The sequence below is a fragment of the Pollachius pollachius genome (genome assembly GCF_949987615.1).
Source record: "Pollachius pollachius genome assembly, chromosome: 1".
NCBI classification, from domain to species: Eukaryota; Metazoa; Chordata; class Actinopteri; order Gadiformes; family Gadidae; genus Pollachius; species Pollachius pollachius.
This window is the reverse complement of record NC_136934.1, coordinates 42,959,497-43,025,817: the sequence shown is the minus strand read 5'-3', so window position 1 is coordinate 43,025,817 and position 66,321 is coordinate 42,959,497. Positions and strand designations below refer to the sequence as shown.

Below are 66,321 nucleotides of genomic sequence, written 5' to 3'. Positions count from 1 at the left end.
GATGCAAAAGAATGTAGGCAATGCACTACAAATGGTTAATGTGTCATTGGCACCAGGACTAAATGGTCTTAACCAAAGAATCAGATGAGCAAACATTTAGGAAACTATGTTGTGGCATATGTTTCGGTGTCATCCATTCCTCAATGAACGACATGTCGAATGTCGTACGTTATTGGATAAATAATGTACGACAGGGTGTTTCTTACCACCGCCAAAGTGCATTATTTTCCCAATAACGGGCCACCTCAGAGTGGTTTATTGCACTTACGAACAATGATTAGATAATAGTTACTTTCATCCACACCGCTGTTGTTCTTTACCGACTTTAATCTGCTGAAATTAAAATATTCTTGCACGGTGCATACATATATTTTTTATTTAATGTCGGAATTGTAGCGCATTGATTTGTAACTGCTTAAAGTCAGAGTACTCTTGTTAATAATTCACACCCATGAAACGTTATTGACTTCACACCCTTGAAACGTAATTGACTAATTTTTAGCGCTAATATTATCATATTAAGTCATTATCCTATGAAGGGAGGGTAGGTCATTTATTTTTGATTTTTGGCATATTTGTTCAAATTCCCTCTTCATCGTGACAGCATTCAATAAATCAAAGCTCCTACATAAAAACATATCATGTATCATTGACTGTTGCAGGTCTGTAATCCAATCCCGTCCGATCATTTATTACGGCCTGAATGATGTGATTGGACGGGTGGCCTGTCACTCTACTAGCGCAAGAACCATGCAGGGCATGTTCTAAAAATAGCAATTTTTTAAATATTAATTGTGTTGTTCTTTTTAAATCAATAACACTTGCATTGATGTCGATTTTATGGCAATGACAATATTTAATATAAAATTTAAAAAACAAATGTTTTACGAACTCTAACCTTCTCTGGAAAGTTCAATATGGTTCGTCCTCTTTGCTGCGACAAGCTAGCACAACAAGCACAACGTAAATCTGGAGCTAGCTGCAGGGTTTACCCACAAAATAAAGAAAAACATGGCGGAAAAGAGAAAGAACACTTTTTTCATTGTCTTCACATGATTGGGAGGAAGAGTTATTTTTTTACTACGTAGTAGGAAAAGTGTGTACGTCTTATTTGCGGGGGCGACTGATGCGACGCCAAGTGGCACAATGTGGTGCGACATTTCATTACCTGTCTCAATAGCTGCCAGGATAACTACCCGCCTTGCAGTGCCCTAGGGGGAGAAAAGGCCTGTGAGTCAAGTAGCCTTTTGTAAGACTCAGTACAATTGAAGTTGCGGGTTCAAAAAGGCTTGTGACCCCTGCTCTATTACCTACCTGGCTACCGCTGCGCCATCTGCCTGTTCACTTATTAACCCTCCTTTTAAGTTCGTTTGTCGTGTACAAAAAAAGTGTTCCCGGGTCAATTTTACCAGGTGAATGTTTAAAAATATATAAATTGAATGAATACATTTTTAGTGCAATAGGGATATTAACCCCTCACAGATCATTGTTCATTTAGGATAATACACTAGTTTTTCATCAGAAAAACATGTCCCTTTACATATCATTATTTTTTTTAAGAGGTTTTCAACCTTAAAATATAGATTTTTTCATGGGATGAGGTTGATAAATAAAAACTAGGGATTATCTTTTCAAAGTAAACTTCATTATATTTGACCAGATATGACAAACAGAGATGGAACATGGTGTGTGTGTGTGTGTGTGTGTGTGTGTGTGTGCGTGTGCGTGTGCGTGTGTGGGTGGGTTTGTGTGTGCGTGTGTGTTTATTATAATTTTTCTGAACATAAAAAGGGAAGTTCAAGATTTCTTACTGGGTTTTTAGCCAGTAGTGGGACTGCAGAACCAAGGTCTCTACACAGCACATGATCAAATGACAAATGTTCACACTGTGTTGCTTTGGAGGGAGGCCTGAGGGAAAGGTTGAATTTTTTTCGGTTGGATAGTTTCAAAAGCTGCCTTGCATTGGCTGGTTTCTCTACTAATAATTCATCAGAGTATGACATTGCCATCTGCAGAAAAACATCATTGGATAACCCCCAACTGTTTGCACTCAACCTCTATGTGTGCAAGCCTTCTCCCAAGGCTAATCTGAAATGGCATTTTAAGCTTTGTGTTTCTTACAGTCTGACCTCAATCCGGGTTTTCCACAGTAGTAAACATTTATGGAATTATGATTTTCATCACAAACATCCTGGACAATTAACCAGCTAGTTGGAATAGTACTGGCATGTAAACAAGGGTTGTCATTGGCACTAGCATACAATGAGAAGTAAGCCTTCTACATGTCGTTATTTTGTGTGGCATCAGTGGGAACGTTTTTTGTCAGTCATGGCGTTAGAATTCATATGAAATAAATGTATGTATATTATTACATATATACATAATTATTAGCTTTTAAGCCCTATAATCCTTAAAAGTGGTTATTTTGTTGTATGACCTCCCTGTTATCCCAGCCCACTGCTCTGCGTTAGACCTGCCCAACTACGACGAGTTGGGCAACAGAATCGGATAATCCTCAGCTTTCAATAAGCGATCACAACTATGTAGCGAAAGATGACGTCTCCACCAGCAGTTTAATGTATCATTCATCATCACCGTTTCATATTTCAGTGCCTTAGTTACGATATAATATAGATAAAATATTCTGAACCTTTTGTCAGACCATAGAATTGAGCCATTCAAATCTTAGCTTGTAACGTGAAGCCATCAACGACAGTTAATGTGTATATTTATGCAAAATCTATTTGCAGTATATATATACAGTATTAGTTTAATTTTAAAGCAAAATCTTTTAGCAAGATGGTGGGCTATGATTGGATCTATACATGTAGGTAGAGGGTGGTGGTGGTGGCCCATGGCGATGTCCATGTCGTAATGCGAGGAAAGCATTTAGCATATGAACCTTTTGAAGTCCTTCTTCAATACTCTTTGGCACAGGCATTCAAATCGTCTGCCAATGCTGCCAGAAGTAGGGGTAAAGGAGAGTAAGAGGGATAAGATTGACATGAGAAGTGATGTGTTGTACTCATACCCATAGCACTGTTTTTGGAACTCTCAGTAGGCCGAATAGAAACACTTCGCCATATGAGTAGGGGCTTATCAGTACGTGCTAAACAAACATTTATGCAGAATCAACTTCCTATCTTCTTTCGATCCATACATAACCATAAGAAGAAAGACAAGGGACGGAAACCTGTGGAACTTATGACAGCAGGGCAAAGAGCAAGCTGGGGATACTGAGTGGGATAGAGCCATGTGCATAGGTATAATGCAAGAAATGATAACCTAAACAAACCCAGTGTCTCACCACTGTATAATCCTACTGACGTACTTTGACCATAACTCCACAAAAACAAAACAACACATGTTTATAGAGGTTGTAAACTCATATACATTTTAATAGGGGTCATGGGTTGCGACATAATCAGAAGCCACTGCCTCACATTACACACACACACACACACACACACACACACACACACACACACACACACACACACACACGCACACACACACACAAAGAGCTCACTTCTTTCGGTTAATCAGTCTGCACAAACAAAACATAGCGTGTGGCGTACATGTGGCGTGTATCTTACATCCTGGCAAAAAAAGCATTACTGTTTTTTTATTTAGGGGAAATCTAACATTGACATTGCTGCAATGACAACCGAGGGAGGAAGGCAGACCATTTTGTGTTGTTTGAACAATAATAAACGTATCAATCATAAGCATATTAATCATAATCAAAAGGAAGAAAAGGAAAGGAAGACCAATTCCATTCTCCTGGATACCTCCCTCCCTCTCCACTGCTTTTTTGAGCTGCTTCCATCAGTCAGAAGATACAGAGGGCCGCTGGCCAAAAAATATCTATGCAAAATCCTTCATACCCAAGGCAATACACAAACACAACATACTTCTTACACAAGCACCACATACACACAATTAGGGAGAACAGACTGCTTTCAATCAAAGACTTTTCTAATATGGCAACATGTTGGACAAATAAAGCTTTTTGAACTTTGAACTTTGAACATATAATAATAACAAGCATATTAATCATAATAATGAAAATATTACCATGATTATTACCAAAATATAATACATATCATTATAATCATTTTCAGAACAATACACTTAAATTGTATAGTGCTTTCATCAGGCCCTTTAAGACTTAAGGTTGACAAAGGAACAGAAAACAAGAAATAATAATCAAAATATTCAAATAACGGTGTGGAAAGATAGTTGTTGCATTACGTTATGGCAGTTGTAAGGTAATCCCTAGCTGGGCGGACCCTTGTTCATTTGCTCTTCAACAGTAGTAGGATACATTTTAGACCAGTATTTTCAAATCATTTAGTTAGCTAATTTTTATGTTAATAGTACGCATCAGTCAAATATAAAGGTATAGGCCCAAGGGACTGAAAATGATTGTCGTCCAAGGCATTGCTGATGCCTAGCTTGGTTTGACAAAGGGAATTTGTGATATGGTGATTTTTGGCTTTAACTCAATTAATCGCCTTTCTTCATTGGCCCCTAATGGCGTTTGAGCCGCGGTCTACTGCCACTCTTTCACAGTTGACTTAGGACAGATCTACAGTAGCGCAGGCCATTTGATTAATGTTTAACCCAGCCAATGCCCGTAGCCTGCAATGAGGTTAGCGAGGTCCGGACCTTACCTAGGTATGTTTTTAGAGCTAAAAATATAATTGGAAACTAAAAAAAACTGTATAAAGAAATCTGCGGTCGAAAAATAGTTAATCTGCGGACCTCACTATCTTTCAAATCCTGGCTACCTTAGCCCAGATAGACTACTACACCAAATCCGTATGCACTCATTACAGTGATGCAAACACCTCGAAGCATCCAAAAGCATGGCAAAATGTCACTCTCTTCGTGACAAACAATAGGTTGAAAACTAAAGTGTGATCAAAAAATGCAAAAAGAAAAGTTTAAGTAGTCTTACATTATTTTGACTTTGTTTTTTAGCAGCCTCCCCCGCTCTGACGGCAAACCCCACCACCTTCACTAACACCCTTACATTCAAAAAGTAAGTGTTTGCATAGTTTCTCCTTCAGGATATGAAAGCCACAAGATGACTAAATCACCCTGTCAATGACCTCACTCTCTACCTACGTCTCCAAACACACAAACACCCTCTACTTTATCGTGATGGGGAGCAACAGCCGATACATCAGTGGACATGCGACCCATCAGTGGACATGCGACCCATCAGTGGACATCAATGGACATATGGTCCATCAGTGGACGTATGGTCCATCAGTGGACACACGGCACATCAGTGGACATAAGGTTTATCAGTGGACATACAGCCCATCAGTGGACATAAGGTCCATCAGTGGACATACGGCACATCAGTGGACATAAGGTCCATCAGTGGACATACAGCCCATCAGTGGACATAAGGTCCATTAGTGGACATACAGCCCATAAGTGGACATATGGTCCATCAGTGGACATATGGCCCATCGGTGGACATGCGGCCCACAAACGGAGCACTGAAGTCTTGAGGGCCTATACGGTCCCCACGGGGGAAACTGAGACCAAGACCGTCCAAACAGCTTCAACTGCTTTTCTGTGAAGTGAATTAGAACGCACAAACACCAGGATACCAAGGAGACCCCAGGCAGACGTTTAACCCGCTCTCTGCTGGTGTTGCAGGGAGACAACGGGCTGCCCAGGAGATGGCTGCCCACCGTGGTTCCCAAAGAGGAATTCATCCAAAGCAGTGGATGGATCCCAGGAAACAAGGAAAACCCAAAATCCCGAGCTGTCAAGCCATGACATGACATAGTACGACGCTGCCACCAAACTCAAGCCCTTATACCTTATACCTTATACATATACATTGAGGTCATTTAGCAAAGCGACCTACGGTTCATAGAAGCACACAGACAGCGGAGTCAACCATGCAAGGCGACAGCCAGCTCGTCAGGCGCAGCTAGGGTGAGGTGTCTGGCTCAGGGACACCTCAGCACCCACCTAGGAGGATCCGGGGATTGAACTAGCAACCTTACTAGTCAACCCACTCTTCCGCCTGAGGTAAGCCAGACCCTTGTATACGGTTTAACGTCCTTCAGAAGATAGTAACGTGCGAAGTGACCGATCTAAATCATGAAATCCTTGTGTAGCCATGGCTGACCGACCCCCCATCTGTCAAGCCTCAAGGTCTGTGCTGGTGGGATTCATTCAGGGAAATATTCTATAACAGGAAATAGTTCAATAAAAAGCCAACACTACATCTGCACCATTCTCTCTTCACATGTCAGGGTTTCCCACGGCACTTTACATTTTTGACAATGTTGGTTAGAGCTTTTCTTTAAACATTTGTCAAATTCAAATTGTACAAATTCTTTGACTTTGACTTTCGAGAATAGATCAGGTGATGTTTATATATAGTAATGCAAAGGTTAGAATGGGCCTCTTAGTGCTTGCTGCAAGTTCACTTTAGTCTATCAATGTAATGACAGCGAAATGGGCATCCATTTGGTGTGTTCCAGATACCTCGGACGCCAGCCTTCCGAGTTGCAAGTGGAGGCAATTCACGGAGGCACGCCCCCTTTTGGTCGGGCCCCCTTGAAATTCTGAGAGTACATGGAGATTTATTTTCTTTGTATTTGTACCACGTTGGTAATTTTATTGTTGATTTTAAATGCTCTTACACACTTGATTACATTGCTACTTTAGGCGCGTTCATGGTCCTGGTAATAGCGAGACGCCGCATCAGTGATGATGCTCACGCTTACGCGTGTTCCCAAAAGCGACCGTTCATGTGCACTGCATTTGGAATCTAAAAGTTCTTCACAGCAGGGTTTTTTTAATCCGATAAAAACCAGTCAGAACTAAACAGAACTTATTAGGGTCAGTTTCAAGTTCGCACGCCTTTAGAAACACATTGTATTGCCACTGTATGGAAGGCTACACTTGCCCTTATCTAGAGCTGGTTTACCAATACAGTGTTTAAAACTGAGAAAAGTTGATAGCAACAGAGGGTTACAACGTCAATCAATAGTAAAGTATGTGATATGATGGTTGATTCTTTTATATTGAGTAACACCTTCATGTTCTGCCATATTCATGCGTGTCTCTAGTTAAAAATATGTCACCAACTGGGCAACTCTGTTATAAAAAATGTATTGTGTGTTCCTCAATCCTCGGGGTCCAGACTTCCGAATCAAAAGATGAAGATCTCCCAGCTGTCTTGCAGCACTTCTCTGAGGCACGCCCCCTTTTTGTCTTCATCTTTCGGAAATCTGAGAGTAGACCGAGAGCAGTGATGACGCTCTCTCAGTGATGACGTTGGTATTTTTAATGTCGATTTTAAATGCTCTTACACACTTGATTACATTGCTACTTTGTTCCGGTCACCAATTTATACATTGCAAGGTCTTGCTGTGCGTGCAATACAATGTAAAGTTGTGTTGTTTGTTTTCGGGCTGGTTTGCTAAAGAGCCAGGAGAGTGAACGCGCCTTTACCCCAGTTGCCGAACGGAAATAGGATCATCAGAGCGTCATGAGGTGTCGTTCACGAGAACTTTCCGACGTCGCAAAAATGTTTTCCCCATAATTCCCAGTGATCTGAACGCGCCATTTATTCCGGTCACCAATTTATGCATTGCACGGTTTTGCTGTGCGTGCAATACAATGTAAAGTTGTGTAGTTTGTTTTCGAGCTGGTTTGCTTAAGAGGCTAATGTAGCTACCAATATACAACGACTAGCCAATTTCATGACACAATCACAAAGACGAACGGGAACGCTATAAGTGCTCTCGGAAGGCTGGCGTCCGAGGATTCAGGAACACACCATGGATCACACTATGACACGGAGCCGTCACTGACGTCAGACTGACACGTCACTGAGGTCAGACTAGACACGTCACTGAAGTCAGACCGGAGGAAAGATGGCGACTACCTATGAGAGCTTCTGCCTGTGAGTCTTATTATTTATTACATGTTTAACAGCAGGCGATCTCGTTCACATTTTGAATAGAAAGCCCTCCCAGCCTTGGAGGGTCTTAATAATAAATATATATTATATAATACTATACGTATATAATAGACGTGTTAAAGACAGCGGAGCTAAATGCTACTTTGCGGGGCGCCAGAGGCTTCTGTTCTGGTGCTAATGATAGTTGATGCTAGCGAGAAAGCTGCTCTGAGGACAAGAATAATCCTAACCCTAACCCAGAACCAGTTGTACGGGAATTTATAAGGTGGTAACGGTTACACCCGTGTATATTGTGAGTTGTTAAGTATAATTATAGCTGTCTGCAGCTTACAGAACCATAACCCAACCCTCTGAATTAAAGAACCATAACCCAACCCTCTGAATTAAAGAACCATAAGCCAAGCCTATGTATTACATAAGCATAACTCAGCCCTCTGCTTTACCGAACCATAACCCAGCCATATGCGTTACAGAACCATAACAAAGCCCTATGCATTATACAACCATAACCCAGCCCTCTGTGTATTACAGAGCCTTAACCAAAGAATACCTTTTTGGTAGAAATATGCAATATGTGGTTATATGTATTGATTGGAATGAAGTATTTCACCTGTTGAGGTGGTTGTGCTGCCTCTGAACATGTGTGTATTGTGGTTCTTCAGGCACACAACCCCGGATAAGTTTTACATCGAAGCCTGTGATGATGGAGCAGATGCTGTCCTTGCCATTGACAGGGTATCAACTGAAATCACCTTAACAGGTAACTAATATCGTGATAATATATGTATGTATCAAGTAAACTATATATATCGGCTGTAGTTCTGCTTGTGGTAATCAAACATGTAGGAGGGGGTATTAACCATCTTCCCTCTCTGTGTCCAGTGAGGAAGGACATCCCTCCATCCGATCAGTCACAGCCGATATGCGGAATTATGGGTACAATCCGTATGGTTGCAGGTATGTTTTTAGGATATCCTAGGATAGGATATCCTTCCCTATCAAGGAAACAATGGTCGAGTACAATTGTGGTTGTGTAGAAAATTGTTGAAGTCCTACATCTGCCATGATGTCCTTCTCAGGCATGTACCTCATTGTCATCACAAAGAAGAAGAAGGTGGGAGATCTTCTGGGTCATGCCGTCTGGAAGGCGGTTGACTTTGACATCATCTCCTATAAGAAGACCATGTTACATCTGACGGACAACCAGGTAGGCAGTAGGAGAACCGCGGCTAATCATTACACCCTTTCACTGTTCTGTAATGTCTGCTTCAGACCTCTTTGTGAGGTTGAGGGATCTTCGATCAACAACGCATACATGATAACTCAAAGTGATTTGATTGCATCAGTGTTCCCCTGAAGCCATTCCTATATATATATATATATGTATATATATATATATATATAAGATATATAAGATATATATTATGTTATCGGTGGCTGCAGTCAAAAGGTTACATGCTGTTGGTTTTAGAGACAAACCTGTCAAATCATGCCATTGTTGGTACTGTCCCTTGCAGAGGGACGCCTCATTCTTGTTGGTCTTCTGTTCAGTGTGAGATGAGATTCTTGGTTTTAACACTGTTAATAGCATGACAAAAAGACTAATCTTTGTAAATGTATGTGCAGTCTATTGTACATACCTGTTAGCTGACATTGTGCTGTATCCAGCTACATTACAAAGCTCAAAAAGAGACTTTGATCAGCCTTTCCTTAAACCTCCACTGATAAAGTATTATGTATAGTAAGATAAGGCACTGACCCAAAAAAATATTTATAAAAAATATTAATTGATGTTTGTTTATAATATTGCATTTTTCCTTTCATTCTGTGTTTGAACCTTACATCAGCCACTTGCACGTGAGCATTCATTTACAACAGCAAACCACTTCATCTCCTTTAGTTACTGACCCAACAGTGTTTGTTCACGTTGTAGCGGTAACCAATGTCCCACTTAATTCAACATTCCCACCCTCCACCTGCTTTGGTAAGTTGCAGTTAGCCAGCTTTAGAGAATGGCTAGCAGTCCTATCCTCCCCCCTCGTTTTTCGTAACCCATCAAACAACGTTGCGTCTCATTTGGTTAAAATAAAACAAGACCTCAAAATCTCTTTCACAGATGCAAGACAACAAGGCCTTCCTGTCCATGATGAACCACGTGCTTCAGACGGACAGTTTCTACTTCGCCACCAACTACGACCTGACACACAGCCTGCAGCGGCTGGCCAACACCAGCCCTGAGTTCCAGGAGATGAGCCTGCTGGAGAGGGTATGAGGGGTTAGCGCTGGTGCATGACGTGGGGTCAGGATGCTCTCTAGCTGGGCCCGACTGGGGTTCATCTTGTCATCTCATAGTTTTGGTATAAAATCATGGTATTTGGGTAAAGGGAGACACTTGTGGATGAATGACCACCGCACCGCATAGTGCCCACGAGTGTATATAGTGTACGGTTTCAGTGGCTTCCGTTCTGCCTGGTAATAAGCAGTTCACTGCCATTAAAGGTGTAATCCTGTGGAGTAATTTAGGATTGCTGAAATTCAAATAAGTTATCTGCAATGATGCTACGTAGTCAAAACTATCCTACTAGTGTAGGAGATTATGTCTCTTCACTCCCAACAGGCTATGAACCTGGCAAACAGTTTGCTTATCTCTGTTTGGTTTGTGGGCTGGATTTTCTTCCTATTGCATTTGTTTGTTGACATTGGTTAACATGAATTCACCTTTTAGGCAGACCAGCGGTTCGTATGGAACGGTCACCTCTTGAGGGATCTTTTTCCACAGCCAGAGGTAAAACACACCAAAACAAAAATATTTTTACACAATATGCTGTTGTCTAGAGATGTTTCAACAGAATAAGGAGGAATAATGTTATGCTGATTTCTTGGTTTTTGCACTTTCCAGCTGCACAAGTTTGCCTTTCCAGTTGTTCACGGCTGTATCCTTTTCTTAATGATATTGATGATGGTAATTATGAATGATTGATTATTGATTTCTCTTTTAGCCTTGGTATGACCGTCATTCAGTCTGAAGGCCCTTTCATTATCTAAAATCATATTTTGTTTATCTAAAATCACATTTTGCTACGTAGTCAAAACTACCCTACTAGTATGGGCATGCAAGATTTTTGTTTAGTCGTGCATAACTATGTATACTATTTTTAGCCCACAAATGTTATACTTAAAGCTAATTCAAAATACTTTTATTGATAAAATAATACAAGGCATGATAATTAAATGAATGCTGGTTTACAGTTTTGATCAAACTCAAGTTTGAACCTTAACCGCTCCGCCAGTCATCATAATGAAGTCATGCTGCATCAACGGGAAGCTGTTTGAGTGGAACCTTATATCCAGACGGAGCTGTTTTAGAGCTGGAGTGCGCTACTATGTCAGGGGTAACTACCCTCCACCTCCCATCCATTGTCACGCCACCACTGCTGGATGTTTTTCCCTCCATGTATTGTCTCTCTTTAAGAAATGTGCCATTCTACACGTTTGAACTTAGTGGCAACATTTTGAGTAACCAGGTCCAGAAATTCAGCACCAAATCCATGATCCTATGCATTACAATCACCTGCATGGAATATGTTTCTATTGGGATTTATATTCATGTCTTTATCAGCTCAAAATGCCTTGTATCCAAGGTCAACACATTTCTCCAGCTACTCACTCCTATTAAGCTTGTTGGTCTGACGTGAGACTACCCAACCTGTTGGTTGTATATTTAGTGAAAGTCATGCAACAACTTTTGTGTGTCTTATTTGTGCGCAGGCATCGACACTGAAGGTCATGCAGCGAACTTTGTGGAAACGGAGCAAATCGTCCAGCACAACGGCGGCAAAGCCTCATTTGTACAGGTGAGCGGACGAGGCGTCCTTTAAACAAATGAATTCACACAACCTGAACTATTTTTGCGTCAAACAATCTCCAAACTAATATAACCGAACTAATTTAAACTTTTCTTTTTTTTTATATATATGTATATATATTATATTTTCATTCGATGTTTTATAGAAATTGCAGAACCGCTGGATACATATTTGTACATTCATTTCTATTTGACCATTTTCTATTTGAACATTTTGCGTATTTTTTTAAGGGGACATTTCTAAATTCTCAGTTACAAAGTGTTTTCTTTAGAGAGAAATGCTGAATAAATGCACCATGTTTTTAAACTCAAAAATAATTGTGATTTCAATATTGACCAAATTAATCGTCCATGATTTTTTCCATAATTGAGCGGCCCTACATTGACCTCGTTCTGAACACTACTGTACTTGTATTACCCATTATATAATAGCAACACCGGATGTTTTGGAGTTGTTGACGTGTTGTTTTTTCCCCCCTTAGACACGAGGCTCCATCCCCTTCTACTGGTCACAGAGACCCAATCTCAAGTACAAACCCAAACCACAGATCAACAAGACGGTTGACCATGTGAGATCCTTTTTTAACGTGTTTCATTGTGTAATCCCCTTTTCAAAAGGTGTAGAAAAAGTTTTTGTTTTTTACATTGTTTAGGCATTTACAAACTAATCCTAGTTTTCTAGCTAATTCACTTCTTTGTATCCTTGGAATTAGTTGGATGGATTCCAGAGACATTTTGAGTCCCAGATCATCATTTACGGAAAACAAGTGCTTTTGAATTTGGTAAGATATGGTAAATGTTTCTAGTTTACAAAAAAATGGAATTTTAAACAATAATTAAAATCTATCTTTAGTCATATATTTGGTTATTATTGAATTAAAAATAAACAATTTGTGAACTGCAGCACAGACTGGTTTTCCAATGTAGAAATTTTATTTGTCCTTCATTCTAACCAAACTTTTTCCATGCAGATTAACCAAAAAGGCTCAGAAAAACCACTGGAACTTGCTTTCGACAAGATGGTGACCAGTTTGGGGAACAGCATGATCAAGTGAGGAGCGAACCTCCCCTTATCCCATGTGTTCTTTAGTGAACCTCCCCTTATCCCATGTGTTCTGTAGTGAACCCCCAATCCCATGTGTTCTGTAGAAAACTTCCCCCAATCCCAAATATTCTTTTGCGACCGTCCCCCAATCCAATATGTTCTGAAGTCCTCCTCTAGTCCCATGTGTTCTCAAGAAAACCTCCCCCTATCCGACATGTCCTGAAGTCTTCCTCCTAATCCCATGTGTTCTGTAGCAGTGCAGCCCTCCATCCTCAGAGTTGACATACTCTTCTGGACATGTCTTCTTATTGTCTGCCTTGGCAGGTACGTGGCGTTTGACTTCCACAAGGAGTGCAGTCGCATGAGGTGGCACCGCCTGCAGATCCTGTTGGACATCGTGGCCGAGACTCAGGATGAATTCGGGTGAGGAATTCTCATTTGTTTTGGGATTCCCTTTCTTTCTATTTACTTTTTGGAACGTAGATTTGAATGTCTGCACGTGACGACGGTGGTGATGTTGTGGAGGAACGAGCGATGTTGTGGACGTTTTGTTGTTGTTGTTGACAACGTTGTGGTTGCGCGGCAGGTACTTCCTGGTGGACACCGATGGAAAGGTGCTGGTACAGCAGGAGGGGATCTTCCGCAGCAACTGCATGGACTGCCTGGACCGCACCAACGTCATCCAGAGCCTGCTGGCCCGTCGCTCCCTACAGTCCCAGCTGCAGGTCAGTGACATCCCCACCGCTGACTGGGCTTCTGTATATATATATATATATATATATATATATATATAGATATATATATATATATATATATATAGATTAGGTACAGTCAATACCCTAGACTAGAGCAATGGTTCAACAGCATAGACTGTACAATAGGTACAGTCAATACACTAGACAGTGGTTCAATAGCATAGACTGTACAATAGGTACAGTCAATACCCTAGACTAGACAATGGTTCAACAGCATAGACTGTACAATAGGTACAGTCAATACCCTAGACTAGACAATGGTTCAACAGCATAGACTGTACAATAGGTACAGTCAATACACTAGACAATGGTTCAACAGCATATACTGTATAGAATACGTACGGTCAATACACTAAACTAGACCAATGGTTCAACAGCATAGTCTGTATCGAATAGGTACAAAGTCATTACCCAAGAGTAATGGTTCCATACCTTTAAGATAAAGCTCACACTTCAGGTATTTTAGATCTTTACCAAATCCTGTGAGAGGAGAGCAGCTCACAAGAGTCTACAGGACTTCAAATCAAGAGTTTGGCTCTTCCCCTATTGTGTCCCAATTAGGGATGGGCATTCGATTAAGTTGTCTTAGTCGATCGTCGGGAGAATTAACGATCAATTAGTCGATTAATCGCTAATATTTTACATTAAAATTTAGTTCCGACCAAGTATAACAACACCGGGACTTTTAACTATACATGTATCACTCCGCTGTTTATGTTCTGCTAGCTAGTGTGTGTGTTGCTTGGCAACAGTTCAGTCCCAGTCGCGGATCCATTTGTGTTGGCGGTGCCAAATAAATCATTAAATAAACAGACAAATGTTAACTAATTAATGGTGCTTGTAGAACTGTTGTATAAAAGCAATATCACACTCAAGGTCGTGCTGTTGTGGTGAATATCAGCACGGCTGTGATTATCTTCGGCACAATCACAGCCGTGCTGATACAACGCACTCCCTCTCGTGTGATATTGCATTAGTATTTATATGCTATATTCAAAATGCAATGAATATACAAAAACAGCGTGTTTTCCTCATTGGGATCTTTATTATTAGATGAACAACTCAGTTAAACCAGATCCGTTCAATAGTTATGCGCTACTCTGCTCTAAGCAACGGAGCCTGCAGCTCGAAGCCGGTGCTCATGAACATAACTAAAAATAAACACAACCCTAGTTTCTTCCCAAAATAATAACAATAATAATATAAAAAAAACAATCATGTTATAACTTAACCAAAAATATATTATACTTAATTCGGACAGGCTTTGCCAAATGTAACGCAAAATATTTAAAAAAAAAAGGCAGAGAAAGAAGGCCGAGAACAATGAATTAGGCTTAGTAACAAAGCTTCTGAAAATAGAACCAGTATCTCACACAACTTCAGCACCAGTCTATGGATTTTCGAGTCGATGCTAGGCTGAGACTGAGAGCACGATGCACCGCCACTAACCAGGGTCGGATGCGCGTTTTTCAAGTGGTACATCATTTGAGTCGTGGCCGTGTTGTACTTAAACACAGCTTTGCAGTGTTGGCAGTGAACTAAGTCATTTTTTCAATCATAATGGTCCCACACCAGACTTCGCCGTGGCCTCGTCCGCTTCATGATTACTTTTGAAACACACGGACTCGCAGGTGACCGAGCAGGCCTGTGGCGTTTTTGTTTTTTTCAAATATTGCCCCCGTGTGGTTAAATGTTTAATTGCACACCGCATTAGTTTAATCGATGAAAAATGTACGTAATCGACGAAATTCTTAACGATCAATTAGTCGATCGTCGATTAATCATGCCCATCCCTAGTCCCAGTGGTATGGCAGTGTGGCTACTATAGCTTCAGTCATAGTCAGCTAATTACGGCCATACATTAACAGTAATAGATTACATCTTGTCCAACTTAATTTTGAGGTTAGGCTATAGTTTGATACACTGAGTCAGTTCTCTTTCCAAAGTGAATGTCCTGTGTGTATGCATCATACGAGTGTTGCTCAGTGTCTTAACGTGTTGCCACGCGTCCCTCCACAGAGACTGAACGTTCTCCACATTGGCCAGCAGATTGAAGACCAGATGGACTTTGAGAAGATCTACAAGAACGGTGTGGGGCTCCCTCACAGCCATTCATATATTCATCAAATTGCAAAAAATGCGTTGATATCTGGGATTGCATATTTGCCCCACACCCCACTCTTCTTGTTTCACTTGCACTACAATCTTGCTCTCTCTCTCTCTCGTTTGCCCGTTAATTCAGTCTTTTTCACTTGTTATTTCTCTCAGATAATATTACATTTTTCTTTACTTTCTTTCTGACTCTCTATCTGATAAAAACGTCATTGTTTACTTAAAAAGGAAAAGACTTAAACTCAATCCTTCTTTTCCCTCGTTCTCTCTGATTAATTACCTCCTTTCTGTTTCTTCCTGCAGCGTGGGCAGACAATGCCAATGCATGTGCCAAGCAGTACGCGGGCACTGGAGCCCTTAAGACGGACTTCACGAGGTGAGCCCTTGTAAGCCCCAATGGCCTCCACGCAGATACCACGGTCTTCATGTCCACACAGCCCACCACCCACTCATTTATGACTCGAATCATAACCAGCTAGCTGGCCTGAAGATGATCATAGCCCCAATAGAATATCTACACATATGTTGTGGACACACAACAACATATATGGTGTTGTCAGGAAAGGGTCTAATCTTTTGATTATATCATAGTGTTGTCAGGGAAGAGTTGATTATAGGCTAGTGTTGTCAGGAAAAGGTTTAGTCTTGATTATAGGCTAGTATTGTCAGGAAAGGGTTTAGTCTTTGGATTATATTTACGATGGCTGACTGAACACTCTCCTACCAGAACGGGGAGGAGAACACAGCTGGGCTTGCTGATGGACGGCTGGAACTCCATGATCCGATACTACAAAAACAACTTCTCAGATGGCTTCAGACAGGTGTGTGTGTGTGTGTGTGTGGGTGCGTGTCAACTTGTGTGTGTTTGTGTATGCATGTGTTGGTTAATTTACATGGCAGTAGATTACACTCTGGAGTAACACACTGACACACACTGTTTGATGCAGGACTCCATTGATCTGTTTCTCGGCAACTACTCCGTGGATGAGGTTGACCTGACAACTCCCCTCCGGGAGCTCAAAGACTGGAAATTCCTTACGGTAAACCACGAGTTGAAAGGCTATTTGAAAAGAGTAGCTGTTGTGGCCACAGTCACTTTCACTTTGACCCACCTGTGTATTGGTGTTTGATTTGGATGTTCCTCTCTCTCCTCCTCCAGCTGCCTATCATCATGGTGGTGGCCTTCTCCATGTGCATCATCTGTCTCCTCATGGCGGGTAAGACCGCTTGAGGGTTGGTTAGCTTTAGGAGTGAGCCTAGCTAGACACAGTGGTGTTTAAGCCCTTGAAAGTCAGTCAACTGAAGTCTTTTGCAAAATCGACCTGAAAAAGAATCCGTAGTGACAGTTTTAGTTTGTACATTCGGGCTACAAGCCAAGGCTTTATTTTGGTAAGATACGGTAGTTCACGTCCCACAGCCGGTCAACATGGACATAACGCTGTAATTTAGTTGTTTTTCTCAGCTACTAACCTCCCACTCCACCGCTGTCCCCCGGCCCCCTCCCCCCAGGCGACACGTGGACGGAGACCCTGGCCTACGTGCTGTTCTGGGGCACGGCCAGTGTCATGACCTTCGCCGTCATCCTCTTCAACGGCCGCGACTTCGTGGACGCGCCCAAGCTGGTGCAGAAGGAGAAGATGGACTGAATGTGTGCGTGTGGAAAGCAGCTGCCCCCCAGAGACCACTCCTTCTCCTCCTCCTCCTCGTCTTCCTCTTCACTCTACCCCCCCCATCAGCGGGCCTGGAGCCTGTATTGACCCGCTGGAGGTGGAGGAGGAGGCGTTTGGAGGCAGCTTTGGAAAACGAAGAAGGGGGAGGCCGCCGCGACGAGGGAAAAGACCCGGGAGTCTGTTGCGTGTGCGGGGGGGAGGGCCAAGGGCGACGTGCAACGGACACGTAAAGAGAACAACGCAGGCCCTGCTGCTGTCCACACTGTTGGTTTGCTTTTTGTTTTGGGGCCGGACCGCCCCGTTGACGGGTCCTACTGAACTCCTATGGACCTGTGGCACATCGGCTGCTGAGACTTGACAGCGGGATTGAATAAGAGGAGATATATGTTGTGTTTCCCGTTATTTTGCCTCCCGTTTGTGTTTTGCTGACAGTTTTATTTGTGTTGTCTTTTGCCAATGTTATACTTGCTCGTAGCCATAAAGTCTATTTAATATGTACGCAGTTGGCCTACATCGACTGTGGCTTAGGGGAGATGGCTGACAATGTTTATGCTCTTGTCTTCAGGGGAAACTCCTGCAACACAGGGATCATTTTTATATATTCACTGCTTTTAAGTGTATGGATGACGTAAGGAGGATGAAGGACAACAGGAGCGCTTGCTCCTTGGGTTTTTCTGTACTCCATTCCTCAATGCTCCTATTTCTGTTGTTCAGAAATAACATTTATGTTACTTCAAAAGTAACAACATTTTTCAATTGGAACCTAAAGCTAGATGAACTGAACTGCGGTACTAAACACAAAATGACTGAGTTTAAAAGTTCTTCGTTTGTGCACAGTAAGAGGACAAATGTGAAAATAGATATTTTATTCTTACATCATTGATTTCATTCAACATGTTTTTCTCATAATGGTAAATCTTATTGTCTCTGACATCAACTCATTTGTTCCAGTAGCATTTCTCTACTGGTCAAGATCACCATTTAGTGGTGAATGAGGAAAAGCCAGGGTATGGAAACACAATTATAAATTGTGACTTACTTTTTATACTATCTTCCTGCCAGAATTATGTTGGTTTATGTAAGAATGTTGGGGGCACAGATTCATCAATTAGTTGTTTGATATATAAACCAATCATGGGTTAATGTACATATAAATACATAAATTAAATAAATATGAGTTACAAAACTTTACATTCATTCGTAAATATTGCAAACTAGAACATCTGTAACACCAATCCACAACACGGTACAGGTCATTAATGATTGACTGTCATTAATTTTCATGCTTTCTGTGTGATACCTTGCTATTTAGCAAAGAGTTTTCTGTTTGTATTTTAAATGAATTGGGATTATATATATATATATATATATATATATATATATATATGTCAGTAATAACATTTCCCTGAACTGACATTTCATTAATAAATATGTTTATATTCAGCACTAGGTTTGGTCAACGCCAAAACAGCAATCAACAATTAGTCAAATGTATCGTTATTCAATATAGAATATTTTGGGGCTATCAATTCAGCTAAAGAGGGCCTTTAGGTTGCTAACTAATGATAATATTCCTCAAATCTAATCTCATACAGAGCTTTGTTATTTATAAATCAAGTTTTTATTTGTTCACATGGATTTATTTGTTTATCCTTTTTTGTGCCTCAAGTTGTTATCTGAAGTATAAAATAATTGTATGTCATAATAAAAAAATCTTATCACTGCTGGAAATGATAAGCTACCTTTCACTATGATTTTGTTATAAAATAGCTGACGCATAATAAAAAGATTAGATTAGATTTGTCATAGATTTTCTGTAAAAAGTCCTGAAAAAAATAATCTAAGTCACTTTGATTTAGGTACTTATTTCTCTGCTATAGGTAATTCAGAATACTGTTGAAACGCAATTATTCTCGTAATACGTCCAGCGATCAAACAGATGCCTTTCAACAACTGAAAAACACCTTGACTAATCAAAGACAATCTGACTATTCAGCAGGAAAACAACCCTATAACTAACCCTAATAACAGTCAGCAATAGGGTTTAGGGTTAGTATAATGCCCTAAATGTAGTATAAGACTTAGTATAATGTTAGGGTTTAGGGATTCGCTGGGTTGGGTTTTAGAGTTAGGGGTTCTAATTGGTGGAGTTTGAAGGTTTAGTTTTCCGTGCTAGGGTTTGGATGAAGGGTTTCCTCTAAGGGTAAGGTTGTATTGTTTGGTTTTGGTTCTAGGGATAGTCTCAGGGTTAGGGTTTCCAAATGGATTATGTTTCAGAATATGAAGAATTTGATGTATATTTCTTTCAAGCCATATATTGAACCTACCCCCAGGTTTAATATATCGATAGGCTGTATCGAATTATTTATTTATTTTTTCAAGCAATATATTGAACATACCCCCCAGGCTCAACATATCGACAGATTTTTTTTTTATTCAAGCGATATATTGAGCCTACCCCACCAGGTTCAATATATCGATAGGGTTCATAGATTTCTTAAATGTATTTTTTCAAGTGATATATTGAACCTACCCCCCCAGGTTCAATATATCGATAGGGTATATCGATTTTTTTATTTAATTTTCAAGCGATATCTTGAACCTACCCCACCAGGTTCAATATTTCGATAGGCTCTATAGATTTTTTTCATTAATTTTTTTCACGCGATATTATGAACCTACCCACCCAGGCTCAATATATCGACCGATTTTTTTTTTCTTCAAGCGATATATTTAATCTACACCACCAGGTTCAATATATGGAATAGCTGTATCCATATTCTAATCCTTTTTCCAAGCGATATATTGAACCTAACCCCCTAGGTTCAATATATCGATAGATTTCTTTTTTTTTTCAGGTGAAATATTGAACATACCCCCCCAGTTTCAATATATCGATGTAAATTTTTGTTTTTTCAAGCGATATATTGAACATACCCCCCCCCCCCCCCCCCAGGGTCCATATATCTATTTTTGGGAGTGTTATAAGGGGTACAAAAGGTTTAGAAAGTTTGTGAAAAAATCAAAGAAGGAAAAGAGAGGAATGTAGCCTTCAGCGGGATAGGTACAAGGAGATAGCGTAGAGAGAAGGGGAGGGGGCCCAGCCACGAGGTGACAAACCAGGCAAAGCCTCCTAGTTTCAGAATTGCTGGAAGAACTTAGGTTGAGGAGACCTCAAAGAGAGAGCAGGGCTCCAAAGAGTTGTGAGGAGTTTACCCTATCCTGGTAAAAGGAGACGAAGATCATTATGTCCCATGGGGAGTGAAGGACTTAGGGGTTAGTATCTAGACGCCCTAAAATGAACGATGGAGCATCAAAGTTTATCGAGATATCCGAGGAACATACAGGAAGATATGACACAAAGTTCCTCTGCCTCTGCAAACCAGTAGGAAAAAGATTGGGGCAGCTATCTCCTCTATAGCTCATCCACAGAAGTCCAGGGGTCAACCAGTGCTGGGGACTCTTTTTAAGAGCTCAGGGAAATCCGCACCTCACCTCACCAAACTGAGGAGGTGGGACCCGCCCTATAGGACCCTAAAGGATCCCGCGGTATTTAATGCACTTTGCAGCAGACCTGATGTAGTCTAAATATATCCAACAGCCTCTGATTTAAGGTCTAGAAGTATTGTCTATGTCTTTAGCGTTAACTCGTTGGGCCAAACTGTCTGGCTGTGTTTCGTTTATCTTGACACGAGTGTGCTGGAGACTGGTTGAGTAGTAAGCAGGGTTGGGGTTAGTAAGAGGTATTAGGTATAAGCACAAGTACTTTATGGACCAATAACGGGAAGTCTGGGTGAGCGGCACAGCTGTACAAGTGGTCCTGTTGTTTTCCTTTGTACCCCACATACATGTGGCTTTTTGGTGCACATAAATCCCTCCAACTACACACTATGTTTGTTGGCGTTTCATCATGAGTCCATCGGGGTCCGCACAAAGGCCCGGAAAAAAAAAGTGTGGTCATTGAGGAGATAAAATGAATAGAATCAAATGTAATCAGCTTTAACAAATGTTTGGAAATACGCTTTAAATGAAGCTCTCTTGTTCTTGCCCCACCTCTTTAAATCTGTTCTGCATGGGCCTTCAACAGCTGAATCTACTAAATGTGCTCTATGGGGCCCCTAGATATGGCCTCCAACCATCCACTTCACTTCATGGAAACACTATGTTCAGCTGGCACTGCTGCTATACTTTATCAACATTGTCACCTTCAGTATGATCTCTTGTAGCTGCATAATGGCTGACAGCATATTGCAAATAGATAGCTCAATATGTGGGGCGTTGTCTGGGCGAATGGGCATAGAGCACCTCCAGACGCTGGACGAGTAAGCGAAACACATATAAAATACACACACACACAGAAAAATACAACGTGTAAATGACTGCCATATCATCCCATAAATTACTAAACTATGCCCTAATTGTGACTTAATCCATCACCAATCTTTGTTAACATCTCTCTCATGGTGGGAAGGGCATGAAGAACTACTCCACCTTTCTGAACTTCTCATTCGGCTGCTCCCTGCTGAGAGGCTGCAGCTCCAGAACCAACCTGCCACCCTACACTGTGTTGCCACACTCAAGGCATGCTCCGGTCCAGAGCTCTCTACTCAGCATTACTGTCACTCGTTTACAAGGCATACCCCGGCCCAGAGCTCACAATACTCAGCTCTGCTGTCATTTGTTGCTGTAACAAGGTAGCTCCGGTCCAGAGCTCACATCATTGATTAATGATGTAAATGAAGCATGGGTGTGTGTGTGTGCGCGCGCGCGCGTGCGTGTGTGCGTGTGTGTGTGTGTGTGTGTGTGTGTGTGTGTGTGACTGCAGTCAGAGTTTAGGGGTCTACAGTCCTATGCGGTATTGGTCCAAGCGAGGTCGGGAACTCCGCTGTCATTGTGTATTTGCATTGTGTTACTTTTGTCTGGCATTTTCCCGGCTCATAAGGCCGTTGTCCTGCCAGGACAATGAGAGCATGAGAGTACAGTAGGTCACAGCAGGCATTTTACCTTTTCATCGTCCAAAATGAATACAGCATTAACCAATAAACATCAAGTAACATTTGTCAAGCTGCAACAACAACGGGCCACATTCTCTTTCACTATGACTGGGTTACAGTTAGAGTGATTGGGTGCCAGACTGTTCCCTTGCACAGAGAAAACAAAAACATTGTTGGAATAAACAGCAGCAAGGCTTTGTGGGTAAAGCTCTGTGTATTATCGTATCACGGCCGCTGTGTTTAATGCATTGTCCCCTGTGCTATGCCAACTCGTTATTTGTACCAGCAGTTATGCATTTGAAGTTCAGTAGGCCTATCTAAAGTTAAAATGATTTAATGCGTGAAATAATGATAATAAAACGGATGTTTAACAAGCTATTGACTATTCCTCTCTATGTATATAGGCAGCATACTTGTGTACGATTAACTGTACCTATCGGCTCATCTGATTAACGGTCTCTGTGTGCCCTATAATAACCTCTCTGTCGCCGTGGTTGGTCAAAACAATGCTGGCGTCAGTTTTTTTTTGTATGTTTAGAATATCTCATAAGTTTGAAATTAAAACCTAAAAAATCACAATATGAATAAATAATGTACAACCTGGCCGGTTAATAAACGTCGATACCAAGATGTCATCCTGGCCACGCCCCTTTCGACGCGCTTTGGAGTCCCCAAAACGAACCAAGCGTTCTGTTCAAGGTTCTCAGTCATATTGCGCTGGAATAGTCTAGAGAAAAGGACGCATCTAACTCACCTTGAATAATGTCATATATCCACCTTGGTGGCGTTTATTCTGTTCTTTTATACATATTCTCATCCATGGCGGCGGTCGACCCCCACGGTTTATCTAACATAGCATCTTCCAATTCTTCCGACTATTTTCTATATTTTGCTTACGGAAGTAACCTACTCAAGGAGAGACTGCAGAAGAGAAACCCTTCGGCCACTTTCTTTTCGGTTGGATACTTAAAGGTAGGCCTGCATTTGTTTTACAGTACAGTACAGTTCCAAGTGTCAACGGTCGAAATGTGTGCATTTCAAGGATAGGCCTATCTGTGACCTGCACACTAATGGCGTTACTATTTAAAAGCCTGTGGAAATTGCATTAAATGAAGGATACAATTTCGCACGTTGAGCACACGGTTGTGTGACTCGTTTATTTAGTTTTTGAAAACAGGAATCAAAACGTGCTGCAAGAGAACATATGCCGCATCGGGCTCCGCGTCATGAGAAGCTCGTAATCCTTAAAGGGACAGCGATCCCTGAAACACAGAGACAGTAAAAGACATGCCTAACACAGTGTAAAGAACAACACATAACAAAATACTGTAGGTGAATTACGTAACACTCACTACACATGTCCCCCCAGAATTCACCATCAGGAGAAAACAAAAACAAAACAGTCATCGCGGGGGCGGGCGTATTAACCGGCCACAACGCCTGCGTCGTACAGGAGGTCGAGGAGCCACAACTGTGGCAGGCGTCCCGCCATGACACGGGTATGAGGCCTGGAGTGTGGGAGTCCCGGGAGGGAGGGGAGCAGGGGGCAGGGGCAGAGCTGGATGTCGTCCGCGTCATGGGGGCTGAGCCAATTCAATGGGCCTGGCCACGTCCAAGTGAGCTGGCTTGAGGCGGTCAATGGAGAGTCGCTCCGGCCTGCCGCCCATGTCCACCACAAAATGTTTGTCCCCCGTCTCCAAAACCCGGAAAGGGCCCTCGTAGGGGGGGCGTAACGGTCCCCTGTGGGCGTCGTGGCGAATGAAAACGTATTCAGCCGTCCGAAGCCCAGCGGGGATGTGCGACTGAGGGAGGCCGTGACGGGAAGTGGGGACAGGTGCGAAAAGCCTTGCATTGTCCAGTAGCGTGGACCGCTGGAGAGTGGCAGACCAAGGAACGGTGGTGCCAGGGACGAAATCCCCTGGAACCCGCAGCGGCTGGCCATACACAAGCTCTGCGGAGGAGGACTGTAGGTCTTCCTTTGGTGCAGTCCTGATGCCAAGCAGTACCCATGGGAGCTTGTCGACCCAGTTGCTGTCTTTGAGGCTGGCACGAAGAGCAGCCTTCATCGACCTATGAAATCGCTCAGAGTCCGTTAGCCTGTGGGTGATATGCGGTCGTGTGGTGGAGTTTCACTCCGAGGCTCTGTGCGACAGCGTTCCACAGCTCAGAAGTAAACTGCGCGCCCCGGTCGGAGGATATGTCGGAAGGAGTGCCGAAACGGGCAACCCAGGTGCTGATAAACGCCCGTGTCATTTCGACCGACGCTAGCGACGTCAGTGGCACAGCCTCAGGCCAACGGGTGGTCCTGTCAACCATGGTCAACAGGTAGGTGAAACCGTGAGAGGAGGGCAGAGGGCCGACCAGATCCACGTTCACATGGTCAAACCGTCTCTCCGGCACCGGGAACAACTCCAACGGGGCTTTAGTGTGGCGGTGCACTTTGGCCCGCTGGCACTCAAGACAGGTGTTAGCCCAGTCCCTAACGTCCTTCTTGAGGCCGTGCCAAACAAACTTAGCCGCAACCAATCTCTGTGACGCTTTCGAACCTGGGTGGGAAAGACCATGGATGGCATCAAAAACTTTTCGTCTCCATCCCGTGGTAATGATTGGGCGAGGACTGCCTGTGGAGACGTCACACAGGAGCGTGGTGCCGGCATCGCTAAAAACCACATCCTCTATTTTCAGCCCTGTTGTCGAGGTCCTCAGGAGTTGCACGTCTGGGTCTGTGGTCTGGTCCGCTGCAATGCGGTTGTAATCCAAACCAAGATGGACTGCTCCTACCACAGCCCGTGACAGGCAGTCCGCCACCTGGTTGTCCTTACCGGCAACGTGTTGTAAATCCGTGGTGAACTCGTGGTGGAAATGTAGGACAGATGACGTTGCTGGCGGGCGGACCACGGCTCAGCCACCTTGGCCATGGCGAAAGTCAGCGGCTTGTGGTCGACAAAAGCGGTGAAGTGTCGACCCTCCAACAGGGAACGAAAGTGTCTGATGGCGAGGTAGAGACCAAGCAGCTCCCGGTCGAAAGTGCTGTACTTCTGCTCGTTGGGACGCAACTGACGGCTGAAGAAGGCAAGTGGCTGCCAGGCTCCGCCCACCCACTGCTCGTAGACGGCACCGACAGCGTAGTCCGAGGCATCAGAGGTGATGGCGATGGAGGCTGTGGGAGAAGGGTGTGCCAGCATGGTGGCGTTCGCCAGGGCTGCCTTAGTGGCAACAAAAGCCTTGTCCCTGCCCTCAGTCCACTCTACAGCGTGCTTGGGCTTACCTTGCAAGGCCTCATGCAAGGGTCGCATGAGCTGGGCGGCTCGAGGGATGAAACGGTGGTAAAAATTCACCATGCCGAGGAACTCCTGCAGGGACTTGACAGTGAGCGGGCGTGGGAACTGTGCGACCGCCTCCACCTTTGATGGGAGAGGGGCTGCACCGTCCTTAGTGACTCTGTGTCCCAGGAAATCGATGGTGGAGAGACCAAACTGGCACTTGGCGGGGTTGACAATTAGCCCATGTTGGCTGAGCCGCTCAAAAAGCGTCCGGAGGTGCGCCAGGTGCTGGGATTTGGACGTGCTCGCCACTAGGATGTCATCCAAGTACACAAAAAGAAAAGGCAGCTCCCGCAAAACAGAGTCCATGAGGCGTTGAAAAGATTGAGCTGCGTTTTTAAGGCCAAACGGCATCCGCAGGAACTCAAACAGACCAAACGGCGTGATCACTGCTGTTTTGGGAACGTCCAGTGAGTGTACAGGCACCTGATGATATCCCCGGACAAGGTCCACCTTGGAAAAAATCACCATACCAGCCAGGTGGGCCGAAAAATCCTGAATATTCGGCACTGGGTACCGGTCAGGCGTCGTTGCCTCATTTAGCCGCCGGTAGTCGCCACACGGGCGCCAGCCGCCGCCGGGTTTGGGGACTATGTGGAGGGGTGAGGCCCACGGGCTGTCGGACCGGCGGACTATACCCAGGCGCTCCATGTTCGCAAACTCAGCCTTCGCAACGGCAAGCTTGGTCGGGTCGAGGCGCCGAGCACGGGCGTAGACGGGTGGACCAGTAGTGGCGAGATGGTGCTCCACACCATGCTTCACGGCAGACGCAGAGAAAGTAGGCTGAGTGAGGGCTGGGAAACCGGCAAGTAGATGGTGGAAGTCATCTGAGGTGGAGAGCATGCTAGACAGTCGTATGGAGTCAACCCCGCTGAGCGTGCACGCATAGGAACAAAACGTGACGGCGTCAATCAAACGGCGGTTCTTTACATCCACCAACAGTCCATGCGCACACAAAAAATCGGCGCCGAGGAGGGGAACGGAGACCTTTGCTGTAATAAAGTCCCAGCCAAACCGGTGGCCTCCGAAACACAACTCAATATACCTCGTTCCATAGGTACGGATGGGGCTACCATTAGCAGCTTCCATGGCCGTGGCCATCGGTCACCATGTCCAAACGGGAAGCAGGAAGGACGCTCCTCTGTGCTCCCGTGTCGCACAGGAATCGCCGTCCGGAGATGCTGTCGCGGATGAAAAGCAGCCTGCCAGCACGGCCGACGCTCATGGCCACTACCGAGCGCCGGCCCTGGTGTTTCCCAACCCGCCGTAACTGCATGGCGGACGGCATTTAAGAGCCTTCGGTCCAAACTTTGCATGGCAGAAATACATGCCTGAAGACTGCTGCGGGCCTGAAGACTGCTGGGGGTCAGAAGACAGCTGCCGACGAGAAGTGGTGGCAGCGATGAGCGTGGAGTCGTCCAGTGTCACAGGAGCGATGTGCGCGGGAAAAATCGCGGCCACACAGTGCCCTTGACCCGCCAGGAAAAATTTATCAGCCTCCTCAGCCAGCCTCCGACAGTCAGTGATCATGGTGTTGGCCAAAGCAGCCCTCACTTGGGAAGGCAGCTGACGCAGGAAAAGCTGAACAAAAAGAAAATCGGGTTCGTGCTCACCCATTAGATCCAGCATACGGTCCATGAGCTCAGACGGTTTGCTGTCGCCGAGCCCTTTAAGTGAGAAAAGCCTGCTGGCTCTCTCAGCGTCCGACAGTTCAAATGTCTTTAACAGGTGGGCTTTGAGTGCCGCATACTTCTCCCATGCCGGAGGATTTTTAAGGAGGCTCACCACTCTGGATGCTGTCGAATTTCCAAGAGCTGACACAACGTAGTAGTACCTCGTCGTATCCGCGGTGATCTCCCGCAACGCGAACTGCGCTTCGGTCTGGGCGAACCATGCCGACGCCGACGATTCCCAGAATTCGGGGAGCTTGAATGTAACAGCGTTCGCGGTCATGGTCGTGTCGGTCGTGTCGTGTCCCTGGATACGTCCAGCAGACTAACGTTGGGGTCACCAGTGTGGAAATTGCATTAAATGAAGGATACAATTTCGCACGTTGAGCACACGGTTGTGTGACTCGTTTATTTAGTTTTTGAAAACAGGAATCAAAACGTGCTGCAAGAGAACATATGCCGCATCGGGCTCCGCGTCATGAGAAGCTCGTAATCCTTAAAGGGACAGCGATCCCTGAAACACAGAGACAGTAAAAGACATGCCTTACACAGTGTAAAGAACAACACATAACAAAATACTGTAGGTGAATTATGTAACACTCACTACAAGCCCATGTAACCCTGCAGGCCTATTTCACCCTCAAGAAGATAAATAAGTTGAAGATATTATTCAACAAATTCAAGATGAAAATAATGAATTGTAAACAAAATGTTTTATTGCTTCCATCTAGGATTACACTCTGAAGTTTGGCTGGTCAGAGCATTTCGGCGACGTCAACAACTGGCACGGAGGAGTGGCCACCATAGAGGAGAGCATAGGAGAGGAGGTGTGGGGTGTTGTCTGGCGAATGGGCCTTGAGAACCTCCAGACGCTGGACGAGTAAGCGAAACAGAAACGAAATACACACACACACACACACACACACACACGCACACGCACACGCACACACATACACACACACACACACACACATAAGGCTTAAGTATGGAGCCCCAACATTTTCTCCAACAAACATTTTCTCCAACAAACAAGGGAGAGCATGCTTTAGAGTTCTACTCTGAGTTTGGCCTCAATATACATTCAAGGTAGCGTTAGGCTCTAGATATGTTTTTTCCACTGCAGTAAAACACCCAGTTTTTTTGTTCACCCCACTTTCTTTAAAAACGTTTTTTACTTAAATTTGAAGGTCCCTTAAGGGGTTCAGTATAGAAGTACTCTTATTTAACAATACATCAGAATCATTTTTGTATATGATGCCCTGGTGCAAACTATTCTACAGTTTGAGTGAGTATGAATGATCTTTCTAAAAATGATAATAATCTTTGAATGTTGAGTGTAAATGTGCGTTATTTTTCAGACCTTGAAATAATCCAACATGGCTGTTTGTCTCTCTTTCCTGTGATATGTTAATATGAATGACCCCAGTCAAGAGGGAGTGCAGAAGGGTGTCTACAGGCCACTGCAGGTGAATGTAACCACAGCCAAGGGATACACACTCTGCAGGAGCTACCAGATGAATGACTTCTACCCATTCATCACCTCTCCGCCTTACAAACAGGTGGGAATGCATGCTTAACAAAATATCACAGTGCAATGAACCTGAAATACTCAAGAAGGGGTTCAGGCGAGTTGTATTGTTCTTTCAAATAAGGGTTATGACTATATTAAGTATTTTGAAAAATATGTATGCTGGTAGGCTCACCCACAAATGCAAATATAGATTGATATAGATTTGCATGCATTTCGCACATTATTCAAAATCAATCATGAAAAGAACCAACCAAATAATAATTTTCATAGCAATCGGGCAAAGCGACTTATAATTAGTACGTTAGTACGTTTGTCAGAAGAAAGAGAAACAATATCTGTACAGTGAAAATGTTCATAGAACCAAAGGCCAAGCACTAACAATTGTTAGGTTAATCCATTCCCTGTATAAAACAAAGCTAGCTAGTATAAGATGCTTCACAATGCTAAGTACTTATGTTAAATATGACTGTTGATAACACTTATAAATATTACTATTTTATATGAACGATGGAGTGTTTTTCAAACTGTTCTACAGGTTGTGTGCCTTGGTGCGAGGCAGCATGGACTTCCCCTGGACTACATAGAGAAACTGGAGGCTGTGCAGACCAACGGCTACAAGGGCCCGTCCATTCTGGACACACTAGAGGGGATAGAGGCTGTTTCCTCATCCTAATTAACCATTAGGATGTCTTCTTAGGGGTTTGCCTCCTACTCTAATGATTCTTAAAATGAAGGAGTACCTGATCAATAATAAACACACCTGGGTGACATATAGGCTTAATTCAATCTGAAAACCAGCTGAATTAAGTTGTTTCTATTTTACATTTACCTATACTGTTACACGTGTTTAACATAGGCTTAATTTTTTTACTTGACAAATTACAAATTATTTACTGATACATTTACTTATATTTGGTAATAAGCATATCAATAAATAAAGAGAGTTATTTGACTTCATGTGGACGTCGTCTCATAAATATTTTATTAATTTCATTAATCAAAGTTTCAGGTTTCACCCTCCTTGACCCGGTTCCCCATTTACACTTCAGTGTCATGTCACTGTCAGAAAAGTAGGAAGTCTTCAGTCGGCTACTCCCTACTATCTTTATTCTTTTGGGTTAATTCAGGCTGACATTCGATCTATTGTTTCTTTTATAATTGAATATAATATCGTGTAACTCATGCTCTATTCGTCCGTCTATTTTCTCGTCGACACGTTTTAATATTGAACATTGTTGATCGAGTTCAATCAGCTCGATACGCCTACAGACGGAGAATTTAATGCGATTCTCTATAAACGGAAGGTAGGATTCACAAGTGGGGAAATTGTGTGCAGTAATGCCCACTGTGACTGTCACATTAAGTAAATTGACCGTCCTGCATTTCTGTTTCACGTTTAAACAACGTACGCAACGTAGTTGCTTTCGTTTTATTTGGCAAGTGATAGGGAATGTTACTTGTCAAGTTTGAACTGAGTCTAACGAATTCCGAAAGGAACGGGAGTTTGTTTAAAAGTACATCGCATAATCAGTTGTACTGATATGTTATAACCTAACCCTTCCTCGTAACCGCGCAGTCGATACCAAACATGATGGCTAACGGAGGGGAAGAGTTCCTTCCGCCCATATTCGGTCAGGTGCCCCCATCGCGGATCATCAACTGGCACAGAGAACTTCTGGTGTCCCGGGCCAAGAGCGTGGGGTGCATGTTGGACAACCTGTTACAGAGTGACTTCTTCTGTGCGGAAGACGTAGAGATTGTGCATCGCACCCCCACCAAATCAGATCAGGTGAGGCAATAAGCTACAACAAAAATAAACCCTAGAATATATTCCATCAATAACTCTACTCGTCTACTCGCTACTCTGATACTAATTGATATTAAACGAATACTTCTGTAGGCGTAGTTTTCGGGGTGTAGGTCTAGCTTAAGGTATTTCAACTAATTCTCAAGTGTTTCAATTTCTTAAGATGCGCAAAATCTTGGAGCTGGTACAGTGCAAAGGAGAAGATGTCTGTGAATACTTCATTTACGTCCTGTATAGAGTGCACGACGCGTACATGGATCTCCAGCCATGGCTCGAAGACATACAGTACCAGCCAAGTGAACCTATGCTGATGATAAATGTGGTTAACACTGACCCAAGTAAGTCTCCATGTTAAATTAATACTATGCAATAAGATAGGAGGAATGCCTGCATTTGCCTAAGCTCAATAATGTTGTGTAGGCCTACACATTAAAATAAACTCCATAATATCCAGAATATCCACAATAATGGAAATCTTGACAATCTATTTTGGGTCAATGGAGACTTGTGAGGATCAGCCCACACACAGACATGTCTTATTTTTTTAACGTGAAACCCCCATTGGACTTCTATATTAATATTTGAGTCTGTTGTACAAGTGGAGCGTTTATGCTCATCCTGTGATACTAATATGACTACTTTCACCTTTTGTTTGGCAGTCAGCAAGTATTGTGACACGTTGAGGCATGAACTGGGCCAGGACACCCAATTCATTATGTCCTATGCTCAGCAAGAAGAGGCCCGGCTGGAAGACCTCTACACCCCCACCCAGATGGAGCTTTTTAACGACCGCAATGAGAGCCTGGGCTTCCTGCAGAACCAGGGCCAGCTCCTGGACGAGTCTGGGGTCTTCAACCCTCAGGGTGACGTGGTCTACATTACCGGGGACGCTGGCATGGGCAAATCCCTCCTCTTGCAGAACCTCCAGAACATCTGGTCGAAGAGAGAGCTGCAGACGGATGCCATCTTCTTCTTCCGGTTCCGCTGCAGGATGTTCACCGCCTTCCAGGAGACGGCCGAGGTATCGCTCAGGGATCTGCTCTTCAAACACAGCTGTTACCCTGACAACGATCCGGACGACGAGGTGTTTGAGTACATCGTACGCTACCCCAAGAGGACCATCTTCACGTTCGACGGCTATGACGAGATCGAGGGCGACGTGGACCTGTTGAACATAGAGCAGGTGGTCTCGCCAGAAGATAAGGCCCACCCACTGCTGTTGCTCATCAACCTTCTGTGTGGGAAGCTGCTCAGGGGGTCCCAGAAGGTGCTGACTGCCCGGACTGGGACAGAGTTGCCAAACAGGTTGGTCAGGAAGAAGGTGTCGCTGAGAGGCTTCTCCCCCGCCAATCTGCAGTCCTATGTGGCGCTGCATTTTACGACACCGGAGCACAGACAACTAGTGTCTGTTCACCTGGACGCCAGCCCCCACCTCTGTGGCCTCTGCTCCACACCACTGTTCTGTTGGATCGTGTTCAAGAGCTTCAAGCACCTCCGTGCGGTACATAACGATTTTGCACTTCCAGAAAAATGCTTCACGCTGACAGACGTCTTCATGTTGTTTACTGAGGTGTTCCTCAGCCGCTGGGCCTTGCCGGCCAGACATCTGCACAAGAAAAAGGCCCGGTGCACTTCAGAGACCTTCAAGTTGGGCCTCAGGCCCCTGGGAGCCCATGCCAAACTGGCCCTTCAAGGCATGGAGAAGGGGCGCTTCATTTTCAACCAGGAAGAGGTTTCAGCCTGCGACCTGACGGAGGAGGACCTGCTCGTTGGCTTCCTACGACCCATCCACTGCTATGACGCCTGTGGAGGTGAGGCCACCTATGAGTTCCTCCACATGACCCTGCAGTCTTTCTTGGCTGCATTCGCTGTGGTGCTCGACAACAGCCTCGACGGGAAATCCATCCTTAAGTTCTTTACAGAATGCAAAAGGAAGCAGGAGGGTTTAAATTTGCCTTGCGTGTCATGCATTACCAAATCTTCGAAGCTAAGCGAGAGGGATGTGTTCAAGAGCAATGAGCATCTACAGTTTACAAACCTGTTCCTGTGTGGGCTGCTTTCCAAGGACCACAGCAGCCTCGTGGAGCACTTGGCGCCTCCGGTGCTCTTAAAGAAAAAAAGGTCTCTCCTTAAAACATACCTGTCCACCAGCATCAAGTCCCACCTGCGAGGCCTGCCCACCTACAAAAGTGATGAGGGCAAAAGAGTTCACGTGTTGCCCAATTTTGTGTGGATGCTGCGGTGCATCTTTGAGACGGGAAGCAATGACGTGGCCCAGCTAACAGCGAAGGGCATCACAGCCAACTACATCAAACTGGGCTACTGCAACATGTACTCCGGGGACTGCACCGCCCTCAACTTTGTGTTGCAACACCGGCAGAAACTGTTGGGAATGGACATGGACAACAACAACATCAACGACTACGGCGTGCAGCAGCTCAGGCCGTCTTTCTCCAAGATGACAGTGGTCAGGTAAAAGACCAAGGATGTTTTGTTAAACTGAATGTAAAATAACTACATATAAAAGCCAGTGGTGGTCATCCCTTTAACCTTGAAACTGTTTGGTTCCAGGTTGTGCGTCAACCAGATCTCGGACAGTAGTGTTAAAGTGTTGGCGGAGGAGTTGTGTAAGCACAAAATAGTGAAGGTCCTCGGGTGAGTGAACATTCATTTGACTCAATCTATAATTTTTAACTGAATAACTTGCAAAATTCAATAAGGTCAGTTTCGGGACCTAGGCAGCTGTGTTCACAGAGGACATTCACACATTTCCTGATTTGTTTTTCCTGATTTTAACATTTTCTTCAGCCTTTACAGCAATCACATCACAGATGCAGGAGCCAAATATGTGGCTCAAATCATCGAGGGATGCCCGAGACTGCGTGTTCTGAAGTAGGTTTTTTCGCAAATCATCTTTCATGTTATATCATATGATATGGTATAACATCAGAATTGTTCCGATAAAATATGCATGACTTCTCTAGTATTAACCACTCAAGGACATTTCTTTGGCTAGGCTTGGTAAAAACAAGATCACCAATGTTGGGGGAAAGTGTTTGGCGAATGCCATCAAAATGAGCACATCGATTTTTGATGTCGGGTAAGACTTGCTGTTCCATGTTGACATCACAACGCCTATATTTGTAGTTCAGTTAATTTGTGTTAAGAGATGCTTGCATTGCCAATGCCTGCGTTACTGGTCCTCCCAAATATAGAGCCACCACAGAAACACCAAGAACCTCAATCAATATCAATGCAAAACACCCACCATCATCCGCACTATACAAACGTGATACCAACAGCAACAATACATTTCAAATAACAAAGCAACTTAATTACATTTTCCGTATGTTTTGGACATAGTAAAGGATGTTGTACAATTTAAAATTGAAAAAGCCATTTACACCCCTCCTCTTGTCTTGTTTCTAGAATGTGGGGGAACACGGTTGCTGATGAGGGAGCCAAAGGGTTTGCAGAGGCTCTGAGGAACCATCCAAGTCTCACCAACCTCAGGTTCGGTGGCGAGGCCTCTCATGTGCGGGCCAAGATTCCCTTTATTAAAGTGCCAGTGAACATAAATTGTCTTTTTATGGTTTCAAACCTATATTTCAAGCATTGTCCATGACAGTTTGGAAACTGTAACTGAAATAATACTGTTATCTAGAGACAACAGGTGTAAAATCACATGTTTTTGCCAGTATCAACCAACCAGTTTGTGAATGTTAAACTGTGTGGGGGACATGGGAATCCTATATGGATCCATAGTGCTGCTGGCCTATGAATGTGACCATACAGAACTTTGTCACATCCAACTCAAATCACTTTGTGGAGCTCAACCAACCCATCCATATAGCACGCATACTCAACCATGTGTACTACCTAAAAAAAGTATCACAGAGTTGCAGTGGCTAGAAACCATCGACAAACACCGCCCCCTCTTTCCTAGAACTCTCAGCCCGAAATGCATTAAAAAAATCTGCCATGGTTGTTTGTTACAGTCTCTCGGCCAATGGCATAACTTCAGAAGGTGGGAAGATCTTGGCTGAAGCGTTACTTGAAAACACCATCTTAAGGATCTTCTGGTAGGACCCAGAGATACAGTTTAAAGTACAGGTCACAACACTGTCTTGACAGGACCACGTGATTAGCACGGTCAAAATACTGTGTTAACAGGTGCCTGCTAAAAGCATTAATGCGACTATTTCATTGTTTTTAGGTTGGTGGAAAACAAACTGACCGACGAGGTGGCCCCCCATCTGGCAAAGCTAGTTAAGGCAAACACTGGGCTGTCTCACCTCTGGTAAATCACACATTTCACTGTACACACCCTGTACATGCTGTCACACACAGGGCTGTCCTGTCTATGGTGAATCCACATTAAACCTAACACACCATGTAATTGCACAAACTTGTAACACCAGAGAGATTTGTTGGTTTAATTGATTGTTGGCCCACATAGGACTTAGTTAGTTCCTTGTTTCTTGTTCTTTGACTCCAGGTTGATCAGTAACCAGCTCACTGCAATTGGGTTAAGACCTCTCCAGGAGGCCCTGGCCCACAATACAGCCCTCAAAGAGATATGGTAGGTTTCTAGAGTGGAGTCGTGGTCAAAGCATTACTGCAGTTTGGACATTATGGTTACATTTTGTTGGATGTGGTATATTTGTGAAGTTGGCCCAGGAAAAGGAAGTGGAAGAGTGAACTAAATGCTTGGTGTCAGACGTCATGCAAAAATTGCAGTTTTTTGAAGTGTGACATGCGTTGTCTGTTCCGTAAAAGTCCCAACATCTGCCAATCTTTTCACAGTGTGAAAGGAAACAATGTTTCTGAAGAGGAAGAAAAACAGTTTGAAGCCGACAAACGTCTGCGGTTTCATTGAGCGGGAACCTTTGTGAAGAGAGTTAGAGGCAGGGTTTCAATGCTATTCATAATAAACTGGTTTTATATTGAACACTAGACAGCAGTAGGATAACAAACCATAACTTTGCGTTGTGTTATTAATGGTGGTTTTAAATGTACTCTTCTGCATTTGTTACAATTATACATGTCTTGCCTTTATGCAGAATGGATCCACGTAAGCAACTATGTCATAAATCATGTACAAAATTATGCATTTTATTTTTTGGTATGACCACACACCTAGACTAAGCATTGGCATCTTCACAGTGGAATATTCTGGAGCAAATTTATTTAAAACATAATTTGTTGTAGTGTCTGGAAAGCGTGATAGCTGTGGTTTACGTTTACTGATTACCATAAAGAGGCAGTGTGTGGGCATTTTACTGTGTTATGTTGAATGACATAATCAATCATTTAAAACTACAGAAGCCCAACCTAGAAACTCCACATGTTTAATATGATCAGAATGGCAATTATTGGAAAGATTATATTTCACGTTAGCTTTGACTGAATCTTCTTGCACATACAAAATTTTGAATTGACAAGATTCAGTTTTTTACTGCAAAAGTTAACTTCAAAGTCAAGTCACTTCAAGTCACCTCAATTATCGTTTTGTGTAAGGTCTGCTCAAGCAATTCTTGAGCGAACTGGAGAAAAAAGTGTATCTGTACTCTACAGATAGCAGTTACAAGAAACATTGTAGATAAAAGGATAAATTGTAGTTTTATCGTATACCGTGAAATATTCAGGTCTAGATCAATCATTTTTTGGTTTGGCAAAACAATAATTGTAGACATTCATTCACAAACACATGCCCACAGAAACGCACAGACAATAACTTTGAATTTGAAATGGGTTATTGAAAAGATTAGCTTTTTTTTTTACATTTGCTTTCTGTACATATTCACAACATAAATGAATTCTAACATCAAATGCTAACATAGAATGCTACATAGTGACGCAGACTTCCTGGAAACAACAAGCAAAACAAACCTTCACGTTCTTTTGTTACAAAGGTTTGGGATAACTTTTCAAAATAAATGTATTTTCATATCATTGGTTTAGTTTGGTGATTGAATGAAGTATTTTATTTGTGTGCAAACGTGGCAAAAAAGTGATAATGAAAAATTGAAAATGTAATGCAACGATGTACAGAACTACACTCCTTAAAAGTGCTTTGCTAATAATATTATACAGGTAAGGCTTTTATTTTTTCAACCCAGTTCAACAGAGGGACTTGCCATATATATATATATATATATATATATATATATATATATATATATATATATATATATATATATATATATATATAATATGCCCGTCTTGAGTCCAATCTTAAGTAAATAAGTTGTGAATGAAATTATTTCCTTTGTGATGTTGTGAAAATAGAGGACATTTCACCAGGCACATATGCTTAATAATACAAACAGGAGTGTACTCTTGTCTTTGTAAGGGTTTAGCATTTGCGGATAAATGCATTTTCCACATTCAGAACTACAGGTGGGCTAGGTAATGTCAAATATGTTTCAGCAATGGCATAACCTTATTATTATTAATAATAATATTATTATTATAAACAATACTTCTTTTTACTAAATTCAACCAGAGTTTCCATTAATAAACAATGTGGCATTGGGCTACCAGAAGAAATGCCACTGAATGAAGTCCATCATAAGCTTATCACAGTTCTGACCCAATACCTTACGTTGGTAATGAAATCTTTTTTATATTTATTTTTAGGCAGATATTCTATAGATATTTACTTCTTCAGCAGCATGTTCTTAAAAGGCTGTAGAATCCTTCAAAGAGGTCTATTCCAAGGCTTTTAAAGATATAACAAACACTCAAAGCGGAGATGGACACACACATATGCAAGCGCGCCAAACTTACACACACACACAGTCTATGTCTTTGGGATCAGAAAACGATTTCCTAATCCTGCCCTTTTTGTTATTTGTTTATGTTTTGCTGTGGTTAAATGCCGAGCAAATCATCTTACGTGTCCCTTTGATAAGTAAAATAGATGGGGGGGGGGCATGCTCTGTCGTACCTGATGTATAAATCATGATAAATAGTCAATTAGAAAACGGCAAAAACATGGTGTACTACGGGAGTGGTGGGATGAAGGTAGGGGAGACACTGGTAAACACTAGTGATGCCATTACACAGACAAAGGTAGTCTGGGGGAGGGTTAGTAGTCCCCCCCCCACCCCCCATACCCTAGTTGAACGACCCAAACATAATGCTACAGGAAACAAACCAACCTATTAAAAACAGTTACATTCTCATTCAGTTCACATTTTTCCCTAGCAGGAATAAAGAAGAAGAGACAAAGGGCTCAGATTGAGGACTCAACATTATATTATATTGCGCGACAAAAGGTACCTTTTACAGTACGTTGAGTTCTGGTGCCCCGGACCAATCACACAGTTCTGTATGGTCACATTCAAAGGCCAGCAGCACCATCGATTTTCATGTCCCAAACACCTTCTCCTCTTGCTCCTCCTCCTCCTCCTCCTCCTCCTCCTCCTCCTCCTCCTCAGTCTTACTGTTAGTCTTTAAAGAAAAACAAAAGGCACTGGTAGACCCCCAGCAGCATGCGAGGGGGAGGAGGAGAGAAGGAGGAGGAGAAGGTGGAGGAGAAGGAGGTGGACGAGAAGGAGGAGGGAAGGAGGAGCAGGAGGAGGAGGAAGCAAAGGAGGTTTCTTCCTGCATCGATCTCCTCCTCTGTCGACAGTCTTAGTTTTCACAATCTGAGAGTTTGGGAGGATGTAGGATGTTGTGAGAGGCGGCCACCCACACAACCTACAGGTGCTCCTTAGAGCTGATCCTCAGCGCTACAAACACATTGGGAAGATGTTCAACAGTGTTCAGTTGAGCACAAGAAGCTCAGACACGCTGTATCTGGCTCTTCAGGATGCAGGAGGATCATGGGGAGCAGGGCTTGTAGAAGTGTGTGGGGGGTTGAGTGTGTATATGTTGGGGGGTGGCAGGAGAGGCTGGAGGAGAGACACTACACATGGACGTGTTGCAAGATCAACGTTAAAAATAGTGAATCCCTGATAATATTGCATTGATGAGGTTTGGCACATGATTGAGGGGGTGGGCTGGGGGGAGGGGGATGTGAAAGTGTAGAAGCAGTCTTAGGGACCCCGGCTGAGGGCTTGCAAGACCCAAGGTTCACAATGTATGTTGTGATCACCTCCTGTGATCATCCTCTTGTGATCGTCCTCTTGTGATCGTCCTCTTGTGATCCTCCTCTTGTGATCGTCCTCTTGTGATCCTCCTCTTGTGATCGTCCTCTTGTGATCCTCCTCTTGTGATCCACCTCTTGTGATCCTCCTCTTGTGATCCACCTCTTGTGATCCTCCTCTTGTGATCCACCTCTTGTGATCCTCATCTTGTGATCCACCTCTTGTGATCCATCTGATTATGAGTGGAAGTGGGGATCTTCCTACCTAAACAAATGCACACAAACACACAAATAATCCAAAACCTTCCTTTATCACTGCAGACCACCCAATGACAACAATTCATCTTCTATAAACTAGCAGAACCGGCCAAAACGTTTACCTGTGCAAAAAAAATGCCATGCGCTTTTATTCTGAAGGGTGCTCAGGACACGACCTGTTTACTTCGAACCACTCATCGATGCAACTGCAACAGAAAAAAGATAAATAAAACATTTAAAATATATACGCACAGCTATTCTACACTCTGTTTGTGCTACGGTTTTGGGTTCATTCTGAAGGCAGGGTTGGAGTACAAATCCAAACTAAAAAGTAGACACTGTCATCCATCAAGGTAGCGTGCAGATAACAGTACCCTATCATAGTTCATAGTGGGCGTGGCCAATGGCCGCATGGCGGTGGCTGGATGTAGCGCTGGGCTAGAGTGGACAGGGTGCACACTGCATGCTGATGGGTATGTGTGCGTGTGTGTGTGTGTGTGTGTGTGTGTGCGTGTGTGTGTGTGTGTGTGTGTGTGTGTGTGTGTGAGTCCTACCCTTTATGATAGATACAGAGGCAAGGCAGACGTGCTATGGTCTCCCCTTGGGTCAGATCATCCAGGCATATCGCGCACTCTCCTGCAGCCTTGTTCAGAACGTCCTCTGGCCACAGAAAGAAGAAAGACGGTGTGGTCATCAGTTACCATGGCAGGTGGTTTTGCGTCAACAATACTCATGTAACAACATTTAAATCCCCCTCAGTGTTTGGAGTTGAACTATATATATATATATTTCGATTTCTACTTTCTTTAGGTTTTCACGCTCACCACTAGGGGGAGCTGCAGGATAATAATAGATAACTGCAGTTCCGGTTCCCCCCTCCCATGACACATTTGATATGCACTTAGTCCTCACACAGACTCCTCACACACACTCTCTTTAAAGTATGGTTTGGTAAAGTACATCAAAATGACATCATGAATATTGCATGCGTCCCATTAACCTACTTAGGAACTACTCCCGCCATTCTTTTAATAGACACAGACTCAGGTGAACCCCAAGTGAGGTCAATTTAAACAGGTGATAGTCACATCCACAAGAACCTTTAAAAGCAATGCCTGCCACTCTGGCATTTTCCCAGCATTTCTCCGACTGCAGTTCATCAAGTTTATCATGAACCTCAACAAGGAATCATCTCATTGACTAAACTAATCAAATGGATTTTATTTTTTGAATGAATGAATCTTGTTAAGCATCACTACATATCATTAATGTAGACACATTTGGGTCTACATTAGCCAGACATTTGCAGGGTTCCAGTAGACCTACAAACTGGAAAGTCCCCTTTTGGAGAAATGCAAAAAACACATCCAGTGCTACAAACTTTAACCATGACAACGTTTACTGGATGCATTACATTTTGACCTTCTTATTGCACATTAGCCAGAGACTGCATTAACCAATGAAAAAAGAAGACATGCTAAATTCTCATAGGTGATATAAAAGAGAGTAGGCCTACACTCTAACCAGAACAGTAGGTCGCTCCCATAACGTTTTGCTCCAAGTTATGTAGAAAGTCCACAATGTTGGCTGTTGGCCTGCCCACACTGTGTGGCAGACCCACTAAACACTGTTCTCTTTCTGTTGAGATGGCTCTTTACTATTCCAATAAGGAGATGGGATAGATGGATGGAGACGGAGAGAGAGGGGGGGGAGGAGAGAGAGAGCAAGGGAGAGAGAGTGAGAGTGAGTGAGTGTGGGACAAAGAGGGAGAGAGAGAAAGAGAGAGAGAGACAGTATATGAACTTTGCGATGAGAGAAAAGTTAAAGCGCCCCCAAGAACATTTGAAAAAGGAAGTAAAAAGACAAAAGACAGTAGAGGAAGAATAGAGAATTTTTCAGAGCCAAAGCATAAGTAAATGCATGTGTAATGTAAAATAGCATGTGTTTACGCGCACGCGCGCGCGTGTGTGTGTGTGTGTATGTATGCATTTGCATGTGCGAGTGTATGCATGTGTGTGTGTGTGTGTGTGCTCTCCTGTAGTGGCCTCAGTTTTTCCACCTGCTATTCATTAGTGGGTGGCCTATCGGTCTCGAGCCCATGTCCGAGTGTGTGCGCCCTTAAACACAAAACCATTGGCGAAAAACAGAGAGAGAGAGAGAGAGAGAGAGAGACATTAGCACTAGCTGTTGCATAACACAAGATTAACCCACATATCCTGAGCTGACATTGTTATTACATGCCACACAGCCGTCTGCATGTGTTCATTCAGTTGGCGACACAGTGAGAAGGAGAGGGTGAGCAAAAAGGGAGAGAGAGAGAGAAAGAGAGAGAGGGAGCGGGAATGGAAGAGAGAGAGATAGGGAGAGAGAGAGGGGGGGGAGAGAGAGGGAGCCGTAATGGAAGAGAGAGAGAGGGAGAGGAGAAATACGAAAAGACATTGAGAAGGAGAGGACGAGCGAAGAAAGAGAGAGAGAGAGAGCGAGCGAGAGAGAGAGAGAGATAGAGGGAATGAGAAAGAGGGAGAGAAGGAGAGAGGGAGAGAGAAATTAAGATCTAAAGAGGGAATTAAACAGACATGGCACCCTGCTGTGTGCTCAGACGTTTTAACACAACACCAGGGGGACAACACCTGGGTCGTAATATCCCTGTCCGTTTGAGTCTAAAGCGTTAGGGCGTTGGCTGGACAAACGGTGTGACCAGCCGGAGTACCTCAAAACATTGTGCTGCTGTAGTGTAGTAGTACTTTGTCTGTGTGTGTGTCTGTGTGTGCTCTGGTGCATGCTAGTGTTTCTGAATACTGCGTACGTGCGGCTAGTCAGACCACTGGTATCCTGTAGCCTGGATTTATCACTTCCTCTCTTTGACCTTCACAGGGTGAATGTAGGGAGGGCGGGCGAGAGACAGAGAGAGAGAGAGAGAGAGGGAGGAGATTACAGGGGGAGAAAGTGAAAGTGGAACCTGTAAAAGCAGCCCACTGCAGCAACACAACGTTTAGAAAAGTAAGACATTGCAGACAAAAGCAGTTTTCTTTTCCGCATGCATGAATGTCAGGCATACAAATCGCTTTGCATGCATTTGGATATATCAGGACAGAGGCAATTTCAAAGCTGGAATTGTAGCTGAAAGCCACCAACACAATGTAATGTATCTATTTAGGCGATGCTTCAGTTAAGTGAAACCCTTTTTTCTTTATCCCGGAGTGGACTATCTTGCAGCCATTCTTTTTTATATTGTTTACATTTTCACATTGAAAATGTAGAAGACTATCAAAAATGTATTTCATAGTATTTAACACTCAATGTGACCCATTCAACAAATGAATGCAATGAGTGCATGAATTGTTATTGTGCAAATATCTGTAGTGAATGTAATGCATTTCCCTTGGATAGCTAGAAGTCAATCCTGTGAATGGAAGTAGCATGTGACCAGAGGCAGAGCCGGGAAGGGTCACATGGTCTATTAACTAACCCTGTGATTATCTGGTTAGCACCTCCCACACAGAACCTCATCCAGCTCTGAGCCAGAGATTAGTATGATCAGTGGCTATTGCCACTGGCATGTGACACACACACACACCCACACACACACACACACACACACACACTCACACACACACAATAATGAAATGATCATTACAACCCCCCTATCTACACAGGGGTCTGTAATGACAGGGCCAAGACCCCCATCGTGGTCAGGTGACTGCGTAACCATGGCAACAAACAAATGACGACATCGATGCTCAACGCGGCTGATCCTGAGCACCAGAGGAACGGAGTAGACATTTAACGATTGTTTTGCCTCAGGTGGACGGAGAGACAGACAAACAGACAGACAAACAGACATACAGCAGACAGACAGACGGGCAGACAGACTGACGGGCAAACAGATTTACAGAGCGAAATACAGACAGACAGATACAGACAGGGATAAGATGGATAGACAGAAATAAATAGAGGGACAGACGGCAGACAGACAGATAGGGTGACAGGCAGATACAGACAGAGACAAGGCCGACTATATAACAAATATATAAAGAAGGAGAAACAGTCGGACAGGGGGACAGACAGAGTTACATTGGGAGTTGGGAGTTAAAAAAAGAAGGATGCATCTTTCATGGATAGTTTCCTGGGCGCTCACTAGGGGAGTCTGCTGATTTGTAACAGCTCAGTCGATAGCATGGCATGAGTCCATCCACCACCGCCAGAAACCTCCTTTGTCCCGGTAATGAGCCTGCATTTAATCAAACTCAACACAACTCTCTGGGATAAAGACACAATTTACTGCCACGCATTCTCCGGCACATAAAGACCCAAACACATTTACCCAAAGAAACACATGCTCATGCACACTCACACCTAACCACATACAAACACCAACACGCAGAAACTATTTTTCTTTTTAAAAGGTGTGTGTAAATTTGTTTAATATGGCAAATCTGCTGCAAGCACGGGAACACACACAAACCACAGACACACGGGCCTTATAACACAACATGAGCTTTATCAAAACAGGACCTCCCTGGGCAGAAATCAGACCCAAAGAGAGAGTGAGAGGTGTGAACAGCACATGGTAAACACCTTGCGAAGAGTATACAGTCTCTGTACTCAGTTTGTGTACCCTTTCAAACGTTTTATTATCCCACTGGTCTGATACTGTCATCAACATTGGATGTCCTTCTGCGTGACGCATCCCCCATTCATACATCCTCCTCATGCAGAGGCTCATTACAGCACACAGTCATGTGTTGGTGCCCCACAGGTTCTTACCACCAGCTGTTGGCGAGTTTAGCCATTACAAGCTGTTTAAACAACATTATGACATCACAAATGGGAGGGTCTATCTAGATGTATGACGGATAGTTAAGCCTACCACTTCCTACCGCTGGAAGTTTGTGCAAAAAACCCACGCATGCAAAGATATACCCACATAAAAACACAAACACATACACAGAAACAATTTGACTTTTTAAAGGAGTGTGTAAATCAAGTTTCATATGGCTAATCTGCTGCAAACACGGACACACACACACAAATACACACGGGGACACACACACACACACACGAACACCCACACACACACACACACACACACACACACACACACACACACACACACACACACACACAGCTCCAATCTGAACTGCATTCAGACAGACAGCTGTCCAAAAGACTATCTTATACGGGCAGTCAAAGCCTAAACTATGGTGGAAACACAGCCTACGAACAACTAAAGGTCAGTAAAACACATCCAATAAGTGATCACATCCACCGTCGAGCGCTTCCCTGAGAGTCCATTAGGCGGACGAGCACGGCGTTGATGGGTTTTTCCTTAATGCGGTGAGCTGGGCCAAAAACAGCAGAAAGGATTAAGCGGCCGTGTTTTGGCAGCTAAGAGTGCAGCATTATCGTCACACTGCAGCGATCATAATACTGGGGTGCATTGTCTTTTAAGATGGAGAGCGAGCACGGCCAAGCACGCCACCCCTTAAATGTGGATGACTCTGTGAATCATCCCTTTTTTCTTACGGCCCGGATGGGCCGCAGTGTGAGCCCCCCTGTGCTGCGCGTGTGTGTGCCGCGTGTGTCCGAGTGCACTGCAGCGTGTCCTGTGACAATATGAGGAGGGAGAACAGCCTATCATTTCCTTGAGTCAACACACGGCGCCGGGTTGCACCACACGGTAATCTCACAGCTCGCCCAATCGCCGGGAGCCTCTGTTTGGAGGTCGAAGCTGCTAGCGGAGAGCCAGGTGATTGTCAGAGCCCAGCGTGAGTGCCCCCCCACCCCCCGGCACATCGCTGAGCACCTTTGTGACAGGCTGGTCTCCTAAAGCGAGGCTGATCCCAGCGCTGCTTGACATCGTTTAGTTTGTGGGAACAGGAAGTGCATGTGCAGGCAGATCATCATCATTCATTCATTCGCTTTCGTTTTCCCTCATGTTTTATTGAGATCAAGCCGTCATCCATTAAACAGCATGAACTAACCAACACTACGATAAGTGTACGAATTCCAAGCAACATACATATTTCACACTATAGATATATAAAGCCGATCTGTGCATGCACAGCGCTCCTTGGCCGACGTCAACTTCACATTTCGCCAGAACCCAAAGACCATTCTGTCCTCACTATGTGGTCGGGTTATGAGGTTAGCCATCTGATGCTGGATAAGGACCAGATATCTTAGTTAAGCGTCCTTTGAGCAGCCAAGAAAGCCAAGATGTGTCCATTGGGGAATGACCTTTATACCAGTGAGCCATCCTGTCAACATGAGTGCTAGAGCCGCAAGTAAGCTAAGCCCACGTAAGAGCTTATGTATTCATTCATGAGATGTTGCAACAACATCTCAGCAGCCAGACGAGCCACAGTATGTCTTCACCAAGGGCAACGCTCTGCGATTGCACAATTGCATTTGAAACTTTAAGTGCTCCGATGTGCACGTGTGTGTGTTTGTGCCTGTGTGCATGTGATCATATATTTGTGTGTTGTGAGGTTGCACACGGGTGCCACGAAACAGACTTGAGATCACACGACCACATGAGAATGGACTGATGGCGGAAGTGACTTGTCTCCTGCAGGCCAGCTGCCTCTGGTCATAGGTCTGATGACCAGATGGATAAAAGGACACGGAGAGAGAAAGCACTGCTGCTCAGACCCTGTGAGACCCTGGTCCTCTGCTCCTGCGTCTCAGGAGGCCCAGACACTAGTTCTCCTAAAATCGAAAGACCCAAAGGGTCGGGAATTTAAAGCATGAACGTCTGAATGGTGGGAGAATTGTGCCTCAATTGTGTATGTGTGGTGTCGGTGTGTGTGTGTGTGTGTGTGTGTGTGTGTGCGTGTGTGTGTGTGTGTGTGTGTGTGTGTGATGCATGTTGTTTGAAGTGTGTGTGTGCCTAAGGGTGTGTTAGTGCATTAAATTCAGGAAGTAAACAAAAAGCTAATGCTGTGTACAATAAACGTCATTGCTTCTCTTTTGGTCTAAAAAGCAAACGATTGGAACAAAACACACCTTTTCACCACAGTGCAACCCAAAAACACGCATACAAACACGCACACAAATACGCACACAAACATGCACACACAGAGTAGGTCTTACCGTTATAAGTGATTCGGGGTTTGGTGAGACACATGACAAGGTGCAAGTCCATCTCATCTGTGGAGACAAACTTGGAGCACACAGGACACTGGAAACCTGTAGGGAGAGAGATATAGAGAGACATAGAGAGAGAGAGAGAGAGAGAGAGAGAGAGAGAGAGAGAGAGAGAGAGAGAGAGAGAGAGAGATGGTGGGACAGAGAGAGCAAGAGAGAGCGATTAATCATAGTCTGTCTGTTCAGCTATAAAGAGATAATCTGAGTGGGTGGGTGGTGGGCCCCTGGTTGCCTCACATTACACACAGCAGATGTGTCTCACCCAATATTCACCCATCAAACCATCACATCACTTTGTCTGCTTTACTGTTATATTCAAACATCACATCACACTGTCTACTGTATTGGCATATTCACTAGTCACATCATACTGTCTGCTGTTATTTTATATTCAACCAATAAATCACTCTGTCGGCCGTAATGTTATATTCAACAGTCACGTTACACCGTCTGCTAAACTGTTATCTTCAAACATCACTTCATACTGTCTACTGTAATGTTACTTATATTCAAACATCAAATCACACTGTCTGCTAAACTGATATATTCAATAATCACATCATGCTGTCCTCTATAATGTTGTGTCCGAACTATATCGTCATCTTTCACCATCATCACATCACACTGTCTGTTCAACTGTTAGATTCAACCCAGTTGGACGCGCTGATCTTCTCAGAGGAAGGGTAGTTAAAGGACAGGGACTGTTTCAGGCACACCGTCTCATCCTGATGAGAGCGGACACCAGAGCTGCCCCACAGCTCAGACGTCTGTTTACTGCCCCATAGAGGTCTTCTGGGAAGAGGCTGTGTGTGTCTCCCGACCAACACACACACACACAACCACACACACACACACACACACGTATGCACACAACATTATCAGTACCCGCATTTAGCAAGCCAGCAGAACCCTCTTTGAGTTAACAGGAATCTCCACTCCTGAGTCAAATCCCAAAAACAATGAGCATGTTTTGGATAATAAGTGTCATGGTGTTGGCTCCATTGATATCCCTCCAGCAACAGAGAACACAAAGTAACTCTACTTAAGTTTACACCATTTCTGACACAGAGATAGACCCATCTTTCTTGAATAAAAAATAAATCGATAAAATGGAATAACATCAACAAGGTTTTCAACAGGCACCCTCGGAACGATGACTCATCACCAGCTAGTCTGTATGTGGCAGGGTCTTTCCAGGAAACAAATCTGAATGGGCTGTGAATGTGTGTGTGTGTGTGTGTGTGTGTGTGTGTGTGTCTGTGTGTGTGCTTGCATAAGTGTTCTGCACATGCCTGAATAGAGTTGATGAGGGTCGAGATGAAGGCTGGAGCTTAGGGGGTGGTGGTGTCTGTGTGTGTATGTGGGTGAGGGGGTGGATTGGGGTAGTAGTCTGATCTGTTAACATTTCTCTTATTGCGTGTGTTATTATGTGTATGTATGTGTCTCACTCACACACCACACAGTTAGTGACTGTCTCAGTTAGTGAGTGAATGTCCTGATATGGACTGCAAAGTGGTGTGGTGTTTGGTGGTTTTGGTATGGTAGTAGTGAATGTCTACACAAAATCCAAATCTTAGAACACTATGCCTGAAGTTATATTGTTAAGTACAGGTTTACGAGCACACATCTGCACACACAGACACAGACAAAGACACACACACACACCCACATGCACACACGCACGGAGGCAGGCAGGCAGGCAGGCTCACAAACACACACATACACACACACAAGCACACAGAGGGCATGTGATTCGATTTATTGATGATGAAACCATGGGAAAGTGTGTGTCATTGAGATGTATTCTTGGTAGGAACAGGCTGATGGGAAGCATGTGGAGGAATATGTGAAAGAGCTTGTTGAAGTTGAAAGCACATTCAAAAAATCTACAGCAACAGCAATAGCAACAATATTGTAATCACTGTTATTGTAGCTGGAATGGTTTGAAATGCCATAAACAGAACAAATGACAGTATTTCAAACTGCTCTTGAACAGTGGCCGGGAGGAATTGGTTCACAGACTTTCTGTTTGGACCAATAGAACATTTATGAGCTTGATTACTTTTAATCACCTTACAGATGACTTGATGATCTGCTACAAGATGGAGGCCCTTCTCAACTTACGTTCCATCTGTCTGACAATATGGACAAATAGTTACTCTATGTCTTAGATAAATGTCTTGTCACACAATGTCACAGGTGGAACATTGAGATCCACAATAAGGAAGTCATCCCTGTGGTTTGGAGTCAACCATCTGGAAATCCTATCCGTCTGCTCCAAAGCAGGGAACACAGCTGGCTCACTGCATGGCCGAAAATGGATTTTTACTTTGAAATGCAAACCTCTGTATGAGATGGATGGTGTCACACGATTAATACGCCCTAACATGAGTGAACCCCCCCCCCCCCCCCCCACACACATGGACTTAGTTCCCCCCTCCTGCAATGTATGAACCTCCTTTTGGTGCTGTACCTGATTCAATGTGTTCTGTGTTATAAATGCTTTGCTGGTCATGTGATCTGTGTTATAAATGCTTTGCCGGTCATGGGATGTGTGATCGTTTTAAATGCTTTGCTGGCCAGGGACTTTATTGCTTCCATTTAAATTGGTCAATTGAAATTCCTCATTCAGGTCTCCCATATTCCACGTGTCAGCAAAATCCATGCACATTTCACCTAATGAAACACTATTTATGTTTAGACTTGGACGCTTTATGGTCTGACGCAGAGCTGATGTAAGCTGAACCACATACTATGAGGGAAGCACACTGACATTGCCATTCTTTGTTCAGTGGTTATTAGAATAGCTTGGGTGCTGTTAAAAATTATGTAGCCGTGGAAAATACTTAAGTAAAATACATTTTACATAAATGCACAGACTGGTGCACCCAGTTGGACAGATGTACAGCATCTATACAGGAACAGCTGTTGGGGCCGCAGGGTAGATTGATATAGTCTGGTGAGACCGCGCTGATCTCCGAGGGGACATCTGATAGGAACACTCGGCCCATGTGGGAGTGTCACATCCTGGTGAATTAGGAATAAAATGGCAGCAACAATGGTGTCAATGTAGGGAGCAATCAGGTTTGGATTTGAAAAAGAACGAATAGCGATTACCAAAGATTAGCAAAGCAAGAGCATGACTCTGATTGGCCAGAGTTTTTTGAGCAAAGTAAGCACAAGCATGAATACAGAATAGTACGATAGCTAGAGAGAGAGATAAGGAGGAGAGTGAGCCCTTAACTCTATCCCCACTAGACTGACAGATAGCATCAGAATGGGCTACGTTAGCCTCCAGCTTTGTTATCCCACTAGATGGACAGCTAGCAGTAGTGTGGGCTTCGTTAGCCTCCAGCTTTGTTATCCCACTAGACGGACAGCTAGCAGTAGTGTGGGCTACGTTAGCCTCCAGCTTTGTTATCCCACTAGACGGACAGCTAGCAGTAGTGTGGGCTACGTTAGCCTCCAGCTTTGTTATCCCACTAGACGGACAGCTAGCAGTAGTGTGGGCTACGTTAGCCTCCAGCTTTGTTATCCCACTAGACTGACAGCTAGCAGTAGTGTGGGCTACGTTAGCCTCCAGCTTTGTTATCCCACTAGACGGACAGCTAGCAGTAGTGTGGGCTACGTTAGCCTCCAGCTTTGTTATCCCACTAGACGGACAGCTAGCAGTAGTGTGGGCTACGTTAGCCTCTAGCTTTGTTATCCCACTAGACTGACAGCTAGCAGTAGTGTGGGCTACGTTAGCCTCCAGCTTTGTTATCCCACTAGACTGACAGCCAGTAGAGAGGGCTAAGACTGAGAACGACTGAGAGTCCAATCTGTCGCACTCCCTTGGGGTGTGTTTGAATGTGTTTGTGTGTCTGTGTGTGTGTGACCGAAGTGTGAAAACGCATATTAATATGAAATGGAAAATAGGACGCTGGTGAGCAAGTCAAACAGCAACAGCATTATGATGCTGATCTGTACACGACAGAGGCCAGGAGAGAAGGAACGGCCGTAGAACAGACACATGGGAAACAATTTACTTTAGTGTTGCCCGAGGGAGGAAATTGAAATGTGTTCTTGCAGCTGGTCGCGGGGGAATAAGACTCAAAACTAAAGCCGCCATGAGGCACTGAGACATCAGAGGACGATCTGAAGTCTCCTCACTGCGCCTGCCCTGTCATGCAGCACCTGCATCACCATCTGTCTGCCCACAGGACAACGTGTCTTGCTGGACACGATGACAATCATCTGGTAGTCAGGGACACAGACACACAGAGCGGGGAAGCCAGCAAGGTTGACATTGCACATTACGATCATACTGGGTTTTTAGATGCAGGAGAAAGGGAACCAAAGCCAGAGCAGAGGTGATCCGGCATAAAGTTGAGGAACACTCAAGGAAGGTTCCTGTTACTCGCTATAGAGAAGCCACATTGTTACTCAGAGTTAATGCTAGGCTGAAATAGGCTGTTTCACTGTTTTCCCACATGTCTTATAGGGCGGCTTGGAAACAGTCAACAGTCAAATAATCGTCATTATACCTCTGGTCCTGTTATCAGCATAGCATGTTTCATGCCCTGTAACACACAATGAATGATTAACAATGCTAGTTGATGATAAAATGTGAAAGAGAGATGGTGGGACAGAGAAAGAGAGCAGGGGAGAGAGAGAGAGGAGGAGGAGGAGGAGGGGAGAGAGAGTGAGAGTGATATTGAGAGTAAAAGTGAGAGAGAGAGAAGGGTTGTTGTTCTAGACAGAGGCCTGTGTTGATGCAGGATGTGGGTCAATAGGTATTTTAGGGTGATCGTATTGACCGAGAACTTGAAGCCAGGAGGGCAGTGTTGATGTGTGTATAATTCCTATTCCCTCTGGAAGTGCCATAAAAATACATTTGTGGAGAGGAGCAGGATGTGATTGGGAATAAATAAACCAAAGATGGAGTCAAATTACACACATTATATGTCACTATATATATATATATGTATATATATTTATATATAAGCATGTATGTATGTATATGAATAAGTATTTATAGGTGTCCTGCTCTCCCTCACTTTTTCTCCAATTGGTCATTTCTATTCTGTCTAGCTTTTCTGTCTCTCTCTCTCTCTCTCTCTCACACACTCTCCCTCACACTCCCTTTCCAACGGCTCATTGCTATTCTGTGTACTTCCTTTTCTCTCTATCTCTATCTCTCTCTCCGGTGACTCCTTGCTATTCTCTCTCTACCTCGCTCTCTCCTGGGCGCTGCTGTAGAGAGTTATCATTTGTATGCACCAGGCTTTCCTCCACGGCTAATCGTCTGCTGCTCTCTCTGCTAGCAGATGGCGAAAAAGAGAACTGCTCAAAGCTTTAAAATACAGAGAAACAAAGACAGCAAAGCGTGTGCTATACATGTGTGTGGCCGTGTGTCTGTGTATTGTTAAGCATGTGTGTAAACTCGTTAGCAGCAGCTAATGAACAGCCGGATGGTATGAAAGGCGGGTTGTTTGGATATGTTTTTTTTAATTTGGTCTGGCTGAAGAGTGCCACATGGAGTCTGGATTATAAATTCTGTCTGACCAGCCTGATAACAGCCAAGGTTACAGAACCAACTTTATTACAGGTACACCCGCACTCTCTTCAGGGCTGAGAATAAGTCACTTATAAACATATAAAACAGAGGCAGAGAAATAGTTTCTGTCTACACCAGTGAAGAGTTTGAACATGGTGGACATACCCTTCACCTATGACCTGTCCTGAACGGCTGTTTCAGCACAGCTAAAGACGCTGCAGTTTGAAGCACAGAAAAAGCCAAGTCATTGATTTGATTAATTATCTTGATCGCATACTTGGCCAGTAAAGAACCGGTACAATCTTCCATCAGGACATGTATGTCACGCAGACAGAGACCTTGGTGATAACTACTTCAGTGTTCCGGCTCCGGTGTATTTCAACAGAAATACTTCAACAACATGGCATGCGTGTGCAGTATGTGCACAGGCAATTCTTACAGAAATCCGTTTGCACTTTGTAGCCATCCCATCACCTAGGTTTCATCAGACTGTTGCTTCGTTCTACACAATCAAATATGTAGGCTTTCAATACTTTCTATTATTAAGTCACTGGTTGTGTTAATTTCCCTCTTCCTGTGTTCTACATTTAGTCTAAAGCCCTTTATGAGCCAAGACCACCAACAGCGTGCTGCCGTGCCTCTGCTGGACGCATGTAGGAGACACACTTGACTTTGACCCCCTGAATGCCACGCCTCGTTTTCCACAACGTCTGGCGTCTCCCGACCAAAAGGATTTATGTGTCGTCGGGCGCAATGCTGTTGACTCAGTGTGAACCCTGAGCTGTATAAACAGCTCCAGAACCCCATAAAACAATGTAAGGGGAAAAAAAGGCATGTTTACAGATTGTGTACTTACTGTGATGGAGGTCGAAAAGATAAAAAAAAGACGTCAACGCCAACAAACACTGACAAACAACTGCCAACTGTTTTTCCACAGTATGGTTCTGTGCTCGGATTAGTGGTGGGGAGGGAGGGGAGGTCAGGGAGGTAATGGAGGCTTGGAAGCACGTCCACATCAGCTTATCTTGTCACTGTAGATTTCAGCTAACTGATAGCGATGTGGCCTGGATGGCCCAGACTCTTGTTTATTGCCCTGTGGCGTTTGATTTGGCATATATGAAGGATCTTCTTGGCCCTGCGGCAGCCAAAGTGCTTTTACATATGAAATGACTCAGCCCATAGACCAAGTGGTGTGATGGAGAACCAATGTCCACCCCTCCATCCGCTCTTTTGTTCTGAACAGAACCCTTGACCCTGAACTCCCGTGCCACCGCCCTCTCTCCTGCCCTGCCATCCCCGCCCCGGAGACAGTGCCTCTGAGACTAAAGAGTATAAGCTCATCTCCGGGCCCAAATCCTGCAGCAAATAGGTGCACTCGTTGGAGATAAACACCACGGCTGGAACGTGAACTGAACAGGCTACAGATTGCAGACCGTCCTTCACAACATGACCGGGTGACATGTATGGCCAAGGGAGTTTCACCATCGCCTGCGCATGAAAGCATCGACGAAAAATGACAAAACGATTATTATCAGGTGAACATAGCATGAATACAAATAATAAGCCATCATTGTGTCATTCTTGTGCCAGGCTTGGACATGTGGGTTTCCCGAATAGTCTTATATATCATGTGAACTGGCAAATCAGGGTAACCTTGGACAATTCTGAGTCGGGTACCGCCCTATAGTCGTCACAGCCAAAAGGCCATAATTACAAAATGGGAAGTGTGAGAAATGTCCTAATCCCCTGAAAGCCCTTCCAGCCGATCCAGTTCAGTACAGTAGCCTCATCCCCATGGTTTCCAGTACACAATGGCTGTCCAAGAGTCTCCCCTTGGGGTCATATATGGCTGTGAGTGATGTGGCAGAGATGGTCAGTTTGTCACGTTGAAAGCAAGAGATAGACTATTGATTTCTGGTTTGATGGCTACTGGGCTCATGGTCGTATATCACAGACACATCTTTAGGGTTTAACCATTAATTAGGGGACGAAATGTCCCAGGCGGCTTATTTAGTCTTTTGATCACCTTTTAAACAGAACCTAGAGTACGTGTTCTCCACACTCTAGGTACAGTTGATAAGGAATGATAAATGTCAAACCATGCTGGTGCAAGATTAGACACTGGCATTTAGCTGTTTTGAGAAACACAGACCGGGCAGCAGACAACCACAGGACCGTTAAATCTTCTGCAGTGAGTGGGAATCTCCCGAGCACAGGCACACACACACACACACACACACACACACACACACACACACACACACACACACACACACACACACACACACACACACACACACACACACACACACACACACACACACACACACACACACACACACACACACACACCCACACACACCACAAGGTTGAAACTATAATTTCCGCTATAAGACTGTATGGCATTTGTTGTATTTGGCAGTTGAAATTAATTCATGAATTCATGGCATGTCATTTGACAATAGCTTTCGGTAAACAAGGAGGCTAGACCATGGATTGCTGTGGAACGTGCTTAAAGGTACTATTAGAGGCAAAACTCTAAACATGCTCCTAAACCTCTGATAACAACCTCCACTGCAGCAGTCTTGTATGGGCCAGACCAGACAGGCAGACACTGCAAGGATGAGAGACTTTACCTTATCCTTCCCCCATCTATTGCTGCTAAGAAATGGAAAAACGGTGCATAGAAAGTTAGAGAGAAACTGCACCGAAACAGGGAGGTTCAGAGATGAACCTCATGGCATAGCACACACTAACACAAACTGCACAGCACAGCACATGCACGCACGCACGCACGCACGCACGCACACACACACACACACACACACACACACACACACACACTTGGCACACACACACACTTTGCACAACACATTCACACTCATTCTAGGGGCTTTAAAAATCCTTGCCTTATCAGTCATGTGACCTTTACATTCAGAACACGATCTTGCGTGTTCTGCGTCCGTCGGTGCGGTAACCCAAGCCCGTGTGTTTACACATTAACTGTCTCGGAGCTACGGGAGGGGGCTACAGGGAGGAGCAGTCCCACCTGCAGACTGCAGCAGAATGCAGCGGGGGGGGGGGGGCTGCGCTGTGGCCCACCTCAGGAATGTCATTCATTAAACCGCTGAGCGCTCAAGACCGCTGGAGCGGTCCAAGGGGCAATCTCAGCCCCTCTTGGCCGAGCGTGTGATCGATGCGTAAGGTCCGCCCGGGCCGATGAAGCTCTAATGATAAGGGGTGAGGGGTTCAGTACCACAGTACCACTGACCCACACACCCACACAGTTCCACTGCTTTTAAAACCCGGCCGGGCGTGGCAAGGTCCCAGGTACTGAGAGCTGCCTCTTCAACGTTGCTTCTCCTCTGAAGACAATGGAAGCGCTGCGGCTAGCTTAATGTTGTATTTTGTTTTTGATTCTGAAACAAGGATCTTTAAGACAATATCACAGTAAATGTACCTTGGTCGGGTTATACTTTGGTGGAAGTGGTAAAGCGCTGGGCTCCAGTGGATTAATGGATATAGGAAGAGGAAAACCTGACTTTCACAGAAAGTCATGTGACTTCCTACTGAGAGCATGTGGTTGGGTTTTTATTCCTGTATTGAACACACACACACACACACACACACACACACACACACACACACACACACACACACACACAAGCGCGTGTGTATGTCTGGCGCGTGTGTGAGTCCGCATGCTGATAGTAAGCTTAAAACAACACAAAGATAAACAGATAGTAAAAGAGAGAAAGAAGTGAGCGAGTCACATCGCCTAGGTTACCAAACATTTGGTCCTCTCTTCCTCTGCCAAGTTCGACATTCATCTAGAATCGAGGTGTAGGCGTTACAGATGGTGTGTGTGGTAAGATCCCCCGAGATACCACACACACCATCTGTAACATCTATGCCTTTTATGCAGAGCGCTGCAACACAAAGGCTATCGTCGGATTGTGATACTCGTTTATTTTTTCGTGAGGAGACAGCGAATCAATCGGACGACTGGCGTTATCGAGGCGTCAATTTTTAACAGATGTCATCAGGGGGGAGGGGGAGGGGGGGGGGGCGGGAGACAGTAAACACAGTATACAGGCTTGTGATCACTGGATCCACAGACACTATCTACCAAGTGTTTAGGTAATGGCTTCATTTGATTCCAATAGAGGCTGTGTTTGTTTATGTCACGTGACTCAAACCAAAACAACAACTACAACACCAACAACCACGATGGGGTTATTAAAGGTTGTACAGGGCATCAAGTATCTGTGTTTTAAACGTAATCTTGAAACTTGCTTTTCCTGTACATTCGATACAGACGGTGAGACATGTCTGGAATATTTCTGGCGGGATGAGGAAACCTATTGAGCGATGGTGAGAGAAACAAAAGCCTCATTACGTGTGAGCCAGACGGAAGGAGGCTGATCTCCCATTTACTCTCTCCAGTAGACAGAAGATGTACTATGGGCTTAAGACCCCCAGTATAGTTAAAGACCCCCCAGGACAGATAGCGTGGGCAGTGTTAATGTGTAAATGCGTGTGCGCCGGTGCATGGCCATGTGTGCGCACACATTAAACAGAAGGTCATCTTCATTAGTCGCATTTATAATTAGCCGTTTATCTATGCAGAGTCATGCCTCAGATGTATACCGTTTGAGCAATTACTGGCCGGTTGACCAGCTCCTACCATAGGTGTGTGTGAGAGAGAGAACGAGTGTGCGTTTGCGTGTGTGCGTGTGTGTGTGTGTGTGTGTGTGTGTGTGTGTGTGTGTGTGTGTGTGTGTGTGTGTGTCTGAACGTGGACACAGAATCCCTTGGGGACATTCTATCATGATGAGGGACGGTATTTTCAACCGGTCTGGCAGGAGTCTTTGGTCATTCTATTCTTGTCACACGGGTAATATGCTATACTATAAATACAAACTAAATTGCTATATATATATATATATATATATATATATATATACACTTTAACGTTCTAGAGGGAATTTTACCTGCAAAAACAACACGGATGGAAAAATATCAAGTTGAGGACGACAAACTATTGAATCCATAACACATTATGTCACGTCATTTTTTTATGCGTGAAAATGTCTGTTTCTAATTTTCTGATCAATGTTTTTCTACAGGAGTAACTCCAACGACGGCCATGTTGATGGTGCATTGGCTCTGCTGTAAGGCACAGTCTAGATGAGGACATTTATTTGACTTCACATGACTTTTTCATGGTAAATGTCAGATGTAAACAAACACATAGACAAATACATACAAATGCCTTCAGAAAATTGCACCTTTGCAAATTGGCTTCACTTCTACATTCTGTAGCAAAACCATCTCCAGGAAGTATTGTTATGTAATGTGGTTTCATTTTTGGCCCATTATATAAGACACTCACACGCTTCTTAAATAATTTAAATACTAAATAAAGCTTAATTGTGTCATCATGGCATATATTTGAACATCATCTCAGTCTTGAAAGATAACTAACCGTACAACACACAGTTCATCGTCCATGATGGACTGGTTCTGGGTGTCACTATGGGTTTCCCTCTGAACACGAGGCTTACACGTGGAGGCCTCTGGGTTCTCTTTAGTCTACAGCTCCTTGGAGAGGGGTCCTCCAGCCACAGGCCAACTGCCTGAGATGCATACGAGATGGGTCTCATTCAGAGCACAATCTCAAAACAGACAGGGCTGTTCGACAGAACCGACCCAGGTCACCGAGCACATTTGCTGCCGCTCCAGTTCCAGGTGGTTTCTTCCTCTCCATCAGGCGGAAAAGAGGGAACTAAAGTTGAAGGCTGGTTTGGGGGGGGGGGGTCGCGTCCGGCCGACAAGGAGGGAAATCAGACCAGAAGTGAGGTCATCTGTTGAAGGCCAGCCGTTACAAAGCAGGCCTGCCATTTCACAAAAAATAACCAATTATACAGAATCGCCTGTGTCCAGCAGCAGACACAAAACAGAACAATATTATGTATATTAAAATGAGAAAACCGCAAAACAAAATCGGCTTCCTTTTATTTTTTTAAGACTACACGAGGAGTCGAGGAGCGGGTCCAATTTGGACTATCTAGGCTACTATCTATAATTAAATCAGCAGGAATATGAGACAACGTTCCCATCTGGGCTTTGGTTCTGCCTCATGACTAAAGCATTGTAGTGTTGGCTGGTAAATACCGTGTCATGCGATACAAAGTCAATCTGGGGCCACATTCACAAAAATCAACCTGTTAGCCATCACTAGCCCTGCTGCCGATGGGTACTAGATTAGATGTTTCCATGTTCCTTGGCCACCCTGCCCCGTCTTACCATAAAGCTGTCTCTGTTAAGTGTGTTACGGTGATGCTGACTGAATGCCCGGCCACCCCTGACGGCTACCAGCCGCTCACAAGCACGCACCCCATCACCATGAACACATTCGGTTCTTGCTCGTAATGCTTATTTATGTGGGTCAAGTATTTCGCCCATTGCACTCCTAACAATCCCTGAATCAGGGTTCCTTCACTCCGCGTTAATTCTCATGGTTTCTTTTTTGTTAATCAAGAGTTTTTTTTACTTTCCTCGTAAATCCAATCTTAAGAAAAACAGAACTATCTTTAGTTCTATGAATAAGGCCCCTTATCTAATTTTAAACAGTAATAAGACAAAAGCAGGCAATGTAGAAAAGGCAGAGGAAAGCTAAATTTCTCGCTCTCTACAAGAAAGAGAAAGAGAGAGGAACGATTGAAAGAGAAAGTTGTGTTGCTTGCTTATCCTTTAGGAGAGATGCTCTGGATAAGACTAAGCATTAATCGCTTGAACCGTTTTATTGAAACAGCTATGAATACAGCCAAGGGCAAGGACCTAAGCACTAAACTGACATTCAACTGTGTGTGTGTGTGTCTGTTTGTGTGTGTGTGTGTGTGTGTGTGGATGTGTGTGTGTGTGTGTGCGCGTGTATGTGTCCACGTCTGTGTGTGTATCTGTGTGTGTTAATACGTGTGTGTGTGAGTCCATGTGTGTGTGTATGTCCTTGTCCCGTTCTCTATCTCGCTCTCTCTCCCTCTCACTATCTTTCTCTCTCTCTCTCTTGCTCTGCATCCTTCCAGAGTAGAGGGGCACTTGAGAATTCATTATCATACACTATACCTTTGCACCTGCTCACACCACACACACACACACACACACACCCACCCCTGCAACGTTGACACTGGCAGGTGTGATTCTAAGGGAACGCACCACGCAGCACCAACACACAGTTCTCCAGCGTCTCGGTTTGACCTCAACTGACAACATGCTGATAATTTTATCCTTTGCACTTCATTGCTGCCACTCTGCACTGTTTTCTGCGAAGTGGAAAAGGAAAGGATGTGGCTGATGCAACCAAGTGCCCTAACTGGACGTACTTTAGTAATTGTGTACTACTATTTCCCTCATTGCATATCAGGTCTAATGCCAGATGGATACAAGCCTATATATAACTAGTAGGCTAAGTGATTAATCTAGGATCCAGCATTATTCTATGGCAGAACATTTTGGGGAGAGAAGGCATACAGGAATTTAAGAAGTGGATTCATATAGTGGCCATGGATTTTAAACCTTAACCTTTTTAAAGAATGTCCATCCCGAAAGATGTTTCAATCAATCTTAGGGGTGTAGTGTATCCATGACAATTAGCAGAGTAAGGACCGTCAGGACAGTATTGTTCTAGTGTAAAGTATATTAAGACAGAATAGGAGTGCTCCTCCTCTCTGGAAGTGTGTTACCAGGCTTCTTGTTTTGATCGGATGGCAATTTCTCATTGTCTGGAAATGTTTCAGGGGCTGTAGTTACCTGCCTCCTTCAATAAGCTTATACCCCATGACATCAGTTTGGCTTTCGTTCTACATACTGACACGCTGGCAAATCTATTTCAGGCATTTCCTCCTCTCCGTGTCTCTCACATGGGGACCATTTAATTTGTGTTCGTGTGAACTCTCCACCATGGCACTCGTTTATTCTTCCTTCATTGTTTAAAGTAAGTATACAGGGCCAGTACTAAATGTTTATGATGCCGCGGGTTATTCACTATTCTACTATATGCTGTTATTTTGTATCATTACTTCATCTACTGATAGCGCCCATGTAAAACCTCAGCTCTCTGTGAGTCGACCCAGACATCCACTGAACTTGGTAACCTGGCAACAGTCCAAAGCGGTGCTGCCCAGCCTCTTCCGTGTCTGTTGCCCCGTCGGGGTAACATGGAAACAAACCGACTGCAGGGGATTTACGTGTTTACCACTTCCTTGTTCCCCTGAATCGACATGCTGCCACTGAGGAGACCACACCAACCGCTCCCTCTCGCCGGTCTCCAGATGAGACATGAGAAGAAAACAGATACGCTAATGGGATCATGTCAACCCTATTCATAGGAAACAATCGACAGTTTAAAATCGAAGAAGACGTTCTACAGACTGGCACTTTTAGACCACTTGGTCTATTTGGCTTGTGTGTCTGAGCCTGATTGTGTTTGCGCTGTCCTGATGCCTCCATCAAGTGAACATCAGACTCATATTTCAAATTACAACAGCCCTGGTCCTTCCTTTGATTCGCTGATCTCTCGTTCTCTCCTGCTGGAGTCGCAAACAGCCGTTTGTCTGGGTTTGATTTCCCAACAGTGCGGCAGGTCCACAATCTTTTGGGACCCGTGCTGTTCATAAACAACTGTTTGGAACACTAAGTGCTTTTACTTTGGGAGACGAGAAAGAAGCCATATGATGACTGGGGACATAAACGGGGTGATAAAGTGAGTTACGAGTGGATCATAAAAGAGTCATGACTTGCTACCATCGTGTAAGCAGACAGTAGAAGCCTGGTCATTCTCTATATTCATATTCTGCTCTCACCATCATCTCTCTCCATTGTAAAACATAAGAATATTCCCATTCATTCCTAAATGCTGCAGACACAACACTTGGTAGGCCACCTTCAAGGTGATGGCTTCACATACCCCCTGGACCACATGAGACCACACCCTCGCAGCTTCCAGAAAGACAACACAGAGACGAGGGAAGAGGACCCTAACCCTAGCTCGGGAGGCAGAGCAGGTTGGCAACCGGAGGGTGTTGGTTCGATTCCCTGGCTCCTCCATAGCTAAGTGTTGGGTGTCCACGAGAAAGTCACCTAACCTTATCTGCTTTGCTGCTGAGCTTGTGGTTCCCTTGCATGGTGGACACCGCTGTCTGTGTGTATGAACGGGTGAATTAACGGGTGTATGAAGGTGTGTATCAACAGGTGTATGCAGGTGGCTATGAAGTTGTGAACAGGTGGATGTACTAGTTGTACATGCACTAGTTGTAAAGCACTTTGAGCCGCCACAGGATTTTAAATCTCTAAAGGTTCTGAATTTTGTCCATTTACCTCCTCACCAGGAAGAGTGTCCTCCACCAGTACTGCCATAAAGTACAAGCACGGACAATAAGCCCCAGGGGTACAATTACATTCTTAGCACGTCCCATATTAGACCACGTCCCCCTAGGCTGCGATATCATTACACAGACCGGTGGTTTGGCTTTGCCTCAATTACGTCTGATCAGATGCCTAACCGCTGAGTGTGTAACCCTATTAAATAGAATTGTGTTTAAAACAAGTGTCCTATTTTCGTTCATAGAAATACAGCCTCCACCTTCTCTCTATACGAGGACCGTCAGCAATGTTTATGAAGTACAGGTAGGCCTACCTCCGAATAAGTGAGGCGAGAGATGGGCCGGCAACGACCCTACCAACAACCGGGGGCCCCCGTGACCTCCATTTGACCTCTCACGCTCCCCCGCCGTCTCGTCTGGGGTGCTGCCCGCAGACTCGTGAGAACGGTGGGCTCCCGCGCGGCTGTTCGGGATGTTAATTCCAGACTGGGTCCTCGTCGCCGAAGCCCCCGTGCTGCGCCCCCCACCGGTCGATCTCGAGCTAGGTCCGTTGTGCTGTGGACTCGCGCCACTCGACGTCGCTCCGTGCGCCCCGTGGTGCGCGGAGGAGGGGGTCCCACTGTACGCGTGGTACCGCGTTCCAAGGGCGGCGGCCGCCCTGCTGTGTCCACTGCTTGTGTTCGAGGGCAGATCCGAGCCGGAGTAGGCTCTGGTGCGTCCGTTGGCCGCGGGACCACTCTGCTTGGCTCCCATGGCCGGTCGCCCGTCCACAGCTCCCGAACCTCCGAGGATTTCAATGATATAAAAAAAGAAGGAGGGGGGGCGAGAGGGTGGTGGTAGGCTTACGTGGTGGGACGGACGACAGTGTTGCCAGATCTGACTGACACCGCACAGAGGACACCGGGCCGGCCGGACCACGTGGTTAAAACAAATAAACGGGCGTGTAAAGGACAGCAATATGGATCGTGGGAAAAGCTGGCGTCCTCCCGCGGACGCTACATCCCCGTGACGAGAGGACGGACATTGGTCATGGGCTTCAACACGGACGGATGACAACTACACAAAAGTTAGCGACGCGCAAAAGCGCCCCCTCTGCTGTTTTATTCCGTGCAAGAAAAAAGTTTTGCAGTGATGTCATTACTCCATGATGTCCCTGGTCGTGGGTTATTCTGCTGTCACGGGGTCCATTCCCCGCATTCATCCCCACCGCCGCCCTGCCGCCTGTGAACGTTGTCTCATGTAGGCTGGCTGAGTGTGTGCGTGCGTGTCTGTGTGTATGACTAAATGTGCTTGTGCACGCGCGCGCGCGTGTGCGTGTGTGTGTATGGTGAACGGAGGAGTGGAGGAAAGGAGTGGAGCGTAAACAGTGTGGGAAGGGAGAGGTGGGCGTGGCCTCGGCGCGGAGTGCGTCGCGTGACGTCAGTTACAGTATCGAGAGCCCGCAGCTTCCCGACCATCAACAAGAAGCGAGACGCTCGTTTATATGCGCGCATAGGTGTCCGGCCTGCCGTTGAGACAGGACATTTTTTGTGATGAGCCGGGGACACCGCATTCTGATTTTTACTCCAGGTGCAATTTACTGCAGTATAGGCATACACAATGAATGGGTGCAACAGGAATATTTGGATCAAAATATGATTAATAATTGAATTAGGCTATATCAAACTGTGTGACAGGAGTGTCCCCTACAGTTTTATATTAACACCTAGCCGTAGCCTATAGGCCTATGCTCTTTCTTTCTCGCCTGTGACATTTTAGGTGTTTTCGAGGGCTCTTTTATTCGAAGCTGTCTTTATTCCGACAAAATACAAAGTCTAAATTGTCAAATATATCTTTTAAAAATAAGATATATATAGACTGCTCATATTCTCTCTCTCTCTCTCTCTCTCTCTCTCTCTCTCTCTCTCTCTCTCTCTCTCTCTCTCTCTCTCTCTCTCTCTCTCTCTCTCTCTCTCTTTCCTTCACTTGCAGGAAATTCCTAGAATAACAGCATTGGGATTCCTGTTCTCCGCAGTTCAACTCCTTCGGAGATTGAGACAAAGGAGTCGAGGAGGAGAGAAGTAGGAGGATGGTAGTGTGTGCAGTATTTATGTGTTTGTGTATATGTGTGTGTGTGTGTGTGTGTGTGTGTGTGTGTGTGTGTGTGTGTGTATGTATGCATGTAATGGGATGCAATTGTTTGCATAGAGCAGAATGTGACTCTTTCATGGACTTGTGGACCAGCTAGTCCAACACTCTATATATTAAGCTATAGTGCACAGACCACCATACATTCTCTATATAATAAGCTATAGGAGACAAAACACACTCTATATAACATGCTATAGGACAGACAACACTCTCTATATAATAAACTATGGGGGACAGACAACACAATATAATAAGCTATTGGGGACAGACAACACTGTATATATTATAAGCTATGGGACCAGACAACGCTCTATATAATAAGCTGTAGGGACAGACACCACTATATAATAAGCTATAGGGGACAGACAACCCTACATGCTCTATAGCTATAGGGGATAGACACAAACCTTCATTCTCTCTATATAGGTGACAGAGTCCTATTTAGTACAATCTATATGATTAACTTTTGGGGAAAGACAGCTGTTCTATAATTATAGAGGAAAGACACAGCCCAACACTATATATAATTAACATTCTCTGTATAAGTATCGGGGACAGACAGCCCTACATCCTCTTTTAAAGTAAAGACACAGCCCAACACTTAGTTATATGGGACAGACAGCCCTACCTGATTAGCTATAGGGCACCGGCACAGCCCTACACTCTCTTTATACTTAGCTATACAACCAATGAGGAGAACTGGTCACGCTCAGTAATGGATGCTCTGCGAGGGGATTTTCGTTGTAAGATATTCAGTTTCATAAAAACTTTGATTGGAATCTCATACTTAAAGGATTGCAACGGCTCGCAATCTTGCTAAAGAATACTGCTTCCCCCTAGTGTTTGATACACGTATAACAGCTCTATAAGATTAGATAAAATAGGGGATCCCAAACATGACACTTGTTGTGAACAATAACATACATAGAAATAATAAAACAAAAAAATACAAAACACAATAATGTGCTTTGTGTTTCTATGAGATAAGTATTTAACTGCAAACGAGACACACATTATGGTGAAACTAAGTGGTAGAATCTTTTGTCATTTTTACTTAAATAACACTGTTAAATAACACTGTGGCTGACTTCTCTAACCAGTTTTGTTACATTTGCTTATTATTCATATATATATATATATATGTGTGTGTGTGTGTGTGTGTGTGTGTGTGTGTGTGTGTGTGTGTGTGTGTTTGTGTGTGTGTGCGTGCGTGTGTGTGTGTGTGACAGTAATGTCTGATTTACAGTGGTGGAATCAACCTTTAAGAGCCACTAGGTGGCGACATGAGATTAGAAACAGGAGGGTTATTCCAAATTCACCGGAGTCAATGTTAAACAAAGTGCGGAATATCACGATGTTGATTCCAGTGATGTGAAAATGTGTAATTATTCATCGTTGTCATCACCATCCCCCTCCGATAGCACACATGACCTTCACATGACCTCTGTATGAAATGTCCCCACTGCGTCTGGTCTGCATGGCTCCGTCCCAGTGAAGGCATGCATGCCGATTGGCTGGGAGATGCCAATCACGCGGATTAGTCTTGTTATTTTGTTAGCCCGGCGCTGACAGTAGAACATGATTAAATGAAGAGATTATGCAAGGCAAATTCGTTGCTGATATCATTAAACTTTCAACACGGGCCTGTGTTTAAAGCCCTAAATTGCTTATTAGCTCAGCTTTTTTCCCCCTGACTGTTAGCCTATCAACACTTCAAATGAGGGAGATATCAGAGATCTCCGGCCCCCCACCACTTCTCCTCCTCCTCCTCCTCCTCCTGCCCCTCCTCCTCCTCCTCTCCCTCCTCCATCTACTTCTTCCTACTCCATCTCCTTCTTCCTCATCTCCTCTCCCTTTCCTCCTCTTTTCCTCCTCTCCTCTCCTCCTCCTCCTCCTCCTCCTTATCCTCCTCCTCCTCTTCCTCTCTCTTTCTTCCTCCTCCTCTCCTCTTCCTCTACAGCAGGGGGTGGATCCCCTGTATAGCTCACCATAAAAACCTGAACAAAATATACCAGGATTTATATAACCTACACAGCTGTAACTTTAACATTCACTTCTAAAAAAAAAAGACAGGCAGACACGTACACAGACAGATACACACAGACACACACAGACATACAAAAATCATCACTGTAGGCCATAGTCGCAACAAAATCATGTGTGGCCTGCAGCCAGATATGGAGTGGCAGAAAAAACAAACTATTGCATCTATGTGTGTGTGTGTGTGTGTGTGTGTGTGTGTGTGTGTGTGTGTGTGTGTGTGTGTTTGTGTTTGTGTGTGTGTGTGAGTGTGTTTGTGCCTGCCTGTCTGAATTTTATTTTAGAGTTGTATTTAGAAACTTATGTTAAAGTTACAGCTGTGTATGTTATATCAATCCTATTATATGTCATGCAGCTGTGAACAGGATGTTTATGGGGAGCTGCAATCTCCTCACCCCTACAGTCTCCTCACCCCTACAGTCTCCTAACCTCTCCTCACCTCTAGTCTCCTCACCCCTACAGTCTCCTCACTCCTTCAGTCTCCTCACCCCTTCAGTCTCCTAACCCCTAGTCCCCTCACCCCTACAGTCTCCTCACCCCTAGTCCCCTCAACCCTTCAGTCTCCTCACTCCTACAGTCTCTATAGAATATATACATATATATAATATAATAATGTCATACAACATTCAGCCCATCATCTTGAGGGGCAGGACGGTTGGCTCTCCTCACAGAGAGCCGAGAGATGACAGATGTTTGCATTTATCAGCACCAGCATCATTCTGCCATCTTCCCACCCAACTGACATGAAACTCAGGCTAGCAACATGAAGCTAATGATCAGGTTTAGCAACATGAAGCTAAACCTCAAGTTAGCAACATGAAGCTATACCTCAGGTTAGCAACACGAAGCTAAACCTCAAGTTTAGCAACATGAAGCTAAACCTCAGGTAAGCAACATGAAGCTAGGCCTCAGGTTAGCAACATGAAGCTAAGCCTCAGGTTAAGAACATGAAGCTAAACCTCAGGTTAGCAACATGAAGCTAAACCTCA

At 44.3% G+C, this 66,321-nt stretch overlaps 4 protein-coding genes across 5 annotated transcripts; 3 read left to right on the top strand and 1 right to left on the bottom strand.

The window, feature by feature from the left end:
* Positions 1-7,919: 7,919 nt before the first annotated feature.
* sacm1lb (SAC1 like phosphatidylinositide phosphatase b) lies at positions 7,920-19,132 on the top strand (the record flags this gene model as incomplete). The annotated part of the gene is made up of 20 exons (XM_079754440.1): positions 7,920-7,948; positions 8,629-8,726; positions 8,849-8,923; positions 9,046-9,173; positions 10,083-10,232; positions 10,692-10,751; positions 10,866-10,899; positions 11,257-11,358; positions 11,735-11,820; positions 12,314-12,400; positions 12,545-12,613; positions 12,803-12,882; positions 13,201-13,299; positions 13,463-13,601; positions 15,651-15,720; positions 16,047-16,119; positions 16,471-16,564; positions 16,691-16,783; positions 16,903-16,960; positions 17,253-19,132. 20 exons carry the CDS (start codon positions 7,920-7,922, stop codon positions 17,387-17,389), a joined length of 1,761 nt encoding a protein of 586 aa, XP_079610566.1. The 3' UTR covers positions 17,390-19,132.
* Positions 19,133-23,084: 3,952 nt separating this feature from the next.
* On the top strand, positions 23,085-29,888 carry ggctb (gamma-glutamylcyclotransferase b). Its single transcript, XM_079758097.1, has 4 exons — positions 23,085-23,379; positions 28,132-28,280; positions 28,827-28,959; positions 29,467-29,888. The coding sequence occupies exons 1-4, from the start codon at positions 23,170-23,172 to the stop codon at positions 29,602-29,604; spliced, it is 630 nt and encodes a 209-aa protein (XP_079614223.1). The 5' UTR covers positions 23,085-23,169; the 3' UTR covers positions 29,605-29,888.
* Positions 29,889-30,021: 133 nt separating this feature from the next.
* On the top strand, positions 30,022-36,693 carry nod1 (nucleotide-binding oligomerization domain containing 1). Of its 2 annotated transcripts, XM_079754381.1 has the most exons (12): positions 30,022-30,235; positions 30,508-30,720; positions 30,902-31,076; positions 31,398-33,210; positions 33,310-33,393; positions 33,547-33,630; positions 33,755-33,838; positions 34,168-34,251; positions 34,737-34,820; positions 34,955-35,038; positions 35,237-35,320; positions 35,545-36,693. In XM_079754381.1, the coding sequence occupies exons 2-12, from the start codon at positions 30,520-30,522 to the stop codon at positions 35,615-35,617; spliced, it is 2,850 nt and encodes a 949-aa protein (XP_079610507.1). In that variant the 5' UTR covers positions 30,022-30,235; positions 30,508-30,519; the 3' UTR covers positions 35,618-36,693. The 2 variants fall into 2 exon arrangements, with proteins under 2 accessions (XP_079610507.1, XP_079610506.1); XM_079754380.1 differs by having other exon boundaries at positions 30,022-30,720.
* Positions 36,694-36,968: 275 nt separating this feature from the next.
* znrf2b (zinc and ring finger 2b) lies at positions 36,969-62,360 on the bottom strand. The gene is made up of 5 exons (XM_079734149.1): positions 61,477-62,360; positions 46,187-46,282; positions 39,646-39,751; positions 39,214-39,297; positions 36,969-39,098 (listed from the first exon to the last, which is right to left on the bottom strand). The coding sequence occupies exons 1-4, from the start codon at positions 61,913-61,915 to the stop codon at positions 39,240-39,242; spliced, it is 699 nt and encodes a 232-aa protein (XP_079590275.1). The 5' UTR covers positions 61,916-62,360; the 3' UTR covers positions 36,969-39,098; positions 39,214-39,239.
* Between the last annotated feature and the right edge of the window lie 3,961 nt (positions 62,361-66,321).

Excerpts from the sequence above, each read along its gene's own strand:
- ggctb (XM_079758097.1), top strand. The coding sequence starts at position 23,170 with ATGTCATATATCCACCTTGGTGGCGTTTATTCTGTTCTTTTATACATA. Across the intron at positions 23,380-28,131 it reads TTTCGGTTGGATACTTAAAG|GATTACACTCTGAAGTTTGG; the intron begins GTAGGCCTGCAT and ends GCTTCCATCTAG. Across the intron at positions 28,281-28,826 it reads AACCTCCAGACGCTGGACGA|TCAAGAGGGAGTGCAGAAGG; the intron begins GTAAGCGAAACA and ends GAATGACCCCAG.
- nod1 (XM_079754381.1), top strand. The coding sequence starts at position 30,520 with ATGATGGCTAACGGAGGGGAAGAGTTCCTTCCGCCCATATTCGGTCAG. Across the intron at positions 31,077-31,397 it reads TGTGGTTAACACTGACCCAA|TCAGCAAGTATTGTGACACG; the intron begins GTAAGTCTCCAT and ends TTTGTTTGGCAG. Across the intron at positions 35,039-35,236 it reads ACTGGGCTGTCTCACCTCTG|GTTGATCAGTAACCAGCTCA; the intron begins GTAAATCACACA and ends CTTTGACTCCAG.
- znrf2b (XM_079734149.1), bottom strand. The coding sequence starts at position 61,915 with ATGGGAGCCAAGCAGAGTGGTCCCGCGGCCAACGGACGCACCAGAGCC. Across the intron at positions 46,283-61,476 it reads CTCGCCTCACTTATTCGGAG|GTTTCCAGTGTCCTGTGTGC; the intron begins GTAGGCCTACCT and ends CTCTCCCTACAG. Across the intron at positions 39,752-46,186 it reads ACCCCGAATCACTTATAACG|AGGACGTTCTGAACAAGGCT; the intron begins GTAAGACCTACT and ends TTCTGTGGCCAG.